The sequence below is a fragment of the Aythya fuligula genome, chromosome 3 (assembly GCF_009819795.1).
Source record: "Aythya fuligula isolate bAytFul2 chromosome 3, bAytFul2.pri, whole genome shotgun sequence".
NCBI classification, from domain to species: Eukaryota; Metazoa; Chordata; class Aves; order Anseriformes; family Anatidae; genus Aythya; species Aythya fuligula.
In genome coordinates this window covers 35,757,664-35,828,567 of record NC_045561.1, presented here as the reverse complement: position 1 = coordinate 35,828,567, position 70,904 = coordinate 35,757,664, and the positions used below count along the sequence as shown (strand labels likewise).

General features: G+C 43.7%; 2 protein-coding genes across 3 annotated transcripts; one reads left to right on the top strand and one right to left on the bottom strand.

The window, feature by feature from the left end:
* Nucleotides 1-15,529: 15,529 nt before the first annotated feature.
* SLC4A1AP (solute carrier family 4 member 1 adaptor protein) lies at nt 15,530-32,380 on the bottom strand. The gene is made up of 14 exons (XM_032185498.1): nt 31,840-32,380; nt 31,212-31,398; nt 30,385-30,507; nt 29,526-29,586; nt 28,526-28,665; nt 28,230-28,390; nt 26,964-27,033; nt 23,526-23,715; nt 22,543-22,654; nt 21,720-21,960; nt 20,856-20,930; nt 19,729-19,799; nt 17,216-17,288; nt 15,530-15,968 (listed from the first exon to the last, which is right to left on the bottom strand). The coding sequence occupies exons 1-14, from the start codon at nt 32,347-32,349 to the stop codon at nt 15,919-15,921; spliced, it is 2,064 nt and encodes a 687-aa protein (XP_032041389.1). The 5' UTR covers nt 32,350-32,380; the 3' UTR covers nt 15,530-15,918.
* A 186-nt stretch (nt 32,381-32,566) lies between these two features.
* On the top strand, nt 32,567-50,630 carry SUPT7L (SPT7 like, STAGA complex subunit gamma). 2 transcript variants are annotated; one of them, XM_032184802.1, is made up of 4 exons: nt 32,567-33,389; nt 39,893-40,217; nt 42,102-42,345; nt 46,221-50,630. In XM_032184802.1, exons 1-4 carry the CDS (start codon nt 32,977-32,979, stop codon nt 46,481-46,483), a joined length of 1,245 nt encoding a protein of 414 aa, XP_032040693.1. In that variant the 5' UTR covers nt 32,567-32,976; the 3' UTR covers nt 46,484-50,630. The 2 variants fall into 2 exon arrangements, with proteins under 2 accessions (XP_032040693.1, XP_032040694.1); XM_032184803.1 differs by having other exon boundaries at nt 32,568-33,389; nt 42,102-42,339.
* Nucleotides 50,631-70,904: the final 20,274 nt, after the last annotated feature.

Sequence of the window (70,904 nt, the reverse complement as noted above, 5' to 3'; positions counted from 1 at the left end):
TTCCTGTCCCTTCTTCTGAACAATTAATTCTTTCACCGGGACTTTCAATTCTTCTGTTTATCAGTTTTTGAGCGGTCACAATTTTCATGACGTTCTTTCACCAGAAAGGCTTTGTGCACGTGCGTGTCTCTGTGAGGTTGCACATTGTGCATTATGTCCAGCTTGGATCTCTCTGATGTCCATTGTCAGCGGCAGGGGAACAATAGCGTGGCGGGTTCAGCAGGATGTGTGCACGTCTGTGTGCGCGTACGTATGCAGTGGAGGTACCATGCTGCAGATCAAAGGGAAAACGAATCTCTAAAATGTTTAGTTTATAAAGTATATTGTTGTTGCACTGCTGCCCAAGGTCTTCAAAGGGGCCCAGATTTATTGCCTCAGCACAGTTCAGAGATACTCGCTGCAGATTAAAAATGGATGAAATAGGAAGGGGGCCAGGCGTGTAAATTGCTGAGTAAAAATAGGAACTGTACATTTGTTTGCTATATGAATTTGGGTTTTGTTTTCTTTTCCCCCGCTGGTGTTTTTTCCCCTCCCCCTTTACGTTCCTTCCTTAGAGCCACGGGGTCAGGTCTGTGCTTTCTTGTGTGGCCACATGGAGTATGTCCTGACAGCTCTGCTATCTCTTAGGTAGAAACTGAGATTATCCAGGCATGGCTCTCGGAAAGGAAAACTCACTACAGGCAAATCTGCTTCGCTTTTATTACTGGAGGTACCGTTTAATCTCAGCCCCTGACTTTCTCTCCCCACAAGTCCTTTGCTTGGAGAAAAGTTATCAACTCAACACATGACAAAGAAATTAACTCTCCTTTCTGGCCACAGATTTTAAAGCACTAAAGCACTGACTTCTTTTCATCTTTCCTTGCCTGCAGTGAGCTTTTTTCCCCCAGTTCCAGTGCAAAGATAGAGGACTGTTCAATCCACCATGGTCTGACTTTGCCCAGGAAAGGAGTGGGGTTGCTCACACCCAGCACTAAGAGTAGACCTTAAAATGCTTTTCCTCACCACCTCATCTTGATAACGTCCTAGGCAAAATGTGCTGGCTGCTTTGTCACTGGGCTGCTGGGTATGGTTTGCAAGGCAAAATCTCTGTGTCATGCAATCAGTACAGACAGAGCTTCCTCCTCCAAAAGTTCACACTGCAGATATATATGTAGAAGGTCACAAGGTGGGAGATATGAGTCTAGAGAGGGAAAGTGAGGTACTAATGGACTTTGAACCAGAACTAGCACTGAGCCACTTGTGCCCCATTTTATGGCTGCAGTCACTGAGTCATACCGTCTTTGTCCGTTATTTGAAGGTCTCCCCAGTCATCCAAAAATGCATGCTTTACAATGTAAATTCCCCTATGCAACTCCTTTCTAGTCCTTTCTAGCAGCCTTACAGAGTGTTTTTTTTAAGGGCCAAGATTCAGAATCCTACATCCTCTTGCCCCATGTTTGAGGGGAGCATTGCCTTCGTGCTAAACGTGAGCCCTAGCTGTGTGACACGTACAACCACAACTATGGAGATAAACACGTCATCCACACTGTGACCCTGTTTGGTTTCAACACCCCCAGTTTGGGATGCTTTGTTCCAGTGGAAGACATGGTTGAGCACACTAGGAGCTCGGGCATGTCAGCTAGCATCTAGTAGCTCTCAGCTGAAGAGCTGGAAGCGATGCCCATCTTGCCAGTCACCAGGGACCCCTCTCAGCTGTGTTTGTGGTCGTTAACCATATGGAAACTCACACCACATCCATCTTGCCACCTTTTACCTCCACATCCTGCTGTCAGCTACAAAGACCACCACACACTAAAAGACAGTTGTTTCCAGTGAGGTTTGTGTATAGATTTTAATATCATAATTATGGCATGTAAACAAAATACCACTTCGTTATTGAAACCATACTGACTGAAGCCAAGCTCCCATGCAAGAGATACATCTGAGTTTAATTGCTGTTAAACCTCTGCAAATGTACTGTCAGTAAGGCACTGGTACTATTTAACGCACAGATCAAAACAACTACTGCAATCTAGAGCTGGTGCTGGAGATGAATCAGGCTGGGTTTCGGCCATCTCACTGTACAACTGATTGTCAGTGGGATGCTCGCTGCATTTTGGCAGCTGGCGGGACTGTGCTGTGCCCGAGATGTCCACCTCCGACCATCGCTCCTGGCCTCAGCCCCATCCAGTGATTTCACACAAGCTCTCCTCCTCGTGGGAGCTCAGATGAGATGCAATTCCTCCGAACAACCCAGGTCTGGGCTCTCTCATAGCTGGGAACAGCAGTGCAAGTGCCAGCAGAGCCGCGGGCCCTCTGTAAAGACAAGATGGAGGCGGTGCTGGCCTTGCGTGGGATGCCCACGCCTGTGACAGCCCCGCTGCCTCTGCGGCTGCTCTGTCACCGACAGCTTGGTTGCTGGGCTCTGCTGATGACATCTGGAGCTATAGCATATACAAAGGACTATACAAAGCAAAAACATACACACGAGAATGAGATTAGGCTCTTTTGAGCCTCTTCCAGGCCCAGCCTCCCCCAGAGCTTGCCCTTTGCGTGTTTTGCTTCACTCACTCAGAGGAAAAGAGCTTGGTTAGAGAAGAAAGAAGAGGCTATTTCACAGATTAATCAAACCTAGATCTGATCCAGGTGCTGCTTCCCAGGTCTGTTCAGAAGGGCCTGGAGCAGGGGGCAGCAGCAGCACGGTGGCACTGCTGGGGTCTCGGCTCAGGAGCTCCCGGCCATGGCACCACGTGTGGCTGCTGGTAAAGAAGGGCAGAGCACCCCCAGACTGCATTTCTGGGCCTGGCCCCGCTGTCCACCTCCCCAAATGAGGCTACGGCCTCTTCAGTAGCCCTCTGTGAAAACACGGGGTGCTGACATCTTCATTTCTGCAGGGAGCCTCAAAAATATCTGAACATCAGGCTCCCAGCGAAATCCATGACATCTGGAAATAAGCAGGCCCGTGCTCCCACACCCAGCAGTTTGGGGGGGCTCGCCTCTGCCCCCCCCAGCCCGTGCTCCCCCGTGGCATGGAGAGCCAGAGGGGTTTCGGGGGGAGCTAAGGGGGAAGGTTGTGCTCAGAGGAGATGCGACGTCAAAGTCCTGGCCACTCACAGCAGTAGACATTCTACAACTTCTTCCTCCTTTTTTTTTTTTTTTTTTTTTTTTTTTTTTCTTCTTTTTTTTTTCTTCCTTTTTACATTTTTTTTTTTTTTTCACAGCAATGGGGTGCCACCCTTGTTGGTTTTGGCAGTTCCCAGTGGGAATAATTACATTGTGCATGCCTTAAATTCCCTCTTTTGCAATGACAAATGGATGCAATTTCCTTAGAAGCCTCACAGATGAAGCTCTCAAATGGTTGGAAGTCATTCAGTGAGTGCTGCAATGTGTTCAGAGGTGGCTGCCTCTCAGCAGGACCCCAAGTGATTTCTAGAAACCTTTCCATAGCCTGTCAGGCTTTTTGGGACCCACTGCATGGGCAATGCACCGAGTCCTGGGCAGGACCTTTCAGCTAAATGCCAGCATGTCATTTCTACTCCGCAGAACACCAAGATAGCTTGGTTGGAGACACACACTCATGTAAGACAGTGTGAAATGCAGACCTGAAGTTTTAGAGGTTTCACATGTGTTTGGGATTTGGCTCAGGAAATGCCAAACCAGAACCGAAACCTGTGCTTGAGGTTTGATTCTGGTTCACACTTAACATAAATATTACTCCTGCTGACCAAACATTCCCCTGAATATCTCCACAGCGCTAAGGACAAGTCTCTGCAAGGTTTTCACAACACTGTGACCGTGACAGCAAAGGACTTGATACAGCCCAGAGGGTCCCTTTCATTTGTTATGGAGCAAGGCTCACCACAATGAGCTGCTTAGGGAATCCTGCATACGGCAGCAAAAAGCTTCAGCAGCTGGTGTTGTGGGAATTACTGGTGAGACCACATACATGTGCACCACGATGGGATGTTTGGTCAGAAGAGGCCATAATCTTTTTGATCCCGAGACATGGGGGAAAGGATAAATACTTCCTCCAGCAAAAGGCTGGAGGGCATGGAGCAAAATGGCCTTCTGGCAATGGGAAGCGCCACTTTGCTCCTGCCTGCCATGCTCTGCTTGAGATGGGCAGCGTATGTGCTACGTATTCTGCAGACTGCTCCTGTTACCAGTGGCTTGTGAAGTCCTTCATGTCAATGCCCCACCAAAATGCTTGAACAGCGAGGGACAGTCTGCAGGGAGCTACCAGTGTGCTTCTGGGAATGAAAAGGCATGATAACCAAAGAGGCTGAGTGAGGTCCAGCTCCTTCCATGTGAATGTCCGAGTGACCTGTGAAACATACAGCCAGAGAGGAGAGGAGGGAGGATCGGGAGAAAAGACAGTGCAGCAAGGACTCAAAAAGCAAGGTCCTAGGGATGCAGGTGACAGACAGAGGGGGAACAATGTGTGTTGTGGTTGGAAGGAAGGGGTAAAAGAAAGAGAGGGCACATTTTTTGTGTCATTTGTAGCAGATATTTAATTCCAAAAGCGCAACTTTCTCCCTGTCTGGGGAACACAGGAATTAGCTCAGTTATTAACCAAACACTTAGGCCTAGCTGGAAAGTGCAGTGCAGTTATTTGGAGCAAGTGAGGCCTGGCCAGCTCACCCCTGCACTTGAGGACATGAACATTGCCACCAGATCTCTAATGCCTCTGGGGGCTCACAGGACATCTCTGTGCATCCAGGCCTTGTGTGAGAGCCCTGGCCAGCCACCACTTTGGGGGGCTTGGCGGGTGGACCAGGGTGAAGAGATGCCATCACAGCCCCTGAGCCCAGCTGGCAAGGAGCTGCCTGGAGGGCAGGAGCGTGTGGAGGGGTAGGCATGGCCTGGTGGTGGGCAGCGGGGACATTTTGGGAGTAACCGTGGGATCTACTGACCCAAGGGGCTGCCAACCCTATTCCTTCCCGGCCTCTCCCTCAGCACGTGGTAAGCAGCGCTGCCTTTCCAACAGCTGGGCACAACAGTGGCATGCAGGTACTGATGTGTTCATGTTGATGTTGATGTTTTTACCATTTTCTGACAGCAACAGCGTCCCGTGTGTCCGTATGGCAGGGCAGCCACTTCTCCTCATGCTGCACAGCATCTGCCAGCCCATGGTGCCTGCAGTCCACCAGGTGGCTGGAGCTGCTCAGCGGATGGTGCAAAGTGCAATACAAAACCCTCCTACACATGCATTCCTACGCATGCAATCAAAACTGGTGGGAATGCGAAAAAATAAACAGACACTCAAAGCTGAGCTTAATTTTCCCTTGGATCTAAGCACAAATCACTGCAGTGACTGCGTCCTTCAGTTTATTCAGAGAGGGCTGGGCAGAGCTTTGAGTAAAACACATGCAGAGATGCTGGCCTAATGCATATAAGGCTCTGTGGAAACTATGCAGAAGGGGCCAGGAGCAAGGTAAGCATATGGTTTTGTGGTGACCCAGGTGCTCCGAGCCAAACCCTGCCCTGCCATCTAGGACTGTACAATGCCTGAGGGCTGCTGTTGGCCTTTGAGGAATTCATCAAGACTGTGCTGTATTTCTGTGGGTGCTGCAGGCTTGTGTTCTGCACAGTACTGCAGGCTGGTGCCGTGGGATGCTGGTGGGTTAGGATTTATGGAGAACTGGGGACAAGGGAAGAATGTCTCAGTGTCAATATATCCAGTAGAAAAAACATCTTTCTGTCTACAGGGTGGGAGAGGGAAGGTACTGGCCACACTCAAACCCAAGAACAGCTACAGGATATGATAGCTTTCTGATACATCTGGTTTGCTTACTTGCTGCGGAAAGGAAATTTGCCCCAAAAGGAGGGAAGCAGGGTGAGTTGTCTGTGGTTCTCTCCCATATCCCTCAATGATTACTTATTCTTGAAGAGCATCCCTACCCACCCAGTCATCAAAGCATCAGGTACTGATAGCGCAAGTGCTGACCTGGGGCCACCACAGCCCAAAATAGAAGAGTTCACTGTGCTGTGGCCCTTGTGAACATTGGCAGTGTTTGGAGATGCAGCCCCATGCTGGTGGTGCCTGTGTGGTCTAATTACCCTTTATTGCTACTCTCGCCTGACTGCTTACTTGCATGTTAATTTATTTGTCCCAAGATGTGCTTGCGCATCTGTTCCTTATTTCCTGTGTATGCATTTGTTTTCTTGCTAAATGCTGAAAGAAAAGGAGATGAAATGTATTGAAGATCTTGATTTACAGCTTCAGTCTTTCCCCAAATCTGTTAAGAGCTGTGTTCTCATCTCCCCCTCCTCTCTAACCTCCCTGATGGAAGGATGACATCCATTGAAGGCATAGCAAGCTGCACCATGGACATGCAAGCAGAGACAGACCCCTGTTACTCTACCAACCACAGCAGATAATGGGAATTACGGAAAAACAGACCCAACACCTGATCCTGGGTGTATTTCTTGCAATGTCTTTACCCACTGTTGCAGCACTGCACGCTTGCTGTTCAGTTCTTCCACCAACCCTCCCACATCACACCAGGGCTGATGACAGCACAGGCGATGTGCAGTGGCTAGCTCAGGATGTAACTCGTCTGAAGCAGGTGAGAGCTGCTGTGATGCGGGGCTGGAATCACCTGCGAGAGGGCACGTCCAGGAAAGGTCACTGGGACAGATCCCGCTGCACCAGTGCCACTGAAGACCTGCAAGCTGTCTCCTGGCAGGAATTACACCACTCTTGAGCTCACTGACCCATTTCTCCTACGCTTACCCCAGGCTTTTCCTTACAATGCCACTGAAAAACCATGAACGTCACAGGAATGGCATTTATCAGCTTCTGGAAAGATCTGAATTTTACGATGCTGCCAGTTTGAACAGGCTGTGCTAAAATCACTCGCCTCACTTGACACCTGCCTGGGCTTGGGCTGGGAGAGGAAGCAGTGAGAGCAGCCTGTGCCCGCCAACCACCCTTGGCCTCTTTGGGGCATTTTGCCACCGCACGGCTCAAACCTGCGTGTGCTGGGGCCCGGCGGAGGCAGGAGGAGCTGGAGGCCCTCTGGAGGAGGCAGCACAACTGGTGTTCCTGCCCAGGCTAATTCCTGTGGGGGGGACGGAGGGCAAACACCCCTCACCTTCAGTTTCGCTGTGTGCCTCACCCACAACACGCAAAATCTGTCTGGCAGGCTTGCAACTGCAGCATGGAGGAGGGAGGGATCCTGCGTGCCTCTGGTGTCCCTCCTGGCAAAGCCAGCCTGAGCTATTCATTGCAATACACGAGCTGTGGACCTCTGCAAGGTTTCCCTTTGCCCTGGCTTGTCCAAGGGCATGAGCCCACCCGAACCATCCTCTGATGCCACCTGAACCCAGCCCCTGCACGGAAAAACGCTGGCTGTGCCACAGGATGAAGTGAAATACCATTTCCCAGCTTAGCAGACAGATTTGTTATGTATACAATGAATTACCAGCTCTTTCAGTGCAGTAATTGTTCACACATTGTTTCCCTGCCTCTTTCACTGTTTTTTTTTGTTGTTTTTTTTTTTTTTTTTTTTTTTTTTTTTTTGTGATTCATGCTGTTTGGTTGTCCAGTTGACATTTCCAAAATGAAGTTTTTAAGCCCCAGCCTTTCTCCCCTCTGCGCTCCCCTTTTTGTTTGCCTGGTTTATGGGCCTGAGAGAAGTGTTTCCAATCACGATAATATCTTCATGTTTTGTTGACAAAAGGTCAACCTAGGAATAAGTCAAACTGGTTTTAGGAAAAATATTTGCTTATTTAGTAAGGGGATGTGTGTTGGAGATCAAATTTATGAGGGTGAAATTGAGTCTGGTTATTTAAAGGACTCTGAAATAAGAGCTTCCCACCCACTCACCAGGGGAAGAACAAGAGCTATAAATTGCTTTAGGCTGGAGGGAATGTAGAAATAAACTCAGTTTCTGTGCAAAAGGTAATAGGATCCAAAGCAAGAACTAAAAACAGAGCTCAACTGACAACAGCCCGTTCACTCCCTCACACGCAGCCCTCATTCCACACTATCACTCCTTACAGAATAAAGGTCATAATTCTCCTCAATAGTTGAGCATCCACTTCCACAACAACCATCCTCACCCACTGGCCAGACACTTACTTGGACTCACAAGAGAAAGATACAGAGGTTTGGTCCTGGAAATCTGTTTTGTAGTGTGCTTTTTTTTTTTTTTTTTTTTTTTTTTTTTTTTTTTTTTTTTGCGTTTGACTTCAAATTATAGTTCTAAATCAGATATTGGGAACACTTCCATGAGCTTTGGGCATGCCAAGAACCCTACCAAGTGCCGGAGGAACCACCTCTTCATTGAACTTTGCACGAGCAGCACCGCTGAACGAGTATGTCTGGAGGATCGTGTTAAAAGGACTTTTCTCTCTTCATTGAAAAGACAAGGAAATAGCGCAACAGGTTAAATCTCAAAGAGCATGAGTTTGAAGAGAGGAGGTACCATATACATAAATATTTTAAAATATGTATATTTATATGCACATGTATACTTATATGCACATATATGCGTTTGAATAATTGAAGCTGAAAAAAACCTCTGGGGGTGATCAGGTTTAGCACCCAGAAAACCAAGCCAAGTCAGGTGGCATTGCTCAGGCCCTTGTCCAGCCAAGTGTTGAGCCCTTCCATGTGTGGAGACCCTACACCCCTCTGGGCACCTGCTCACCCTCATGGGAAAGACTTTTTCTTAATATCTAACTGGAATTTCCCTTCCTGCAGTTGTGACTGCTGCCTCTGCTCCTAGCACATATAGATACATGCATATACACATGTACACAGGCATGATTTCTTATGCTCCTTCTTCTTCTATGCATCCAACAGACAGCAAGCTAAGCAAAGCCTTGGTCTGGCCCAGTGCAGCTATTCCTCTTCCTAGTAAGCTCCAAGCAGCTGCGGAAAGTCTGGCATTTTCCTCCTCCTCCTCCGGCTTTTGCACAGCTTCAGTTCCTTTGTATTATTTAGACACGTGCCTCCCTCATGGCATGGGACATGACTTTTCTTTCCTCCTTAAACATGAAAAAAAAAACCTGCTGGTCAAGTCTTATTGATGCTGGATACTTGCTAAAAAACACAGCAACATTAAACAAGTCTCTGCACATGGTATGGAGACAAATCGCTCTTAGAGAGTTTAACGGGTTTGGGCTAACCCTACAGCCATTACAGATTTCAGCAAGCCACAGATAGAGGGGAGGGAGACAGAGCAAGGAAATCTGATTTGCTGTAAATGTTGTATTGTTTTTAGACAAGATAACAATATTGGCTATAGATACCTGCATCTCTCTCTCTCCATAGCCACCACAGAAGTTTTTCCATAGTCATTTCAAGCATAGTTTGTATTCTGCCTTTTCCTGCACAAGAGAGACCCAGTCATCCTTTCGACTCTGCCTCCCACCCCGAACACTACCCACATCTTCAGGGGGATAAGATGCTTGATGGCACCTTTCAATCCAGGCCAACAAAGCTCTTCACAAACATGGCAAAGGCCTGGACCCCGTGCCAGCATCCCTCAGAAAGACCAAGGTTTCATTCTCCAGGTACATCTGCATTTCTGTGAAGCTGACCACATTTTACTGCTGGGCAAGTTGGGCAAGGAGAAGAAAATGCTGTAGGAAAGTCAGAGGCTTCTAGTGAGTCAGGAGTTGATTCTTCCTGGGCCTGAGCCTAAACCTTTTAATACTTATCTACATATTTTGAACAGCAGAAGAGAATTTGCAGATCATCAGTGCTTCACAGTGTGTTTCCTCGTGTGACGGCTTCACGAGCACAGATGACAGTTCTCAGGCAAATCTGCTAATTTGGAGAGAAAAAACGGTTTCGTCTGTTTTGCGGTGAGACACCTGAGAAGCCAAGAGGGCTGTTTCAGGAGGAAGCACAGAGAAGGTCTGTGTACTTACAGCTGTGCTTTCAATGCTGGAAAATAAATCATCTTTCCGTCACAGACCCCATTATAATTACCTTAGCATGGAAGAGCAGTGAGGATGTTCCTGACTTGCAGGTTGCTGTTTTGTGAAGAGGTGCAATGGGAATGGGGTGGTTAATTGTGTTTGGGGAATAAGGAGATGAATGACTAAGCTATGAGATTTCACACCAATATTCCTCCACCTTGTTGCAAAGAAACGTCACCCCACCCTACCTTGAGATGATGGCTCTGTCATTTTCCCCTGAAGAAACGTAGGAGAGCAGATCTCAGGACTTCCCTGACTCTGCTCTGGTTAGGGAGAAGAAGGCAGGGATGTAGCTACCCAGTTCCCTCTCCTCGTGCCTGCTCCTTCTGCCTGTTCAGTACCAGCAGCCTGCAGTTTGGGAGCTGACCCTTCCAGCTGATGCCTGGCCAAGGTGAGCACACACACAGCAGAATCAGCCTGGGGCTGGATCTAAACCAGGCAGAACCTGGCTTACCCGGGGAGTTGGCTACCTTGTCCTGCACTTGATGGCTCTCTGCAAAAAGGCTCCAAGAGAAAAGTGGCAGCTGAGAGACAGGCGCCCAGCAAAATAAATATTTGGTTCAGGTTCCACTGCGAACGAAAGCCCCACTCAAAACCTCAAAATACAGATTCAGGTTCAGTTTCTGCTTGGGGAGGTGAGGGTGAGGAAGAAGAACATGGTTCAGACTGGTTTCTGGCTTAGTTCAACCCCTTGCAAAATCATTTGGGCAACTCAGGAGCAGGTCAGAAGGAGGAAGGGGATGTTCTGGAGCACAGCTATGGTGGAGGTGGGCTCGAGGACAAAGATTAATGAAGGAAGTGGCTCAACACAACATGATTCTGCCCCACAGGGGAAACTTGAGCTGAACTCAAAGTATGGGCAGAACAGAGGAGCACCAGCAGCAAAGCAGGCCAGATTAAGTCTGGTGGGGGAAAAGACACAAGCTCAAATGAAAAGCTGTTTTTCAAGGAAAGGTTTCAAAATGTATATGGTTAAAAAAAAAAAAAAAAAAAGGTGTCTGCTAGTCCCTGGATTCTGCACAAAAATAAATTAATCCATTGCCAAACACAAGAAACTGTAACGACCTACTTGGTAGATCTTTCCCTTTTGGAACTGACTTGACTCTGCTCCACTTGTATTACATGTGCCAGCTCTTACGGTTTCCTTACTTATGAAGACTTTGCTGTTTACATGGACATTAATTTTTGTCAGAGTCCATATGTTGCTTTTAAACCAAAGTACTGCACACGTTGCGTGCTGGCCATGTGGCCAAGACCTCAGCAAATGTATCTTTATGTAGAGGGTAAAACATGATTCCTACAAAAAGGGGGACTTGGTACTTTTGACTCAAGACTGTGGGAGCTGCTGAGCCATCTGCAATGTGTCCAAGTGCTCTCATCACTTGGGTCAGCACAGGTGGGTTTTGACCTCCTATCCCAGCAGCCTAACATCAACCCAGCTTCCCTTGAGCAATAGTCTGCCAGATGGAGTCATATCATATGCTATTCTTAGCAGGAATAACTCATTTCTAGGTGTTACAAGAAACTGGATCTGAAATAGGTACTCAGCATAAACAGACGCCTCTCTTGAAATGCCCAGACTGCAGTTTCAGCAGATTGCGTCCAGCAAAAGCATAAAGTTGAGTTTCAAGTGGTTTAACAGGTCAAAAGAGAAAAACAAACCAATATATTCATGTTTGAAAGTGTGCATACACCTGCATATACATCCACCCAGCTGCACAATCAACAGAACACTTCCACAACTTAAAAGCATAACTAAGCCGATCAGGCTGATATATAGCCCTTCCCTCTAACTTAAAGCACACTTTCCACATCTTCCCTTACATCCACTCTGAAAATGAGAGCTCCTAAGACAGCACTTCATTTTCAGAATGTAAAAAAGAAACCTAAAACCCCCATATCATGTCTGCAGCTATGTGCGGTGTGTGTGCATAATTCTGTGCCCCAGGACAGCAGAATGTGCTGCTATATAGATATCAATATATATAGTGCTTTACGCACAGGCTGCGAACCAAAATGTCTTGCAGCCAGCTGCCCAAATATTAGGTGCTCCTGGACCTTAGGGCATTGATGCCCTATAAATTTAGGAGTATTTATTAGGTGAATACAGAACTGGAAGTTTCGTAGCAGTGGAAAATAAGCATGATAATGAGGTAAACACATGTTGCAAAGAAAATACCAACTAATCGTGTGATCTCTGCAGGAAATAGCAGCTTTAAGTAGTCACTTCTTGAATGCTGGAGCAAGGCCTGCGAGCTGGCTACAGGATGGTGCACTTGTTAATAACATCCCTCTGTGTCCTGACATTTTTTCCAGTACTGTAAACCCAGGTTGACAAGAAAGTAACCAAAAGGTGTTTTGCTCCTTTGAAGGCATTGAATGGCCATGTGAATGCTCCTTTCCATTCCAGAAAGGAGAGAACATGGGCCTAGTGTCAGTTTTCTTTAGAGAAATGAGAAGGAGTATTTTTCAGGGGCCCATAGACAGCCTCCGTTACAGCTGGGGTTCTCTTCCTGCAAGCAGAAGAGACTTGAAGTACAGTGAGGTCTGTGCATCATGAGCTCCATCTGGAGGTTGCTTGTTCTAATCTGTGCGTTTTGAAAGGAATGGAGAGAAAATCCAACAGTACTGGGTCAAAATCAGCAAGCTCCTTCTGCAGGAAGCTCACAAAGCACTTCCTTGAGGTGTAGAGCAAGTTTCTGATGACTTAATGCCAGATATCCAGACCTGACGATTATGCTCAGCTCTGCTGTGAAGCTGTCAGCATGTATAGGACTGCCGGGACAGGACTGCATTTGGGGTGAGAAACTTCTGTGAGCTGTGTCATACACTCTATAATCACACCCATAGCTGGACATATCGTTGCCACCTCTGCTTGCTGCTTGCCTGGGCACTTAATGTGGTCAGGAGCATAAGGTGCCCCAGCCCCAGGCCGCTGTGCAGGTCTGGGGGTTGGCACAAGGCCTAACTACTTACAAAGAAAACACAACAGGGTATTCAGCTATAATTTTACACGAAAAGTGCAGGATTTATGTGGGAAAAGCACCTCAAATAGTCCAAAGGCTGAACCTGCTGAAGTTTAAGAGCTGAGGTTCTCTAGCACGTAAGGCCACGAGCTGCAATGGCAGCTTGGTTGTCAGCCAGCTGCGGAGAGAAAAAATGGTTGTGTAATTAATTGCCCAGGGTGGTAAGGTGATGTGCAGAGAAGTACCCAGCCGGAGTTTACATTTCATAGACTCTTTACATTTTTTACCCATGAAACTAAGCAGCCTTCTCCAAGTGTTGGATATCGAGGGCTGCATGGGTTATTTCCTCCATTTTTTCAGCACCATTAAGAATCAGTTATGCAGGCCTTCTTCCACGGCAGGGTTGTAACAGGGAGCACCGCATGCTGCTTAGGAGAAAAAGCAGTTCTTGACACATACACAGACCATCAGGAGAAGATCTTTGACTTGCAACGAGAACTGGTTACTATTGCCAACAGGATATAAAAAAATTGAGGCACAGCACACAGGAGTAAGATCACAGTGATGACCCATCACACAGGCTGTGAGAAAGAGGCTGATGAAAAGGGGAAGGCTTATAGCTGTACAGATCCCTTTTCATATACTGTGGTGGCCTCTCCTTTCCTGGCCACATACTGGTTTATGGCTATCTTTAGAGAAGAAAGAGATATTCAATCTCCCCTATTCAGTGATGTATGTACCTGGCTGAAAAGGGAAAATATTCAGATTTGTCCTGTTACATGGTGGTGGGTATCAAGTACAAACCTGATTTCTGAATGGCAAGACGATCACTGACGGGGTGCCAATAGCTTTCGAATGGGTGATTTTTCCACAGCTAATACAGCTACCATGGCATTTACTGGAACCATCCTGTGGGGACCACCTTTGGGTATTTGTAATACAAAATGCAACAAAAGATGGACCACCGACAGAGAGCGGGTTTTAGCATCAGATCTGTATGGGAGCACAAGCGAGCTGCTATGAAAAGAAACAGATGGGGAACTCATGGGCTTAGCCAGCACCAACTGCCCAGGCCTTGATCCCCAGAGACGTGCTTGTTGGCAGCAGGGCAAATGCAATTTGTCTGTACTACTAAGCAGCCTCCCAATGAAAAGATACAGCTTTGTGCATGCTATGATTTTGCTAGTTTCTATCCTTTCATAAGCAAAACTAACACCCTCTAGGGAACCCAGAAATCATTGTTTTGAGACTTGACCTGCTGGCTGCCTATTTTGCAGTAAGGGTGTACCCACATGGTGGGCTCTCTTTTTTCTGTTTCCCAAGAGGATAAGTAGTGAACTGTTGTTTCTCCTGTCCCGCACCTGTGCAGGCCCTCTGCATCCACAGTGATTAAAATGAAGAGCCCTTGTGAACACCTGGAATTGAACTAGGCTCTGAATTGAAGGTCTGCTGAGATTACAGCCTAAATCGAGATTGCAACAACCCTAAAAAGTGCATAGCAGAGCAGCTCTATCATCAGGAACAAGGAAAGCAGGTGAGAGAAACCAGGCCTGTCAGAAGGTGCAGAATGTGGTCTATGGTCCATGATGAGACCAAAACCGCTTCCTCTACTGCTTTTGCTCAGGGGCAGCACTGGGCTGGAATGGATCCCTAGGCAGAGCAGGGGAGGGCCCAGGGGTGGCTGGGCATGGACAGCCAGGCCCAGCAGTGCCCAAGGGACGGACCAGCAGTGCCCCAGGGGACCAGCAGCCCCATGGTGGCCTCCTGGCAGCAGCCCACAGCCCTGGGGCACGCTCAGCCTCCTGGCACCCCAAGCTGGGCCTGTTCTCTAGTCCCAGCAAGCAGGGCACCAGATCCTGCCCTCTGACTTCATTCAAGTACCTCCATTCACCTGTAAACTTTATCCATTTCTTGAACTCGTACTAAAGTGCTAATCCAGTTTATACCCACACATTTAAATCGTGTGCTTTTTTCTAAATGTAAGCAATATGTACACAAGTACACATCAGAAGTGAATCCATGCATAATATATATATTTGTACCCTCCTTCAGATACCTATATTCATATACACAAGAGAGAAAAACATCTATTGTTATATATTAGTATCTCCTGCTCCAAAGAAAATGGGCAGCCAGTCGGAATGGGCTGTCTTTTGTCATCCTTTGATAAGGTGCATACTCCCACTTTGAACATTGCTTTATTCTTGCCTCTAATATGCTTTGGTGCCTAAGAGTTAGTTATTCAGAGTTACAAACCTACATTCTTTATAAAGTGCTGAAATTGCATGAAAGTGGCTCTTTGTTCATGGGCTGTGAGAGGTAAAGAACAGGCTACAATATAAGCAGCCTTTTGCAGGTTATCCTTTCATCGTTTCTTCTGTTATCCTCTAATTTGAGATGGGCAGTGCCATACTCTGCAGTTCTTCTGTGCTTCTACACCTTTATAACAGTGTTCTCCTTCCTCCTAGTCCCCTTCCTATCAAGCATTCAGCAACTGTATTCAAAAACCTGTGTCGGGGAGGACTGAAACACTTTTTTTCTTAAAGTAGAAGTCTCTGTGCTCTTCCTCCCCCCCCCAACGAAAAATGTGTTTCAGATTCCATTTGCCCTGATAATATTTTCAAATAGCAGCAACAGAAGCAAAATGGTAGTGTGTCTCATTTTAATTGCCTAAAACCAACATGAATTAAATTTATCGGTCCTGTAAGCATGGAGTTGCTTCTTTTTAATATACTTAAAATATTTTTTATATTTTTATTTACAAAAGGATAAACAAGTCTGTGGTTTCACACTAAACAAAAAGAACAAGGCTGATAGCAGAAGAAAGAGACAGAAGAATGCGTGGGCTCAGGAATCTTTAAAAAAGTATTTGGAACACAAGCAACAGAGGACACACAGGGATGGCTAACAGCCAGCATGGCTGGAATAAGGTCTGAAAAAAACATCTCTTTTATCCCTCAGTAACGAGTGGACTCAATAAAGAGTCCAAAGCAGAGCAGTCCTTCAAACCTCAGATCTGCTTTCTGGAGCTTGAAGCTTAGTAGCCATACTTTTCATTGAGGTGAGTCTTGCCATCACCGCTCTGACCTAATGGACAAAGATAAAAAGTTACTTTAAAGAAAAAGCAAATGAATTTAAAAACAAATAAACAAAGAAAACAACATAAGAACCCCACAACCAACCAACAATGAACAAAAAAACACACCAAAAATTAGTCCAATACAAGTTTACAGGACAAGTATTAAATAGTCTCTAAGCAGCACCTGTCAGATAGGCATAAACCCAGACAGGATATTACAGTCCAAATTGTCTTTTTATTTATAATTCCTTAACATTACTAACAGTGTCAAGATTACATCATCTATTCATGCTTTATTTTATTATTTTTTTCCTGGTGTACTTTTTATGCCAACTTAGAAGATAAATCTGGTTATTAGCAGGTAGAGACAGGAAAAGGAGCTCCCTCTAATGGACGCAACTCGCTTGGCTACCCTAAATCAGACCTCTGGGTTGGTTACTGAAACAGGCATTTTGCTCCAGCTGATTCACACGCCAGGAAGGCTTCACCAGGTTATAGTTTTAATTCAGTGAAATTTATTCTCATTTTTTTTTACTTCCTTTAGAGCCTGCCCACATTATCAAGTTGCAACAGCTTCAGCAAAAATTATAATGATGAATCTACCAAATGAAAACTAAGCTTTGATCTTACGATGAAAACTTAAATGCAAGAAAATAAATTTCCAGTTTTGGAGCCACTGGAAATTCGATACATTCTTTAAGAGTGACCCCACTTAACTAAAAACACTCTAGAACTAAAATCAAAAAAGTTCAATTTTAACATGTACTAAATGTGTGTATCAATTATTCAGCATCTTCAGAGTTAGCAAGACTTTTCTTCAAAGTACGACCCAAAGTCTGTATTGCAAAAAGCTGCAGAGGATTTTCATATGTCACAGGCTTCTATGAAGATTGAGAATACTAATATCGCTGGGGCATTTATCCTTGGTGAAGCTTCGAGCTTTTCTTCTAACTAGATACCTGTATCACTATACGTGAATGGAGTTAGGTCTCAAATGTTACAGAAATGAAAGACAAACTTCAGGTGCATCTGCCCACTGAGATGAAGCTGCTACAGATAAGGTCAGCATTTCACAACAAGCATTGCATGGAGATACAAGAAGTAAATATGGGGCATAACATGCCAAAAAACATCAGGTTCTCAATAAGTATTCCCACATTACTTTTTCCCCCTCAATGCATTACAAGGACACCCTGACTACTTGTTAGGTATATTCTTGAGTTATAGGAATAAAACCCAAAGAAATGGTCAATACCTGCAGGAGGAACCCACATGCAGTAGTCTGGGTCATCATCTGGGTAATGTGAAGAAAAAAAAGGTGGTTGGACCTGCAAAAGGAGAAAAGATTTTTAAGGTGCTGCACCCTTTCAGCAATGTGTCACAGCCACTAAGTCTCTCAATTATTCAAAAGACAAATACTGAGTAGTGGGGGTTATTTTTACACGGCCATGGACAAAAAAATATAGTTTAGAGGAAAGAAAAAAATATAGTAAACTCTCAAATTGATCCAATTTATTTGCAGTATAGTCACAGAACCATAGAAACACTGGTTAGAAAGGACCTCTGAAGATCAACGAGTCCAAACTCCATCTCAAAATAGGTCCATTGCCAACACCAAATCAGGTCATCCATGGTCTTCAGAGAGCGGATCTGGGCAGACTAGTGAGGGGAGATAAATGTAGTGCAAAACTCTACAGCTTTACTGAAGCACTAACAGAAGTGCATATGACAACTTTCGGTTTCAAAGAAATCTCTCCCACTGCTTTCCACAACTCCAGTTCTGAACATTTTAATTGCCTCATCCTAATGTTTGTTACTGTCATTTGACACTGAGTTTCTTTACACAGTGAAAAGCTTTAGAGTAGGATTTTTAAGAAGTGCTTTAGTGATTTCAAAGCACAATCCCACTGAAAACTTTAGGTTTAAGGTGACTTTTGAAAGTATATAAAGTATATAAAAGTTCAGCTATGTTGTATAAGGGTAACTTAGCTTTTCAAAAGACAAGAAAACCCATTTTATTCAGGTCTCACTGGCATCACTGAAATGTTTAAAGCAAACAGAAACAGGTCACTTGCAATTCAAATGTTGACACAGCAATGTCTCTTTATCCCCAGCTTTTTAAGTTTTGCCACATTGGCATCATTTTCTCAACTTTTGTTTTCAACTACTGCAGGCAGCTAACAAAAAAAGTCTCACTCTACAGTTTTTTGATGTTTTATGAGCTCAAAATGTGCCCGTGTTACTCAGCACTGATTTGCATCACTCTGTAATATCATCACACAGTCCTAAGTTATGCAGTTGAAGCAATTTTTCATTCCCTCAAAAATCAAAACAAACGAAGTAACAGAAAAACAATTTCCCTTCTCCAAATTAACCTCTAAAAGAGTTCGTTTGTATCACTAATGTTTTGAAAAACATTAGACTGTGGAGTTGAACAGTTTTTAAGTATGACTTGTGAACAGCCACTTAAAAAATAGATTTTTTCCAGTTTTGCATTATTCAAAGTTATTCCTCAAACATGAAAAGAGAAAAAAACATAAGGAGAATTCCACTTGATACTTTCCATGCAAGAAAATGAGCCCAATGGCAGACAGGGCATGTGGAAAAAGTGATTTGTAATGGGAGAGAGAACACAGCTAAGCCATCTGGTATTTGGGGAATGCTCAGTGTTAGAGTGAACTCTGTGCTGATGGGAGGTGCTGACTTGACTGCCTCAGTGTGAATGCAGGAGAACAAGGCAGCTTCTCATAGAAAGGGTATACGTTGGGCTCTAACAGAGTAAATTTACTCTTGCTTTCTTTATCAACGTACTTTAGGCCAGCAACAAAGAATAATACTAGAGGCTGTGCCTACCCAGTCCTTGGGTCCTCTGCCAAAAGCAGCAAGAGCAGCAGCAGCTAGCACACACATGCTTCAGGGAGTTAAGTTTCTCTAAGCAGGTGGAGCAGGACTAAAATTCAATGGTCACCACAAAAAAATGTCCTAATATTCAGAACTCATGGCCCATCAACTACAGTAATCTTCTTTGATGGCAGCTGGCATTATGGTGAGATGCATTCTGAAGGGAAGAGCCCCGCAGTAAACACCAGGCTAAGAGCATGCCATCAGAGAAGTTTCTTCCCAATTCCAGCAATGCAACAACTACCTGTGTCCCAAAATGTGGAAGGCTCATATACTTTGCATTTTACTACAAATCTTATGAATGGGAAGCACATCACGTACACTCAAATTCAATAATAACTGGGTTGCAAAATACAATAGTCTTATTAGATATTTCTTTTACCATATCTTACAGAGAAGGATGAAAACTACAGTTTTAGTCCAGCATGTTCTGTGTCAGCCAATACATGCATCCCAAACTACTCTCCATGAAAGTTTTGCAAAGTCACTTTGAAAGCCCAGAAGAGCACCAGTGTTCTACAACACTTGTGCTACAGGAGAAGACGCAATTCACAACAGCTGAACTTCAGCTTTGCCAAGTGAATAGCTGGAAAAATAATTCTGTGTTTCAATTGAGAACCTTTTTTATTTACTACAGCTTCACAGAACCCCTCTCTCATGCTTGAAATGCTCTGCGTTCTCACTGGAGACTCCAGAAGCTGTGTCCAATGGTAGTGTGCAGTTCTACATTTGGGAATCACTCAGCAGAAAAGCACTACCATCACCAAAGGCACACTCAATCCAGTTGTTACTATTTCACTACTAAGGAGCCGACTAAAAGATTCCTTGAAATTCTTAGGCTGTAGGAGTCATAGTATTGTAACTAACCTTGCTTGAGCTATTTGTTTTCTTAGCTTTCTCAGATGTCTCTTCAGGCTTCTTGCACAATGCCTCAGATGCTGACAAAAAAAAAAAAAAAAGTTTTATGACACATCATAAAATGACCAATTCTATCACAAATAAGCTTATAGAAAACTCACATAAGGATGGATACTTCCAAAAGGAAATCGAAGACAACTCACTGCAAAACCATTCATATTTATGGCTGCTGAGCATCTTTTTTTTCCATAGATCTATTAACTCACTCTTAATACACTCACAGTCCCCAAACTGAATGCAGTTTAATGAGGTCCTCTATTTGGCATTCTGCAAAATCCTTTTAGTTAATGGCAGATGTTGATTTTCTATGAGAAACTCGATATCTGTAATCACTACGGTGACTGATTTAGACATAAACTGTAGAAAATGCAGAGTCAACAACCTTAAAAAAAAATCATTTTACAGTAACATATGTGAGGGGAAGGCAAAGACAGAAGTATGCCTGGCTTTTCTGCCGCTTAATCTATGAAATATTGACTTTTTTGAGTTAAGTCCATGGTTATTATCATGAGGACAGGAAAACATACTCTTAAGGCTCTAACTTAGGAAAAAAGAAAATTCATACAGATCTCCTCCAGATGTTCATTGCACCATACACTGTCTACATTTTGAGAATTGTGTGTGTGTGCACACGAGCAGAGGGGTCATCTGGGTCATTAAGAGTGCTAGCTAACATTATGTACTAATTAACACTACAGAAGTACAGAACTTTCCTTTTACAAAGTGACATGAGCTAGTACTGCAGGAGAATAAGGGGAAAGAAGCATTATGTTTATGCTCCTAAATTAGAACAACTTTTATTCTGCACATTTATTTAAAACAAAAACAAAACAAAAAAAAAGAATCTTTCCACAATTAGTGACAAAAAGCAGGGAGATCTGAAACAGCTGAAATTGCTTGTTTTTGCCATATATTTAGCACTGCCCAAACAAAACAATTCTTCATTTGAATTCTAGATTCTTTAGACTCTGCAGTTAGGCTTAGTCTCTTTCTACTGACAAAAAAGCAGTAACTCCTTTAGGCAGTTTCTGAATCCACATGCTACTGTACTATAGTCTCCAAACTGTACAGCTCACCTTGAGATTTCTCTAGCGAGGGTCCCATCTGAGATTTATTTCTTAATATCTTTGGCTCAGGCAGAATATTAACCCCTGTAAAAAAAAAAAATGTTAGGTGAATGCTCTGCACTAACTTTGAAGAGCAGAAAAAAATTTGAAGGGAACTCTTAGTTACATTTGTTTCAGGAAGAATTCTTCCCTTAGAAGTTCTCCAAATTATTTCATTCAAGTCTATCACAATAGAGTATTAAAGGAAAATTTATGACCAGTTAAAATACACTTTTCAAGAACAACCTGTTCAGCATTAAGACAAGAATATGGAATTAGGTTTCTGTCAAACAAACTATTTACGGATAAACATTATTAATAAGATTTTATAAATGCATGAAGTTAATATATGAAAGGATGGGTTACAGATAAACCATACAGATGCAAAGAAGATACTTCTTCTTTCCTATTTTTAGAATTATTTTTCCTCCTCACTAGCTGGTCTGAAGCTTTACTGAGGTATTTGTTTTCATGTTAAGTCACTCTCCCTGCCAACAACACATTGTGGTTATTATTACATGGACTTTCAATCTAAAGAAATCAGGGCCTATCAAAATAGGGCCTTTCTTGAGTCCAGGAGACTTACTTCTGTTTTACCGAAAGCAAGAAAATATGACTGCCGAGTAGAGTCCCAACCTGAAACAGGTATAACTTTCACCTGTTCCTCATCTGTTTTCACCTAGACACCGGGTTCATGGCAAAAATTTATGGAAACGCTATACACTGCTGGAAAACCTGTGACACAAACCATAGCAGATTCACATGGCTCAGGAAGAAAAAAAAAGTACTTATAGACTCAGCCTTACTACTAGAAAAATCAAAATCCATGCTTACCATCCTGAAGGGATTCTAGCTTCTCATTATTGCGAGTAGAACCACTGGGATCATAAATTTCTTCTCCTGTTTCTTCCTCTGTTGTTATTTTCATTTCCACATCTGATGCTCTGCTGTTTACTGCATCTACTTCCTGCTCCTCCTCCATTTCTTCCTCTTCTTCCTCCTCCTCTTCCTCTGGTCCATCGTCTTTCATTTTTAACAAGTTTTCAGGGATAACTGGACGCTTATCAGGCAATTTCTGCAGGACAAAGACTTGTGCATCAGTGCCAGAACAACATGGAAGTAGATGTCACAGAGATTCATTACAGGAGCAAACACGCGTGTTTCGGTCACAGAGATAGCTGGTAGGGAAACACTCACAGGATGAAGAATAGTTAGGTTTTAAGGAAAGTGTTTTTGGTAGAGATGGAAGGGGGAAAAAAAAGATGTTCAGCCCACAGGCAAGAGTGCAGTCTTTTCATAAAAGGGACACTGGGAGCTGAATCAATCTTGGATACGATCTTAGCTAAAAGATCAAGAAAAACAAAAGAAAGAAAAGGACTAGCTGCTGATGTATAGCAGTCATTCAGCCTGATGTCTCCAGACTGCCTCTACTTGGATCAATGCCTTTTAACTGCAGCTGTGCCCCAGAAGATTGATTGCATGAGGGCACAGAATGGCTACTGCTGGCAGCAAACAACATCTGGCAGGCACTGCTTGCTGCCCTGTGCACTCTTCCACTCCTGCAGGCTTGCTCCTCCGTGCGAGATGACACGGTTGCCACCTGTAGGCTCCACAGCCTCAGATATCTAAGAACAAGCATCTGACTTGCAGCACTTACCCCTAGGCTTCCAGTTTTCAGCTTGAATTTACTCCCTCCTTTCATTGCACCGAAGAGAGGCAGGGCAATCTTTTTAGGTTTGCTGTCTGCTTCCAGACTGTGACTCCCACTCCTAATAAAAAATAGTTACAAAGAAAAACAGTATTTAAAGAACCAAACAAGTCTTATATATACATATGCAAACCCCCTGCAAAACAGAAGTGAATATATAAAAGTCCTTCTATTTCTTTCAGACTTGCAGCATCCAAGGAGGACGTTTCAGGATATGACTCTTCCGTACTACGTGCATGCTGCAGGAGTCAGACACTTGCCATAACAGAAAGAAAAAGCAAAAAGCAAAAAAAAAAACAAAAACCAACCAGAAAACAAACCTATCAGACTCACTCAAATTCAAATGCACTTACATATATGCATAATATATCTGTAAATATATAAACACACTCAGAGGCCAAACCTCAATTTAAGTAAATTAAGTAATTAAACCTCTAATCAAGTTGCCACTAGTAAACGACGAACCCAGCACACACCCTCTTGAATTGCAGCAGCATTGCTAGGCAGTGGCTGAACAGCCACTGCACTTGACTTCTGGGTACATTTCACAAAGTGATTTTCATATTATACAAAGTACTGTAAAACTCTTCAGTTCCTTTTGGATGGAGGTTGTAGAAAAAAATAAATGCTGACACCATGTTTCCAGCCCCTTCCTGCTCCCTGTCCCAGTGTAGGTTCAATTTACTCCGCTGTTGCTGTGCATCTGCCTCAACCCCAGAGGCAGCAGTGGCCAGAAGGCACAGAAGCTTGCTGGAGAGATGAACCAGGAAGTTTTGCTGCCTTTGCATTTGTAAAACTGTCTACTTACTTGGGGTGCAAGATTGCCTATGAGAAGTAACAACAGTGGAAGTAATTAAAAAAAAACAACAACAAAACAAAACAAACAAAACAAACAAACGAAAAAAACACAACAGACTTTAGCCAAGACTTACGGGGGCTTCAGCTCAGGTAATTCTGTAGGCTTGACAAGCTTTATTAACCCTTTCAATCTCTGCTGCTCTTTCCTCAGTTCAAACGATCGCAAGTGAAGTTTCTTTCGAGTCACGCTGTCTAAGGTGCACCCTGACTTTATTTCGGTCATGAATTCATCCAAGGAATCTTGAGCTGCTGGCTGGGACTGGGCTAGGCAAGATAACGATAAGATACATATTGTTATGCTCAAGTCCTACCTTTAGAGAATAAAGAATATATGAATGACTATCCTCTCTGTGAGATTTTTTTGAATGGTGAAATAATGGAGGTTGATAGCCCTAGAAAGATGAAAGCTTTTCTCTTAACAAAGCCCAGCAGTAAATCTTAATCCACTCAGATGAAAAAGCCTCTCAAAATTGAATGTTTCTTTATGAGCAAGTCTCTCTGCATTCTAGGTTGCTCATCTCAAATCAAGATCTGCTGTCCCTAAAAAAAAACAAAAAGTGGCTTTTGGGTCCTTTTTATAGTCACAGACTAAAATAAACATGGCTACAAGGAATCCTACAACACCACATGGGAAATCCCATTTTGACTTTCCCAGGATGTTTATGTAATAATGTTTGCAAACCTAAAAATGAATTAACTGACACATGATGCTGTCTCCCACTCCTGAATGACTGAGTGCATATGAGAATAAATTGTATATGTTAAGACAATCACATAAAATTTATCTTTGTTTTGGTTTGATTTTCTAACAGGAAAACACTGCTTTGTACTTGAGAAAAACAAAAAGACAGTCCTTCTACTCCACCTGACTTCAAACAAAAATATTTCTCTACATATTTAACTAATTAAAATAAAACTGGGAGGAAAAACTCAAACAACAAAGAAAAATAAATACACAATTCTAACATATGGATTTAGCAAATGAACAAAAGAACAGGAAAACTCCTGAAGCGCTGTTCAAGCCTGAGAAAGGAATTTTTATATTTTGCTCAAAAGTAACTTCGAGACAAAGGAAAACGTTGTTAGGATTACATCGAGTTTTTTGACAGGCAGTTTTCTGCCTTTTATTGTTATATAAAGTTGGCAAATCTGGTATTTATCTGTGGCTTTAATATATGCACAAGGATAATTCTGTGACCAATGAGTTATTTTTAATTCAGTTTACATTATTGTTAGGAGTATACATTTGAGCGGTTTTACATAACATTTAATATTTACACAAAAGTATAAAAAGACTAAAATTTTCAAATGTACTCAACTGAAAAGGATATTTCTGATCTAGAGACAAAATGCAGTTTTTACAAACATATGAAAGCTGAAACAATAACTGAAGACATACAGGATTAAAAAGCTCAGAGAGATAAGAGCATCCACCTCCAACCAAATATAAATAAGAATGAAATGTATTATAAAAGAAATTCAGACAGAAATACTCTTCTTTTTCCTAACTGTTTTGAGCTTAGACAAAAATGATCAATGAGAAGGCCTTGTTAATAAACAGCCTGAATCACCTCACAGCCTAGAATCGAGAGGAGCTGTCATGGGAGGCAGGGAAAGCTATAGAGCTTTTACTGCACCAAAAACTTACCAATTTTCTTTTGAACAGGCAACCAAAAATGAGACTGAAGAGCTTTGTGTGTCTGATTTTCATTCAGTTACATCAGTAACTGAGAGACACCAAGTCAGTCCATCAGTAGTTAGTTCTGAAGAACAATTTATGAACTTTCACTGAGATCTTTTCAAAAACCACTTAATCTTTCCAAGTGCTTGGTAAGAGGTGTTGCAATTTAGCCTGTCATTCACTCACTGGTCTCACTACACTCTCACCCCTAGGCTACAAATGATCATTTAGAGCAAGCCAAAGTGCGTGAAGGTTTCAGAACTGTATGGAATGCTGCAACTTTGCCAGACAGCTCAAGAGAGTAATAAGAGTCACCCATGATCAATACGCACACTCCTGGCTTATACTTGTATTCCTCATCTATGATTACATCTGAGAAAACACAAGTAACTAGAACACACGCACACAAACCGATGACAGAATATTTGCTATGTTTTATCCTGGTCTAGTTTTAGGAAATCTGCATCCAAAACTGAATCACTCTGCATTGCAATACCTTGCAGGCTGTTGGGCCTGGTAGTTAACTGATGAGATTTCACTTTTTCTAAGTCTCTGAACTAGTTCTGTAACCAGTTACAATTTACCAAGACACGATAACATATCAGAATTATATGGTGTTAGTAGGAGTCTACAAATGAACTGATTCTTGGTTCTTCTAGTTTCTATTACGATCATTCTTGTTGAGAAAAAGTAATGGAAGAAACAAAGGCTTCATGACACGTAAGTGCTTGGTATTGCCTGTCATAGGCAATATAAAGCATTAGCTTCTCCTACTAGTTGATCAAGAGCTACTTATCAGTAAAGTCATGCTGAAAACAATTACTTCAAAGACACTGAACTGACCCATCGGTCAGAATGCTCACTGGAACAATAAGGTTTTCTCAACAGTGATCTGGTAGAATCAATCGCCACGAAAGATGCTCATACAAATGAGTTTGGGTGGAGCATTGAATAAGAAAGAAATGTGCCCATATAATTCAGAAAAGATAGCACTGCTGTCAGACTGCTGCTAGGTTTCTTGAAGAAGCTCTGACAAACTGACATTATAGCCTTTACTAAAGGCAACTTTGTTAGAAAGCGTTTTGTATGATGAACCAACCTACCTACATTTCCTTCATGCCTTCCTTCCACAAGATATCATCAGTAATTTAAAGCAAAACGCACCTCATGTAGTGTGTTTTTAAATCCAAGTTACTAGCAGGCACATTCCCCACTTTCTGGAAAGGCTCTGCCTTCATGCACAGACAATCCTAGAAACCCGAATGGCTCTTTCATAAGCTAGAAAGCTTACTGAACATGTGAGCTACGCATCCACTACTCTAACTCTGTATTTCTCTTTCCCTACCTTTTCAAGGTGTATTTTCAACGAGAGAAGTAAAATGAAAGATATTGTCTTTCCTCTGCCAGTTGTTTGTTCTTCCCTTACAGATGGTTTTGGAGGGAATGGAAAAATGTGGTTCTTTAGCTGGGTCAGTTTCACTACTATGGGCAGATAAACAGTAATAATGTCCACCCTGTTATGCTCCAGGAGCTTGTACACTCTCCTCCTTATCTTAGACGTGGGATACTTTTGGAGAAATCTGCACTCATTAGCAAATAACTACACACACAGTACATAACCTACTGGTTATGTACTGTAATACAGTTATTACTGTATTAAGTATCCTCTCCAGATAACTCAATCACCTGCAAATCTTCCTACCTCTTTGTGGAAAGCAGACATACAAAAAAATGAATGTAAGATGCATGATTCTATGATATCCGTAAGATTTTTTTTTTTTTTTTTTTTTTTTAAATGGAGAACACTATAATCAGAGACTTCACATCTTACCTTTCCCTGAAGCCTTCAGCTTTTCTGTTATCTCAAGGAGCTCGTTTTCAGATTCCTTTAGCTTTGCAACCTATGAGAGAAAAGATCTCCTAAGCATATGCTTTATCTTCTTTAAAATCTCCATTTAAAAGTTCCTCAAATATCCTACCACATTATCTCTCTTTTTTTTTTTTCTTTTAAATTAATTTTATTTCTGATCTCCGACTGGGAATTTCTGGGATGAAAAAAATACAGTCTAGATTATTCCTAAACAATGCATCAAAAATTATTTGAACAGTATTCATATTTATGTGTTTCAGAAAGTCCTTTCTCATAATGCTTTTATGCCACTGTCATGATCCTCCAGCCCTTCCTACTCTCACCTATTAGCCTCTCCACACACTACTGTCTGTGTAGGACTTTTAGTTGTCATACTCGTGTCAGTCCAGTCTGCTCATTCTTTGAAGCAGAATAAGATCCTTCTTTGGTATGTGCCCTGTGAACTTGAAAGTTTGCAATTATTATTTAGTGCTTTAAAGCTATTTTATGGTATCCTGTTCTCATTCATCCACTGTTGTGATCTATCAAGCAGAAGGCAATATTACACAGACAAAAAAGAAAGGCAGTATGCTTTCACTGTAATTACCATTTTTTCAGATATTTATAGATACCGTGAACAAAGTAAAAAAACTCTATTCAAAGTTGCAAATTTCTCTTGCCTCTCCTAGTTTATGACAAATTAAGTCTTGTATGCAGTGACAGAACCTCACAAACCAAACCTTGTTCACTAGAGAAGAGACACCACAAGGAGCTGCAAACTACTTTTTTGCAGGCTGACTTGGCCTTAAGCCATGAAAGTTCCTGACAACAAGGTATTTTATTTTCCACAGACAGTTATCCCTTTTGCTTAAGGTAGCAGATATGCGTCAGTTAGTAGCAGTACCAATGATGTTTCTGTGATGTACACTAAGTATTAAATTGAAGTAACAAATCACTTTCTCACTTTCTGTTGTTGTTTAAGAGTTTAAGGTTTCTTCTATATCCCTTTTTTCCCCTCTCAAAATCTTTAAAAGCCTTTGGTGATTCTACAATCACCAAATCTAACCCCATTCCAATTTATCTTGTCCAATTAATAGATAAGGGTATCAAATGATACTAGAGTTCAGGCCAACAAAAATAAGAACTGGGGAAAAAAAATATATACACACACACACATATATAAGCTTTCCTTCTTAGTAATAAGACATTTATGAAAGAATAGGCCTGGCATGTCATAATTCTTCTTACCAGGGAGTCATAAGTTTCTGGTTTTTCTTCTATTTTACCAGCTTTCTTCATTCTGTTCAGTCGCTTCTTTTCTACAGCACCAGTTCGATCAAGGAAGGTGTCATCATCACTATCATAGAAGTCCTCATCTTCCCAATTCTTTGATTTCCTTTTTCGAGATACTGGGAAAGGTTAAAGGAAAAGGCCAGGAACAAAGTGACTTACACTGAGAAGTCAAACAAGTTCATGATAGCAATCTCAAACCCCTAGAGTTAAGGGGCTTTTAGAACCATCACAGCATTTACCCAGTTACTTACCTGCTTCTTGCCTCAGCACTCCCCTAGCATCCAATAATCTGCAAGCTTCCAGTGCACACTGTACCATTGCTTCTTTCTTCTTTCCTGAATGGAGAACCTCTGCCACCAGCTGCTTCCCTGATGCATCATCCACAGGCAACCTGTTCAGTTCACAGGATCAGAGAATAGCTCCAATACAAACTGCTTTTCCTGGATGCTACTCAGACACTGTATTTGTCATGTCAACATTGTTCTTTCCACCTCTCTCTAGTCTTTCTTTTTGTGGGGGTTAAATATTTTTACATTTCATTTGACACCCTACTAATCCAAACATGAGCACAGACTTTCTGCATTTTATTTCACTAACCCAAACAATAAATATTTTTCCATTTGTTCAGTTGGGATTACAACAGGTTAAACATCAGTCATGGATCTTTTTAAGCATCCATTTAAGCATCACCTTGCATCTATGCAACACCAGTAACAAATATTTTATGTCACACTGAAGGAAAGGTTTCTTAAGCAATGATGACATGTTGTACCTATCCATTTGAGACCTAATCTGTTGATTTAATTCTACCTCACCTTCTCCAGCCTAATACAAGAATTATGATAGTTGGTCAACAAAACCCACAAAACTGCTTTGTACCAATTTCAGTTCTTTGATGGTACAGAGTAGAACAATTTTTTCCCCATTAGGAGTTGTAAGATACTGACTCCTGGTTTCTTTTGTATTTCAATTTCATGTGTTTCTGAAAACATGGGGAACTGAAAGAACCCGTTTCCTTGCTTTACCAATTTTCACCTCTAAGGAGCACCAAATGCTGGCAGACCAGAAAGGAGTACAGACACTGAACTAGGCATTGATCCTTGACCTTCTGCTTCAGTATCAGGACTTTGGTCTAATTCCAGCTGGCCTCCTTGGCAAGCATGATAGATAAGTGATTCCCTCAGCTTTTGTTTGTGAATACAATGAAGCCAGATTCTACACAAAGAAGTGAATGAATGTATGTATACATACTTGACCCTGCATAGCCAGCTGTTGTGCCCACGGTCATCATATTCGTATTCTAACTCTTCTCCTAGAGAGGAAAAGAAAGAAAGTTGGTGTAGTTACCAAAAGTGAAATAAACAGGTACAATCTTTATAGCTGAGAAAAACATCAGGGTTAGACAAAATAGGTATGATGTTCTTGTAGTATATCAAAGACTGAATTTGTCTTTTTTTTTTTTTTTTTTTTTACGCTATGGGATCTTCGGTTCATATTATGCTCATTTAGCTATTTTTCACAATCAAGGTTTTTTTCAGATCAAAGATCTGTAAGTGACCTGTTCGGGAATACACAGTTAAAGAAAAAAAACAACCTTGTACCTTCAGGCATTAAAGTAAATGATACTGAAGGAAGGACAGTTTGAAATCTGGATTCACAGATACTGTTTATCACAAAGGTTAATTTTTCATGTTAACAAATATAGGAGTAATCGGTAAGCTTTGCTAGCAACTAATGGAAGCTTAGGCTAATTCATTATTGCTTTTTTCTTTTAATACTTTCCAGTGCTATCTCCGAACAGCACAGCTTGAAATTTGATGGCTTCAGATTTTTTAACATAGCTTCAAAAGATGGATGTGGTTTGACAGAGGAACATAAGATGCCCTCTCCAACTCCCAATTTAGAAGTTAGGAAATAAGTCTCAGCTCTTCAGTGGTAAGCCAAGTTTTTAAAAACAACCCCCTTCTCCCAAAAAAACAATGACCAAACAAAAAAGCCCCACCCACAATGAAACAGAAAAGTTTAGCTTTCACTCTTTAATTTCCAAAGAAAAATATGAGCACAAACACCAAACTTGGCTAAACAAAAATAATTTATAAGTGAAAAGTACCTTCTCTGTCAAAAAAGCCCTGTAGGGCCTTTCTAGGGTCTTTCATATAGAAGGCATCTTGTACATCCTGAAAATCAATAGCTATAGGGTTTTCTTCAGCGTCATCCTCCTCAGCATCCTCTCCTGGAAGAACAAAGTGGAAACAAGATATTGAAATGTTAGAATTTGAACACCAGTGTATTTCAACTACTGTCAGTTTGAAAGAAATACCAACTACATCATCCTAAAATTATTTTTCTTAACTTGAATATTGGTTCTGCATCCAAACAAACCCCACCCCCCCACTTTTGATATTATTTATTCCATTTTAGGATACAGTTTTACATAGAAATGTTACTAGAGTTTCAGCACCTTCAAGGGGTTTATGTGCTTATAAATTCTCATTTACAAACAAACCATTTTGTACTGAAAAGCTTGTTAATTATAATTTATCTCATTCAGATGTGGAATTACTGTTAAAAATGTAAGGACAGCCTCACTGCACAGCAGTCTCAAGCAAGAAAATTCAACCTCTCTGGCCAAAGTGTCAACATCACTGCAAGAACAAAATACACAGCCCAAACTAAAGTCTCATTTTCCTTTCAAGGTACAGATAAATCGCTTTTTCCCTGACTTTAGAAGAAGCTCTAGTAAGGTTCTTGCCTGGTATATTTAGCCTACTCACAGTACTTGTCTTTTTAAGAGGAAATGGACTTTGCATTTGTACTCAGGAACTTCCACTGGTTTTGGACAATTGTCATCCAGCTGGTACATCAACCCTAGTATTCCTTGAAACTCACTTAAAAACCTCCCAAAGAGCATCAGCTGATGTGTGCATCAGTGCTTACCCATTCCCCACGAGCAGCTCATTTCTGTGTTCTGACTGCTCTCGTTTCTTCTCTCCTCTTTGTCACCTTCCTCGTCAGAGTCCTCTCCCAACATCGTCTTTTCCAGTTTTGCTTGCTGCTGCTTGCGCAGTGCCTTCAGCTGTGTCACGGTCAGCTCCGACTCGGACTCCTGATCCTCCTCGGGTCCCTGTGTCACAAACAGTAACTTTATAGGAGCATTTTAAAAAGGAGAAGGGGGATAATTTCAACAAGACATGTACATTACATACAAGAATGTCTACAGATTATAGCGCCCTTCAAAAAGCGCTCTTCAAACCTTTTGCTATTGCTCTTCAAACCGGAAGATGCATCTGCTTGCATGCAGATATATCAATTTTAACATCGAGAGGAGGAGAAAGAAAGAAGTGAGTGTTACTTTATACCCACAGGCCGCTCAAATACAGCCCAAAGGGGCACAATGCAAAGATTTCCAGCGGAGCACTCGGGGAGCACGCAGCTCACCCCCCTACCACACTGAGCACCCCAAGGCCCTCCTGCCCTCCCCCAAACCTCCCTCGGGGCACAGCTGGGGCACAAGGCCCCATAATTAAATAAATACCAGCGCTCCCCCCGTGCACCCCCAGCCCACCTGCAGCAGGAAGAGGCGGGAGCTGCCGCCGAAGCGGAGCCCGTGGCCCACCCGCACCCGGCAGTAGGTGCGCGGCGGCACCCTCGCCTTGTTGAGGAAGGTGCCGTGGGTGCTGCCCAGGTCGTAGACGTAGAAACCGGCGGCGGCGGAGCCCTCGGGGGAGCTGCCGGGCCCCCGGTACTGCAGCACGGCGTGGTGCCGCGACACCGACGGGTGCTCCAGGGCCAGGGCGCAGCCGGGCAGCCGCCCCGCCAGGAACCAGCTGCCGCCCTCCAGCCGCACCGAGCCCAGCACCACGCCGCCCTTCAGCACCTCCAGCCCGTAGCCGGCGCCGGCTGGAGGGCGGCAGCCCCACGGCGGCTCCTCGTAGCGGGGGGCTGGCGCTGCGGGACCGGCACCGGGACCGGGACAAGCCCCGGGACCGGCTCCGGCTCCGGGTCCCGGTTCGGCTGACGGCGGGCGGCTCGGCCGCTTGAAGCCGGTCGCCTCCGTCTCGCCGGGCTCCGCCATTTTACGGCGTCCCTCCCGAAATAGGGTCCGCCGCGGCCTGGCGGAGCGGGGAGGCGGCCACCGGGAGGCTGCGGCGCTGCCTCGGCTCCCGGCAGCGGGACGGGACCCGGGGCGGGGAGCCGGGGGTGGAGGGGGCCGGCGGCGCTGCGGGCTGGGAGCCCGGAGCCCGGCGCTCTCCTCCCCCCCGGGGGAGCCGCTTGGGGAGCGGACCGGTGCCGAGTTCCGGCGGCGGAGCAGCTCTTGCGGCCTCCCCTGCCCTCTTCCTTCCCCTTCCCGTCCCCTTTCCCTGCTTTTTTTTTTTTTCCCCCCTTCCCGTGGCCCTGCTCGGCTCAGGGCCGGTGGGGGAAGCCCCCGCCTCGCAGCCGCTTTGCTCTCTTCTCCCCTCCTTCAGGAGAAGCGGCTGGGTGGGCTGTTAGGGGAGCGGTGTGCCCCGATGCCACCCTAAAAACTGCACTTCTGGCTGTGACACTGAACATTTTGTTGCCATTCCTGTCGTGCTTTATGCCAAGCACCAGCCCAGCTCCGGTTAACCCTGCTGCCCAAAGCCTGGAGCCTCCCACTGCGGGCTGACAGTGTTTGGGAGCCTTCCCCCTTGGGCGCTGAGGACGGGACGTTGCCTACCTAAAAATGCTGCGGTACTGGGGTGAGATCCCCGTTTCGTCCAGCCAGGCCAACCGCAGCTCCTTCGACCTGCTTCAGCGCGAGTTTCGCACCGTGGAAGTCCAGGACCCGCCGCTGCACCAGCCCTCCGCCAACAAGCCCCGGCCCACCACCATGCTGGACATCCCCTCCGAGCCCTGCAGCCTCACCATCCACACCATCCAGCTCATCCAGCACAACAGGCGGCTGCGCGGCCTCATCGCCATGGCCCAGGCTCAAAACCAGCAGCAGGCAGAGGGCATCAAGACTGAAGACAACGAGCCTCTGCCCTCTTGCCCGGCCTCCCCACCTCTCCCCGATGACCTGCTTCCTCTGGACAGCAAAACTCCCAAAATGCCGTTTCAGCTGAGGCACAGTGACCCAGAGAGTGACTTTTACAGGTGTGTTGGTTGGTATTTCTTTGGGTTAGCTCGTGGCTGCGGCAAAGCTGAGTGTTTTTAAATATAGACATGGTTTTGTCAATTCCCTTAGGCCAAAGGGTCATGCAGTTGTGTGTACATAAAGAGTAAAATAGGCTTAAGAACTGAAAGGTTGAGAATTCTGCTGTGCCCATAACATGCGAGGTGTTTAAAACAAATGTGCCTTTGTTTTCTGTCTATAAGATGTGGATGTGTAGTGCTAATTCCTGTCTTGCTAGCATTTGTTGGCCCACTGGTTGCAGGTTCTAGTTACTTCAATACCTAACACTTGTAGCAAGCCACCACATTTCACCATGTTTGTCAGTATTTGGTAGTATGGTCGGATCTGGCAGCGAGTGTTGATGAAGGGAAATCCTCTCTCCAATGCTGGCTCCACCAGCCGAGGGCTGGAGAAGATGGAAATGAAGGTTGTGTTGCTTCTACCTCTGCAGTCAGTCTTTGATTGACTGCTGCTGCCAGCTCCTCCCCATCTGCCCCTCTGGTGAGCACTGACTTCGCAGAGATGCGCTGCATTTCTTGCAGAATCTCATGATACTTTGTAGGCTTAGCATTGAAATTCAGGGATTAATCCTCAGTGTTTTTAGATCAAAGACTGCTTCAGTGATCGCGAAGTAGTAGAGAACATGTTTTATTTCTTCAAATGGGAGAAAATCTGCAGCAGTAAAACATTTTATCAGTTAAATGCCTCAGAGCTTCAATGGCCTGAGGTAGCATAAAGCACACTTTATTGTAAAGTGTCTGTTTTGGTAGCAGTGAGATTTAGTGCTGGTTTTGGAGGAACACCCTCGTCCTTCTGGGATGAATAAAGTAATTTGCCAAAAGGGGTGAAGGGAAATCCAGTCCTGTGAGTAAACGTCTGAGCCCTGTGACTCCTGCTCTTTCTGGGACTGTGGTTTGTAGGACTGAGGCAGCCATGTGTACCTGTCCTCCCTGGTGGTTTCAGCTTAACTTTAATTTTCTGTGGCCCTGACTTTGTTCTGCAGGCTGCTGTCTTTTTGCTGTCCCTTGAAAGTTTATGAAGTGCGAGTAAAGAAATGTTATTTAACAGTCAACCGCACGGGGGAGTTTAAGGACTAGATTGGGAAAGCTTGATAGACAATTTCAAAACAAAATGTTTTGTGGCTGACAGGGTGGATTTATAATGGGCCATGGTATAGACTAGAACTTAATTGTGTGCTTGCTAAACCAAACACATTTATGGTTTTCCAGGAGGCGAGCTTTTAGATTGCCATTGCATGTTTGTTCTTAACTGTTTTAAGACACTTTGGTAACGTAAGAGTAGCACTTACTGCTTTATTTTACTGCTGTAACTGTAAGATCTGTTAGTGCTTAGCCTTAGTGTTTAAAACGATTTGGGGAAGACTATTCTTTCCCTTAATAAAACATGATATTACTTAGTTTTATGCTGCCTTCTTGTGTGTGATTGTCAGAGTTACAGAGTTAGTGTTAGACTAAACGCACATTTTAATTCTGTTTTCTTTGGCAGTAACGTGGGGCTCAGAAGCAGCACGCAGGTATATTTGAACATCGGAAGATAGGAGTTGCCAGTCCAAATTAGACCACAAGTTTCTTTAAAATAGCCATGTCTTCTTTTGTTTCCCTGTTATTTATTTTTGTCCTTTGACCCCACAGCCTTGTCTCTCTTTTTTGGCAGTACCTCCCGCCCCGCCCCATACCCGTAATCCCTGCTTCCCAAACCCTTTTTAGATGTAAAGGAGGCAGAACCTAATTTACTGCTATTTTTCAGTTGTTCTGGTCTTCTCAACCTCCCAGAAATCTGTACCAGCAACAGATTTAATTATGACACTGTTCCTTTTGTGCATTTTTCCAGGCTGTTGATAAATGTATTGGGGGGGGGGGGGGGGGGGGGGGAACTAAACCTTGACTCTGGCACAGATCCCTGAGGAAAGTCCTTGGCTTCACAGTGGAGATCTCGTATGTACTTGCCTGTTGATGGCTTTGGAGGGCTCTAGCAGGCTTGTGAAGCAGGTTTTCTATTTACAGAGCCTGTCTTGACTTGTCCTGAGCGTATCATCTTTACCCATGTGTCCTTGAATTCTGTTCTTATCATTTCTCTGAATTTCTCTGATGTGTCAGAATATATCGGTCTTTCCTGCCTGTAGTTCTTCAAATCTTTTCTGAAGCTATTAAAAGAAAATGTTTTCACATTTTCTACCTTTCGTTTCTCATGGGCCAGAGCAGTTTAAAGCACGAAGTGACTCACCACAGCCATTCAGATATTTCATCCTTGAATTCCTTTAGTGTTCCTGGGTGAATTGCCATCTGGTCCTGGTGATTTGCAACTGTTGATGTTACAATTCTTGGAGTACACAGTAGGGGATTAACGTTTGATTTTTGGCTGGTACAGAAACAGAAGGTAAACTTGAAGCATAATTGATGAGGAACGAGTAACTGTAAACTTGCAACCACCATTTCATCAGGGAACTCTTACCATAATATGGCTGCCAGCTCTTCCTTCTTCAGTGTTCAGCTTCCCCCTAACAGCATGGATCCATTGTCTGAAGAAACCTACTGATTATGTGGCTCTCCAGATGTTGTGTTTTTTTTTTTTTTTTGGTGTATGTGAGTGGTTTCCTAACAGATTTCTCTGTTACTCTTTCATTTGTGTTGCTGACCACATCATGTGCGTGCTTTGTATTGAAAGGTTATCTGCAGATCAAATTGGGATGTCACAGTGGGAAGACAGCTCATGGCAGAAGGTCTGATAGTTAAATTTCTGTGCAGAAGTAGGGAAGTTGGTGGGATAGCAGGGCAAGTGTGGAGAAAGATTTGGAGCAGTGGAAATCAGAGCAGGCAGAACATGCTTATCCTGCTGGACAAAGCACTTCAGTTTAGCTCCTGAAGTGTTTGGTGTTCTGCATTGTCCCACTGGGACAACTTATCTTCCAAATGTTACCTGTTATCTGTTTGTATTATCTATTGAGCAGTTTGTTTGTCCCTGTGCATCCTTCTGTAGACACTGCTGGGATATTTGAAAAGAGGCTTATTCAGGATGAGGTGGAAAGAGGCCCTTTTCCAAAAGGAAACTTATTTTTCATTTTGAGTTGGTGTGCTCTGTTCTCTATGCTCTCTGACAAGTATGATCTTGTTTTTCCAATCTTCTCCTTTATTATATTGGTGAAAGGTGGCTGTGAAGTAACCGTGGTGTACCTCATTTGGTAGAAATTCAACTCCACGATGCAGGGTTTCCTAAAACTGATGGGTTTGTAGGAAAAACAACCCCTCCCTCCATCTGCTGCTGGCTTATGCTTACCTGGGAGGGAGCAGAGCACTTCAGGTGAGCAGACCTCAGCTGTTGATCCTTGCATTGACTTAGCCCAAACACTTTCCCCTAACGGTGTTTGCACAGCAAATGGACCGTGAGCTCCTTTTCTGTATGCAAAAGGGCTTTACAGGGGATGAGCTCGGGTGAGGGGATTGTAGTGCCTTTGGGGAGTGGCCTTGTGTAGTATTAGCTGGCTGAAAATTGAGCGTCTGTGTGAAGTTTCGTACTACAGCCTCTGTATGATCACCTCCACGTCAGACTTAACTGCCAATTTTATCTCTGGAGACAGAATTTTGGGGGTTAAAGCACTCTTGTTTTCTTGCAGCTACGTGACATTGGTAATACAGGCTTGGTTTTGGGTGGTTTTAGTTTTGGAAAGCAGAGGGTGACATTCTGAGTGGCGGTATCGGAAGGGTGCTTTTGGAGGTGCTGGGCATCGGGGTGAGGTCTGAGAGCAAGGCTCTTCACCTGTGACAATCTGGGAAAAGAAGCTTGCTGGTGCTTTTGGAGAAGGCTTGCTATTAGTCAGCTCCTCTCGACTTAAACGTGCCTGTTTCTGTTTATTTGCAACCTTATCAGGCGGCACCTGAAAGTTAAAGGAGATGAAGCAAAAATCATTTCTCATTTGTTGTTTTCCATTAACGTCTATAGCAATATTTTAATTTTTCCTGTCTAATCAGGATTTTAATCATCTTCCTCTATTGTTTATCATGGGAAACGAGAAATCAAGGGAAGAAAGAACAAGAAAAACAAAATAAAATTGATTGACCCCACCAAAAACAAGAGGTAGGAGTTGGATTTGAGTAGAGCACCTGAAATTTCTTTTCTCTCTGTAATTGATTAGATTTCAAGTTGATTATATCCCTTTCAGCATAGTGACCTGGCTGCATTTTAATGCTGGCAATTAGTTTCTTTTCCTTTAGGAGTTTAAAAGAGAGATGACATTCTGCGCTGCTTCTGAGCAGCGAAATGCGTTGCTAAATGATCGTCCTCCACTTCAAACGTGGCTGAGTGTCCTGCTTGGGCTTGCCAAATTCAGTGTCTAGTTCAAGTTTGCCCGTAGTGTTTTGTGTGACTGGCAGACGGTCGATAATGGCTCTTTATTTCTGTCTGTATTAATGATAATCTGGTGTTCAGTGGTCTTGGTAGCATAAGCTGCTCTCAGCTAATGGCTAGTGGACAGCTAGGCTCATCCCTTGTGTTTAAAAAACAAAACTTTCCAGTTCTTAAGCATAAACGTTGATGGTTGTTTTCTGGTTGTTTTTGTGTGATTTATTTATTTTTCCCTCTGTTATGACCTCCTTGTCCCAGTGCTGTGTGAGACATATGGCTCTTTGTGAGCTGCAGAAATCTGTCCCTGGGAGGTGGAGGGGAAAGTTAGGGAGATGGAAAAACAGCATGGATGACGCTTGGTTTATAAGGGAACTGGTGATCTTTTAATTCATTTTGTCAGGGCACCGGCTGTCTTCTTTCCATAGTAGTCATGTAATTGAGTAGGAATGGGGATGCGAGCTGTTCTCCAGCAAGTAATAACTGGGATGAATCCATGACTGGGATGCACACGCTGTTCTTTGTACCCACTTAGTAATAGTGTCATCTGCACCTCTCAACACGGTGTGATTTCCATCCCTCTGTCCCTTTCCTTCAATTAGCAGAAAGTGCTGAGCTGAGCTGGTGCTCTTGAAAGTGAAGCTCTGGGATTTTGGTCCTGATGGCTCCAAGTTTAACCTCCCATTTTCACTCCTCTGAAATGTTACCTTCTCTACTCCCGTGTTTCAGTGGTTTTCTGTAGGTCAGCTCTAAGGATAAGAGGGAGCTGAAGCTCTATGACCCAGTGGCTCAGTGAGGCTGAAGGGCACCCAATGCACCTGTTGGAGAAGCAGGGCAGTGAGAATTTTACTGAGACCAGTGCCGCCCTCTGTGCAAGTCACCAGTGCTGTCTGTGTGCTGTTTAATCAGGCTGTGGTACTGAGAAATTTGTGCAGCGTTAGGCAAATAGTGTACGGGGAGGGTGAGGCAAAGTCTCAGGGTGGGCTGGATGAGATGTTGGAAGAAATTGATCAGAAACAAATGAAGGGTGAAATTGTTAGCTTTCTTCAACTTATTGAAGCTGAGTGGAGTGGAAAAAAAAGTGACAAAATACCATACTTAGTAAAAATGAGACTTGATTTTTGACATCAGCATCTGAAGATGGTGTTACTGTTACAGGCAAGTAAATCATGTGTGTTTAATCGTAGGTCTGGAAATCTGGTGGAAGTTTACTTACATTTCTTGTTAAACTGTCTTGCCTCCTTTTTTTTTTTTTTTTTTTCTCCTATGTGGAATGTGTTAACTCATCTTGATGAAAAGTTTGCTTGCCTGACTGTAACTGAGTGGTGTTTGAAATGCTCGTGCCAGCTGTTCTGTCCTGCATTGTCACTCTTTCCCTCCTAGCAGCACAGAGAAGAGGGGCCTCAAGCCCAAGGGCAGGGAGTGCTGCTCTAAGGCAGGACCTCTCCAGGCTTCCCCCAAGGCTTTGTGTTTACTTCTCCTGTTACCTACAGGGTCCTGCTTTCAGCTTCAGGCTTCGTGACTATCAGAAGTAAGGGTAGGGAAATGGTCAGAATGGCTACAGCATAGTTTAGTGACATGTGGGTAAAGATGTGCATGCTATTTCTTGCTTTTTATGTGTGTCCTTTGCATTATAAATTCAGATCTTGTCTATCCCAGAAGCCTTTGTATCTGACTGTTAGGCCTATGACATCAGAGATAACAAGGAAGAGAAATGTAATTAACTGAGAGGGGAAATGATTTGCATTCATGTTATTTAAAGTGCCTTTTTTTTCTGTTTGTGTCAAGGACCCATTTAATTCACATCTCCAGGAGAAAAGCTCTTGGGTGGGAAGGGAATTGCTTGAAGGTTCAAAAGATTTGCATCCCGTATTGATGAATCACCCAAGGATTCCTGTGGTGTTAGAAGTGAAAATGAGACTCAGCAGTGCTGATTTTGAGGGAGGGGGAAGAAGGGAAAGCAGATAAACCCACAGTAGGTAGGGTTCACGTGTAACGGGGGAGCTGTGGTGAAGCCCAGCCAAGTTGCTTTCCCTTTGTAGAGCACGTTAGTCCTGGCAGTATCTCTTGAATGGTATACTCAGTTTGGTTTTGGAGGCGTGCTATTTCTCTTCTCTTTGTCTTTCAGAGGAAAAGGGGAGCCCGTGACCGAGCTGAGCTGGTCCTCCTGCCGGCAGCTCCTCTACCAGTCCATGGCCACCATCCTGGCTCACACAGGCTTCGAGTGTGCCAACGAGAGCGTCCTGGAGACCCTGACAGACATCGCCCACGAGTATTGCCTGAAGTTCACCAAGCTGCTGCGCTTTGCTGTGGATCGGGAAGCTCGACTAGGGCACACGCCCTTCCCGGACGTCATGGAGCAGGTCTTCCACGAAGTGGGCATTGGCAGCGTGCTCTCGCTGCAGAAGTTCTGGCAGCACCGCATCAAGGATTACCACAGCTACATGCTTCAGGTGAGGAGAGTGGTAGGGAGCTGGCAGCACTAAGAAATGTAATAATGAAATAATTGCTTATTCCTGTAGCAACACTGAGGTGAAACCATATGAGAAACCCTCTTGGGTCATCAAGGAAGAGGGAAACGAGATGTTTTTTGGCAGGCATGAATGGAACACGTAGGCTAAGAGTGCTGTGCTGATGGTTTGGGTTTAAGAGGAGGCCCCCAGCTCCTGAATGGCACAGAGTAAAATATCAAGTAGAAATAAAGTCAATAGTGACTGAATTTTCTGCTTTAACAGGATATTTGGCTGCTTACCATTTCATAAAACAAGTAAGCAGACAGAAATTGCTTAGGGGCACAGTGACTTGTGTTGGCTTTAAGTTAGGGGTAGCGCACTTAAGTGGTAAGAGTGTCGGGTAGTACTGCACCGATCTCAGATGTTGAAAATGTGCTGCTTTCTACTCGAGAGGGCACTACTTCTGTGGAGAAAGGAGAGGAACTGTTAAATCCCCTAGTTTTTCTTGGTCCTGGTATTCTGTGAACTTAAATGTTCATTTTATTTGATTGATAGACTTGCAGAAGTGCAAGGACTTGATGTGTGAATTTTATTGCTATTCATCAAGAAACAAGATTTGGATCAAGTAGGTAGCCCGAGACCAAAGGCAAAACCTGCCATGCCTAATCTTTCCCTTCCTTGTCATGTTATCTGAGAGTACCAGTTGATTCATTGTAGGGCAGCTCCTTTGTGCTCCTTCTTTTCCCAGGGTTGGCACCTTGTGGCTTACAGAGGTAGTATAAATCAGACACCTGTAAGTGCATGTAGTATGGAAATTGTGATGGCCTCTTGAGGTTTGTGCATAGAAATAACATCATCAAGCTCTGGCCTTGTTAAAAAACATTTTTGTTCAAAAGGACTGATTGCCTTAGTTTAAATATACTCTTCTGTTAGAGGATTTTTTTTTCCAGTTTGAAAGGTTATAAAGCACTGAATGTAGTTAACAGTTGTATCCTGATACCCAGGTATTGTCTCCTTCTGGAATTTGGACTGTCTGTATCATTTTGCTGATGCAATTCACTCATCTTGCAGCTGGTCATTGTCTTATTTGTTCTGTTCTTCATGTAGGGCTGAGATTCAGAGTAGCCTCTGTATTTGGAAGCATGTCTAGAAGGGGGGAAATAGGCTTTGCTATTCTTTTTTCTTTCTTGCTTCTGCTATTTAAAAAAAAAAAAAAATGCCTTGGGCTTTTCTTCAGCTCAGTTCACTTAATGTCGGGATTCAGAGGTACAAACAAGTACCTGTTAAAGGCAGACTAAACCTGAAAAATCTTAATTTAATTGCTTAGAGTTATGTTTCTAGAAGCAAAAAGATTGTTCTGAATCTCATTCCTGCGTTTGTTTTGCTTGTCTGACTGGAGGAAACTGCGTTTTTTGCTGTGAGTGTGACAGAAGATAACTGGCCTTTGCTAGCAGTAACTACAGAAGCTAAGGAATATCTGATCTGCTTGTTTATTAGTGCTGGAGTAAAATTTAGTACTGATGGACAGGGGGAAGTCTTATAGGTAAAATCAAAGGGTAAGGCTGAGGTACTTTGCTCTTGCTTTTTGCTCCAGTTAAATTTCTGGGCCTCATCATTTCTGTCTGTGGAATAAATCTGCACATATTTATCAAGCAGATGTGTTAAGGAATTCAAGCTCTTATTAAAGCCCCTTGATAAAGGATAGAAGGTGTTCTTGAAGGGGGAGAAAATCTTTTTTGTGCAGCTAAGTGTGTAGTTGTTCAGTCAGGTCAGGCATTAATAATACTCTGTGAGGAGTGCACACTGCAATGTAATTGTCATCAGAGTCTCTGAAGTCACTGCGACCTTTCTTGCCTCTTTTTCATCTCCACTGATCTTTAACAGGTTAGCAAGCAGCTCTCTGAAGAGTATGAAAAGATTGTCAACCCTGAAAAGGCAGCAGAAGACACAAAGCCAGTGAAGATTAAGGAGGAACCTGTTAGCGATATCACTTTCCCCATAAGTGAGGAGCTGGAAGGAGATCTGGCTTCTGGTGACCAGTCTCTGCCAGTTGGAGTCCTTGGAGCTCAAAGTGAGCGATTCTCTGCAAACTTGGAGGTAGAAGCTTCCCCGCAAACTTCAGGTAGAGGTTTGTTGCTACTGCTCATCTGTTTCATATGATCCTGTTTCTGTTTTTAATAGCAGATTCAAAGGTGGGGAAGGGGAGGGAGAAGAAATTCTTCCTTTTCAGTGGTAGACTTATCTAGGGGAGAAACACTTGCTTACTTTCTAAACACAAAAACAGTCAAATATATCAATTACCAGGATTTGCTAAGTATTTACTGTTTGTGGATCCTGCAGAATGTGATGGTTTATATAACAGTAATTTTGGTGGGATGGTGGATGTTCTTAGTTTTGTTATTGGTGTGAGAAAGCCTGTTTCTCTACAGTGATGTCCCAGGGGCTTTGTTGTTGTTTTGTGTTTGCTGCAAATATGAGTACTGGTGTCTTTCTTCCTGTCTGATGTAACAGACAAAAATAACCTTTGGATTTCTATATCAAAAGAAACCAGAGTTTTATCCTGAAAGTCTGCTGTAGTTAGCTGCCCCCATGGAAAGCTGTATATTGGTGTTGAAGCACACTGTTGATGAGCATGGGACAAGCTGCTGTTGCTGCTGTTCCTTTTCTGAATCTATATGCAAGGTCTGTTCTCTTTACTATTCAGTAGAACTAAGTTTTATGGAAAACAAACTTGACATTTTTTATTTTTTTTATAGAACCATCTGAACTCTTCCAGCCCCTGCCGTAATTAGTGTTTCACTTTAAAAACATGATTAAAAACAACCAAGTCTGTTTTCCTATTTATCTTTATTTATGCATTGTGTATTGAGGGGTGAGTGTACCTCTGTTAGTTTTTTTTTTTTTTTTTTTTTAAATAGCATTCTGAGTTTAAAGAAAACAAACCCACACAAATCCATCTGATGTATTTCTGGAAGCTCATATTGTTTTCCATTGTACCTCTGAAATGTAAAGTGCTGGCACTTTTGAGGGGGAGGGAATAATGGGAACTGGTGTCCCATCTGGGGTTGCATGTGATTCATCTGGAAAGCTTGGTATTAGCATCTACCACTTGAGACCCAGAGGTTAGCAAGATAGCTGTATCCTAAATGCTTCTTGCCTATCTGATACCAAATTGATGTTTTCTAATTAAGGATACAAGTGCTCTGTTCGTCCCTGAAAATCCCTCTTCACTTCACAAGGGCCTTTGGAAATCTCTTCACTGTAAGAAGTCGCAGCCTAGAGCTGGGCAGGCCGGAGCATGTAATATCATGAGGAGGGAGAGAAAGCTGCTGCAGTGAGGACACCAGCATCTCGGATGTACAAGCATGAGGCCTGTAAGGAGGGTGGCAGCACAGCAGTATCAGAGGGCTAAGCTGTCATAGCAGCATTCCCTGTAGGGCACGTGTTCCTGCTGGTGCCAGAGGTTACAACTGTGGGCCAGCTGCTAATTGTAATGCAGCTGGGGAAGTAGAGGCAAAATTTGGCATTTTGTTCCTCCACCCAGCAGGATAACAACTCAAGGATTAGCTCATTTGTAAAGTACTCGGAGGCTGAAGTGCTTTGAAAATGAAATGTCCAGCGTCTCTGCTTAAGTACTGCTGGTCATTAGGGACACTCAATGACAGGAGATGGAGCTGAAAGGGATGAGGTTGAGCAATGAAGAGCAATTGATGAGAGAAAGCAACAGTGAGGTTAGTGAGCACCTTTGATGATTGTGTGGACTGGAGCTGCAACTCTGTGGAACTGATAGCATTTTAATGATGTGTCCTTGTTGTTAAGAGGAATACATTCCCTTGTAATTAACATAAAAGGGACTTTTCATTAAGGCAACTGGACATCAGCAAGCACTTCAATTCTGGCTTGTTATCTAACTGCTGAGCCGACGTGGGCTGTGTTGTCTGCTACTGCCACAAAGGTCTCCTAAGCCCTGCTTTGAGCTAAGCTGCTTCAGAAAGTTCCTGACTCCTCTGTAAGGGAAAATTCACAGTACAAACGTGATAGGAGATTTCTTAGTGTAACTGCTGGTGATAAGGGACTATAGCTAGTGGCATGCTGGTAGTAGGGAGTAGTGGTAGGCTGGCTCAGTACAAGAGGCTTGGTTGTGCTTTCAAACAGTTTGAGACACAAGGTTTAGAAAACTTGATAAAACCTGGCTTCTTAGTTTGTTTTATTTTCCATGTGAATTTAACCCCACGCTAGAGGGATCAGCTTTAAAAACGAGAGAAGATTTCAGGCATTGTTCAGATTTGGGCTCATTAGGCCCATGTCAGCAAGGGGCCCAATTAGTGTGTTTTTAATAGGATTTTTGTCTCTCTTAAAACTGTAAATAAGCAGAAATAATGCAATCTATAATTACTGCTCTTGGGGACAAAACATTTGCTGTTTTCAGAAAGTATGGTTTCATAATCTTGTACAGAAAATCCTTTATCTGCTCAGATTGCACACTAGTCCAAATGTGAAAAAAACAAACAAAACCTATTACACCTGTGTGGATTGGCAAATCTTCCACTGTGGAATTAATTTAAAACAGGAAGGTTCCTTTTGTGTGTGTTTCTAGCCAGCTATGTGATAAAAACTTACAGTTGCTGCTGATCTGAGTTATGTCTGAACAAGTTTTAGAGTAGTTAAATGTTTATGGTCTATATTTTGAACCCTTCTGATTTCTAAGAAGGCATTGGATTTGTTATTTGCAGTGAATGTCCTCCCTCAGGTCTGTTACTCCTGGCTAGAAGCTAGGAGAAAAGAGCCACAAATGCCACAGTGAGCAGGGATTTGTTAGATTGCTAAGCCAACCTTCACAGGTGTCCTGAAAATGTTTGTTGTCCAAGATCCGAGCAGTCGTTATGGATTTTTTTACATTTATTGAATTTTACTATTTAAAATCCCACTGCCTATTCTGAGTTACACAATGCCAAGAAGGTACACAAACATAAAATAGTGGAGTTTTATCTAAGCCATGTTACAACGATGTTGATAGGATACATGCATGAAAAGAGTGCAGTGAGAGAGCAGGGAAGAGCAGATAGGGTGATGGTAGTTATCAAAGGAAGGTCATACAAGTAACCTAGATAAAACGTTTGGTTCTCTGTGTTTTAATTGAACTATTTTAATCATTTTATAAAATCCAGGTGATTCCCTGGGCTCTTTAACCTCCTTCTTTAAAAAGGTGACCTGGGATTCACAGTCTGCTTGTTTCCAGACTACAGCCTCCTTGCCCCAAGTGCCCTAATACCCTTCCTCTGTTCCAGTAAACTACAGCACAAACTATTCTTGTGGTGAGCTGTCCTCTGGTAATGGGCAGGGTGTCCATGAGGCTGAGCCAAGAGGGTTTCTTTCTCTTCTGCTGAAGGGTGGATAAGATCTCCAGGTACAAGGAGGCAGGTTGGTGGCTGACTGCAGCTCTCTTATGCCCGTGTTTCAGTGCAGGAAGCTGTGTTTGAGACTGTTCATCTACCCAGTCCTCTGCCCTCTCCCCTCCCCTGCAGAGCTAGCAGAAGTCCAGTGTGGTTGGCAGCTGAAGGGAGACTGCCAAAGTTGCAGGGGATGACTTCTGGACTGCCTCCAAGTCCTGCTTGTACAGGGTCTAGCCCATGTGTTCGTGGCATGCTTGTTGAGATGCTCCTTCCTGGAGAGTGAAGGGAGCTCTGATTTCATGTTGTTTCTAAGTTGTTATTTCTCATGAAAAAAAAAATAATGGAGTGCTATGAACGGATAGCATTGGATTTGCTATGAAAGCATAGCATCATATTTTTTAGAGCTGCAACTGCTGGGTTATTAAAAAAAAAAAAAAAAGCTGACTTTTATTTATTGTTTCACACTGCTTGGTATTTTCTTTTCCCCCAGCCTATTTCACTTGGAGCTTTGTTTTTACTGCTTTACCAGTGCTGCAGTCCCTTGCATCCACTTAGCATTTGTGATTTATCCTTTTACTCTGTTACTAATGCATGCTTTTCCTTTCTCTAGGGGCTGAGGTGAATGCTTCCCCTCTCTGGAACTTATCACAGGTGAAAATGGAGCCACAGGAGAACGAAGAGGCCAATGTACATGGCCATGGGGTCCTAGGCAGTGATGTCTTTGAGGAACCTATGTCAGGCATGAGTGAAGCTGGGATGCCACAGAGCCCCAATGGCTCGGAGAGCAGCTATGGTTCTCATTCTGCTGACAGCCTGATGGGATCCTCGCCTGTCTTCAACCAGCGCTGCAAGAAAAAGATGAAGAAGATGTGAAAAGGGGCCTTTTAATTTAGTCCCAATGGATGTGAAATGAGCTAACAAAGTACTGTAGTGGCTATGATGTATAAACAGGGCTGGCCCTGCTGTATGAGGGACCTTGCATAAAATTTTTGAGAGGTTTGATGTATACTGCACTTCTTTTAGCTTGCTTCTGTACTCCATCCTGGCTCATGAGGTTGAAGATCACCATATGTGTTTGGTGTCATGGCTTGTTGTGGCAGATTAATGAGGAAGTCACCAGTGGAAAGTAGCTGTGAGGAGATTTAAGTCACAGAGTTGTTGAATAATTTGGGTTGGAGGAGCCTCTTGATGTTTTTGGTGTAGACAAACCAAATAGAGTGGGTTGCTCAGGGCCTTGTCTAGCTGAGTTTTGATTTTCTGCAAGGATGGCAAGACCAAACTTCTCTAGGCAACATTTTCTAGTATTTGACTACCCTCACAGGGGAAAAATATATATATTACATCTAGCTGGAATGTTCAGTGTTTGATCTTGTGGTCATTGCCACTCGTTCTGTCACTGTTCATCTGTGAGTGCAGTCTGTCTAATCTGTGCATTAAGTGGTTGTAAACAACAGTGAGGTCTCTTTCTAGCTTTCTCTGTTCTTATGTCTGAAGAAACCAAGCTCTCTTAGTCTTTCTTTGTCCTGTACTAGTTTCCTACCCATCTTAGTGGCCTTCCTACAAAATTGCTGCAGTGCCCTTCCTGTAAGGGGGCGCACAAAAGTGGATGCAGTCCTCCAGATGCAGTCTCACAGGCACTGTGTAGGTAGAAATGCTTTCCCTCAATGTGCTGGTCACACACTTGCTAACTGTTGCAGGCAACAAGATCATCTAAAGTTGGGTAATTTCTCTGCCTTGGAAGCCTTCACTTGTGGTGACCTGGCAAAGATGCTGGAGGGTGGTCTCATAGTGCTGTCAGCTAGCTCCTTTAGTGCCTTCATATGCATCCTGTCTGCTCGCCTGGAGCTGTGAATGTCCAGCTGGCTGAAGTTCTTGTTAACTCAGTCTTCCTCTACATAGGTGGTGCTTTGCTCCCATGCACTCCTAATAGACCCAGGGACCTTGCAGGCCTGAGGGCAGACCTTCCACCTGAGTGTTGAGTGGTGGTAAGTATGTCAGCCTGAAAGTACAAAGCACTGCCTTTGTTACCAGGCGTCTGCACTGTTGGACAGCAAACCTGCATTTTCTTTAACCTTTCTTTTGCTTCCAGTGCACTTAGAAAAGGTATTCTTCACATTTCTTACCAGTATTGACTCCAGCTGAACCTTGGCTTTCCTAACTGTCTGTGCATGCCTGGGCTGTGTCTTTGTTTGCCCTCAGCCGGCCCATCCTCACCTCTACCACCGTGTATTTTTTCCTGTACATTTGAGCTCAGTCAGGATTTCCTTTATCATCTGTGCTGGCCTTCTGTCATGCCTGCTTTACTTTCTGCTCATCAGAATGGACTGTTCTGCTACCTTCAGAAAGCAGTTTTTGAAGACTGTACTCTTGGCCACTTTGGGATGCTAGGGCTGTCCCTCATGAGCTCCTACAAAGATGTTTCTCAAATAAACCAAAATATGTTGTCCTGAAGGTCCAGAGCTCTATTCACCTTATACACATATCAAGATTGTAAATGCCACGATCCCATGTTTGCTGTAGGCAGTACCTTCACATTCTCCACCAATTCTTCCTTCTAACTAACAAGTCCAGCAGAGCTTTTTCCCTATTTGATTCCCTGATTGCTTAATCAGGGAAGTTGACAGACAGCTGTTTAAGGCAGGATTTTCCACAGAGAGTGAAGCAGCGTTTATTGTTGGTATGAGCCAGTACTGGCAATGCAAGCTTTTCCTTCACTCTTATTAAATTGAGTGTAGGAACTTCAGGCCAGCTGAGGTTTCCTATTCAAAGTTGCTATCTTGACAACTTAGTCTGAAACAGAATCTATTTTGTTGTTTGCTTTCATGGCTCAGCTGACTGATGACAATTTTTTGTTCCACGCAGTCCTCAGTTGATCAACTCAGTCTTTAACTTGATTCAGTGAGTATCTCTCAAAAAAGCTAGAATGAACGTGAATCAAGAGTGAACAGCCACTTAAACTGGCTTTATACCTGTAACCCATTGGGATGTCTGAGGGAGATTTACCAGACCTCCCATTTGTCCTTACAATTGCAAGTTTATCTTTTGAAAGAATGAGCTCCAGGCATAGTATTTCTTGTTTCTGTATAACACGCCTAGCCTTAATTCTTTTTTTTTCCTAACTGTATTTCTCTTCTATTTTATAGAAGTGGAAGACAAACATTAAATTCTTCGATGTCTAATAAGAATGTGTGACTACAGGCTTTTATGGACAGTGGAGTTAAAATTGCCCGTCAGAGTTTTAAAGGCTCCTCCTGGGAGGTAAATTGTAGCTATTTGAAGCTTAGTCAGTAGTTGAACAGAGGACCAGTGTATCAGGAAATCTCTATTTTGATTCCCTTTGAGTCACCATTAGGGAAGCTGCAATGTCCCTGTTTTCTCAGCTGTAAAAAGAATGATAGTATTTGCCTCTTAGATGTGTGCTGGAGACTTATTTTCTTTAAAACAGAACTACTTTATTCCTTGAGAGTTTTGTGAGAGCTGTGAGCTCTCACAGGGGTCGGACTGTTGCTGGCTGGAATATGCTTTGATGGACGCTGAAATGTTAGTGACCTATGTGACATCAGTTGTAAGCAAAACTGCTTATCAGAAAGAAGCACAGCACAGTTGTGCTATTCAACTGCCATGATACAAGGAAGGCATTTTGGGTGGTGTCCTTCCACTGAGCTTTAGATATCTGCATCTAGATTTGTTGCTCTGAGCCCCATCTGCAGCTAAAGAGGAATAGTCACTTTTAGGAGAGTGTTCATCTGACCCAGATGTAGAAGTCTAAAGGAGGTCAGATGAGTGGTGTTCTGCACGTGTCTGGTTTTCCACTGCGTGCCAACAAAGTGAGTTCAAGCTGACTACCTCAGCTGAAGACATCCACGTCATCAGTATCTTCATGAAGTGACCTGACTTTAGCTCTCCCTGTCTGGGAATCAGAGGAGACTTGGTCCTGCTGGGCAGCTGCTTTTCTTCTACACGTTCAGTAGTGCTTGGTGTTGAAATTGCAGTACCGATCTAAAAGCAGCCTGCCTGTCTTACCTACAACAGCATATCCAGGGTTCTCCACTACATGCATGATGTGCTAGACCTGGGCCTCAGGTTCAGCCTGGTTTGGCTCCTGTGCCTGTCTTTGGTACTGAATGAGAACACCTGTAAATTGGGCCTTGCAGCAGAGATGCTTTGCCAAGCTGTTGTAGTTAAATATTTTTGAGTCTGAGACATCTAAGCGAAGTCCCTTGCACCCTTTTCAGGAGCTGGAGGACTGAGTGGCTGCTGTCAGCATCACTTGCTCATTTGCAAGACTTCAGCTGGGCTAAAAACGAAAATCTGGTGCTCTCCAGGGCTTTAGCTAAACCTCTTAAGCCTCAGTCTTAAGTGCTTTCTTTATATTGCTCAAGTACAGGTGCTCTGTCTTACTTCTAATCGTGCTTTTGTATTTCACATCCCCTTTCCACACCCATCTTACCCTGTAACACACACTCTGCAACAAGCCAAGCCTGAGTGCTTCAAGCGTTTAAATACAGTGGAAATTCACCCTCTATTGATTCAGCTGCGTTGTTGCAATGTAAGAGAGATGTGTTATTGATTCTCTTTAGGATGCTTGTTTATGCAGAGATCAGAAATGCATCAGCATAGCTTGTACATTTAAAAAGTGATTGCAGAGTAAAATCTGTACCTCCTGTTCACCACTATGCTGTGTTGCTTCTGGCATTTGTATGCTGGACACTTCCTTTTGTGCATGTGGAAGCTTCACCTTCTGGGTGAGCCCTTCTCTTCTGAACATTTGCAGGCCTTAGATTTACAGGGGTGTTCATCATGCGTGAAATAGTGAAATTTCAAATGTAGCTCACCAGCTCAGATACAGACCATGTACTTTTCTGATGAATCAAATAAGATTTTACTAGGTGTTGATGCAGCCTTGGACAGCTAGCAAGAAGTTCATTGACCATGTAATCCCCAAATTTTAAGCCACACTGAGATTATGCAATGGTTTGGAATGAAGCTGTGCTCTCAGAGTTGTGTGTGTGGTTTTTTTTTTTTTTTTTTTCTGTTCCTGTGTAAAGTACTCTGCTGCCCCACCTGCTTCAGAAGTTTGTCATTTTGTTGGCTCTTTCATCCTTCTGCCTTCCCTTTCCAAAGGTACACAGATGGCAAATTGGAATATTGAGTGTTGACTGCATCCATGTCCAGTGGCATTGATGTCTTCAGGGATTTATTTTGCTGTGATTTAAATTGTTGGTAACTGTGATATCAATTTAGAGAGCAAGATCTGTGAATTACTAGGCTTTTTGAAGTATTTTGCATGGGAATGATACAGGATTATTGCAGATGAGAGAATGCTATGTATCATATTCCTTTTTCCCTCTAGCAATACCTTTTCATTCCTTTTGAAGAGTTTTGCCTGGCATCCAGCAAAGTTCACTGTGTAAACATCAGTGTGACAACTCCAGTGTACACTTGTAAGTCAGACTGTGCTACCTAGCGATTTAATTCCAACATCATCCATACTAATTTAAATATGCATAATGCTGTGCAGAAAAAGATGTCTCCTGCATAGAAATTCACCGCTGAAAAGGAAAATAGGAAAATAAGATTAGGTAGGGTAGGTGAGGCCAATCTGATTACGTGCTGAATTCTGAGACTGATGCACATGTTATGTGCGAAGGGTATTTTTAAGTAAAATGTTTTTTGTACATGCATGTGAGTAAAATACGTAACTTTGCTTCTGTTTATATGCAACAAAATTGCTGGGAAATACTTCTTTCTCTTTTTTTTTTTTTTTTTTTTTCCCTTTTCTTCCTTGCTCTCCTGGAGAGAGTTTCTTTGTAATTAAGAAAAAGTCTAAGAAATAAAAATTGTAGATGTTCCGTGTGGATTTTTTTGTTTGCTTTAAAGCACGGTATAGTGAATACAAAATCTTGAAGTTCCTATCGTGGAATTTGGAACAGACATTTTGCGGACCTAAATATGCTACTGACATGATATTGGTGTTAATATCACAACTAGGCAGGTGAGATATTCCAGGATGGAGCTGGAGAAACTGGAAGTCTTATTTTTCATGGGTGCCACTGCCAGTGAGCCCCAGAAGACAGATTGGTACCACGATGCTAGTGTTGGTATTCAACTAGCATAAACATTTTGATATTCTACAACAACTACTACTTATATTATCAGACTATGTACAAGTCTACTTGTTCTACATACTCTCTTTTTTTTTTTTTTAAAAAAAAAAAAAAGACTGATTTAGGCTGCAGTGACTGAAGAAGAGGGTATTTTCCCCTCTGCTCCACCTGTTGCAGTAGAGCTGAGGAGTGATGTTTCAGATAGAAGCCCACGGTACCTGGCTGGGTGAGAGGGAGCACTAACAGTAGCACTGCCCATCTCCCCTTTTCCTGAAACTAGTCTGTCCACACAGCTGCTGTCCTCTGAAGCGTGCAGTACTGAATTAATTCACCTGTCCAAGGGGAGCCTGGGGTGTGCTTTGCATTTCCCTGACAGTGCCTGGGGAGAAAAAGACAGTAATCACCAGTTCCTATTGCACCCTGCTGGATTAAAGCATGAGCCTCCTTCTGTCCCAGGTTTATGTCCCTTTACTCTAGTGACTTGAAAGTCCCTGTGCTGTATCACCTCTGTCCTCGAGCCAGTAGGCTCTCGGTGATCCTCTGAGTCACGGAAGATGTTCTCAGCTATGTCCCCATGGACATCTTGGGGGGGGGGGGGGGAATGTGTGTGTGTTCCTCTTTCCCTTTCAAATGTGCTGTGTTCTGCTGTCCTGCTGCCTGGCAATTCAGGGCTAGGCCCTGCAGCTGTGAAGAAGATACCTAAGCCTGTGGCCACCAGCCTGACATGAAGTGCCCTCTGTCCTGCAGTGTGCCCCTGACAGCTCTGGAGAGGGCCCTGCTTCCAGTACCACAGCACAGGGAGCAGCTCTGTGTTGGGCTGTGCTGCTGCAACCCTAAGTCCACCAGCTTCTGTGAGACAGAGCAAGGGATGGCCGAGAAGGTCTCAGCAGGGCACCTGCCAAGCTTTCTTGTGCCTGTGACTTTTGCCCTCTGCCCAGCTGAGATGTGCTGGGGCTCGTGGTCCGCCGGGCTCGTGGCCGCATGGTGGTGCTGGCCGCACGCCGCGCAGGGGGTGCCAGCAGCTGCAGAAGCATCCTCTCCCCTCCCCAAAAAATCCCCCAAACCCCAAACCATGTCATTTTTCACGGCGTCTTTTATATCGGAGATTAGAATCGCCTCTCTTTGTTGCTATGGGAACGCTCGAGTGAAAGAAAACGACCTCATTATGATTTACGATGAAATCTCCTTCGGGGTGGGCTCGCTGCCCCCACGCCCTTACTGCAGGGTGAGGGGACGCCCAGCCCCGCTGTGGGGATCTGGGGAGGTGAGGGGGTGCTTGCCCACCTTTGCACCCACCCTCTGTGGTTTGCGGAGCTCTTGGGCTCTTCTTCCCTTTGGGCTTGGCAGGTCAGAAACAGTCCCTGCTGCTGGAGCAGCCCCTTCCCTTGAAAATCAGCTCATGAGCAGTAGCTGCATCGCTTCTGTGCCAGGGCCACGTGTGCCTTTGCTCTGGGAAAGTCACTGCAACAAGAACAGGGCCCTGTCAGCGAGCTGGACCAGTGGCTTGGATGCTGTGAGGGGTCTCTTTCTGCTTCTGGTGCCTGGCAGGGCCCTGGTGTTCTTTCTGTGTGTTTTTTCCCTGAAACCTTGGCTACTGCCCCTGAGCCCAAACTGTCCCTGGAGTTTTGCCTCACCCTCAGGTGGGATAGTGAGCTGTGAGGAGACTGAATTTTCAAGTCATGTGCTGAGCTAATCAGGGCTGTTATTAGCACTGAGCACGTGCTGATGGACCTGTGAGAGGCCGCAGAGGTTGGTGAGACATAAGCAGCTACCTCCAGGACCTGCTGTGAGTGCTAGTGGCTCTTCTCAGCCTGTTGAAGCTGGACAAACTGGTGGCCTAGCATGGCAGCGTGTGGCTTCCAGCTCCAGCACAAAGCTGTGCTATCCCTGGTGCCTCCATGCTGCAGGACAGGGAGAGGCCAGCAGGCTGGAGGGGCTCTGCTGGGGCCTGCAGTCTCCCTTTTTGGCAAAGCTCTTTGGGAAAGATCTGCTAAACAGAAAACAAGGCCTCCTGACTGCCACTGCACCTCCTTCTCCTCTTCACTAAGTACTGGGGCACATTTTATAACTAAAGGTCTGTTTTTTCCATTGGGTTGTACTCAGGAAAATGTCTCCACCCAGCTGCCACTCCTCCAGCATTGCTCAGGGAGCGCAGTCCTCGGGCAATGAAAGGTTTCAGCACGTGAGGAGAGGAGCTTGAACATCCTGTGCACACCAGCTGGGAGCCTGTGTGTGCTGCCCCACTTCCCCACAGCTGGCTCTTGCTAAGCAGTAACCCCATGAGAGCTCTGCACATGGAAGAAGCTTGGCCTTTCTGGGCTTCGCTTTCAGAGCAGTGCAAAAAAGGCTGGAAAAATGACAGCGTTTGCCAATACTAGCACAAATAAGCAAATAGGAAAAGCAGCCTTTTTCTTGTATTCATTTATTTTTTCCCTTTTATTTTCATATTATTTTCCAACCTGGGAGCAGCCACAATATTGGTTTTGGCATTCCTGATCTTGCTGGAGGAAATTTAGTGTTCCTGGTAAGTGGGACGTGTCTGCTGCTGCTGCAGCTGCTTTGAAGAGAGCGATGCTGAACATTTAGCAAAACCCCTTTTCATCTGCAAAGCCCAGTACTGAAAAGACTTAAATGAATGCAACCAGACCAGTTTAACACTGTCGTCCCCCATTGTTATTCTCTTGACTCTTGTAATACCATAATTTTGCTATTATTTAAGTCAATATAAACTCTTCTATTGTACAGCAGTCCTGGATTTCTCTAGCAAAGAAAAGAAACAAGGAATCCAATTGCTGGTTACTCTTCATGACTAAAGAAAATAACATGGAATAATTCTAACCTAAAAAGCTTGGTATCCGAAACCATCTTCTGAGACTTCCTTATAGCTTATAAAAAAACAAAGACGCAACTTGACTTCCCCGCATCATGGATGGCCACATTGAAAGTAAAGTAGTTGCATTTATAGTGTGCTATCTGAATTAAATTTGTTTGTTATGGCTGAGATGTCCCAGCTCTATTAACTATAGGTGCCCCATAATACAGAGCATTTTTAAACACGTAGGTAGGATAAACCATAATCGTTTGTCTACTGAATTGATTTTATAGAGGAAAAGAGTGAGCAAACCAGATACATCTCTTTATATCCAAATCTTCCTCTAAGACTTCAAAGAAACTGTAGAAATTAAATGAATAAAAAGATGCTCTCCTTTATGTATTCAGATCTGCTAGCCTAAAGCTCAGAGACTTCCCTGCACTCATTTCCAATCTTTAAAAAATGAGCTTTGCACAACAGATCCGTGGGAGCTCCACAGCTCTCAGCAATGATTTCTTTCCCTCTTCTCACTGTGCCTTGCGATGCTGTTGGCATTCTCAGTTTTGATAAGCTGTGCTCTTCTTGGTTTGGGTGCAAAAGGAACAGAATCCTCCCTACAAAAGGCACTAATTAATGGCCCAGTCCTCCCAGGTGTACCCGAGGCAATAAGGAATTAAAGATGCCTGGCCTTGCAACTGCAGGCCAGAAGGGAGGATGCTTGTTGGCCTGGCACAGACCCTTGAGCATAGACTCTATTACTCTGCTTTATAAATTCTGCATGAGCCTGGCATCTTACAGAGTCTTCAGTAGTTTCAGATCCTATGGATACAGACTAGGGTGCTGTCTGTGTATACTTCTAGGATATTTTAATGAGACAGAAGTAATTTTGCAGAGTCATGATGCAAGTAGATGAGTACCCATGAGTGCCAGTGTGGGACTGTGAAAGAGCTGAAGTTTCTTTTTCTGAAAGGCAGATGGAAGAGACGGTGACAGTCAGCACAGAAAATCTGTGAGCAGCCTCACTTGGAGGGAAAGCTTCAGCTCTTGGAGTGCCTATTGAAAATTCGTACAGTGGTGAAGGATCTAAAAGTGAAAAGAAAGGCAGTGAAGAGAGAAAGATGAGACAAATTCTTCTAGGAACTGTAAAAGTTAAAAATGACAAGTTTTGATTTCTCTATCCCCCATTGCCCTGAATCCAGCTGCATCTCTGAGACTTCAGCGATTCAAAGTGACCTAAGAAACTGAAGAGAAGGAGAGAGCAATCTATGTAGGTATGTATTTGACAAATGCTGATACAGTTAGTATTTGTGTATGTACTTATCTATGCGGAGATGTACCTACCAGATATATATATGTGGCTTTGCAGTTACCATCCTATCATTTATAGCTCCTAAAGGATTCTGAATACTTCCTTCTTCTGTAAGCACGTTGGCTTTGTGGGATGTGTGACCACAAGGGTTTTGGGTGCTTGAGATAACCATGTGGTGCTCCTCGCCTTTCATCTAGCAATCTAGATAAGCCCACATAATTTTAGGTATCTGAACAACAGGGTGTGGCTGTGCTGTGAATTATGTGTGTACCTCAATGCTTTTCTGGATAAGAGCTGTACAGCAGAGTAATAAGCAAAATTTAAAAAAGCTCATCGTGCTAAATTTAGATCAGGATCTGCAGTTCATCTCTCTGGGCACCTGATGCCTCTAGCTAACTGGCACGATTGGGCTGCTCCAGGAATGATTTTTATGTTCCACCGATCTGACAGCACCAGTCTTTTTCATATACACAAGTGTCCATATCACTAAATCACCTCTGCCATCGTTAGTGCTAATTGGTTCCCTTGCTGTACCCTCAGAGAAATGTGAAAAGCCTGGATGGAAGCTGAAGGCCCATCTTCCCACCAAACGGCACTGCCACACGTTCCTGGGACAGCCCATGAATATACAACAACTTCTGCAATCATGTTATGTGCTCTGGTCTTGCTACGGAGAGGCTCTCAAAATCTAGGGCTGTTACTCTTGTCATGCTCTGTCAGGACTGAGCTTGCCCACACAAAATTAATGCAAAGCTTGCTAGCCATTAGCAATGATTTGGTTTCAGCCACATTTTTTATTTTCATTTTTAAATTTTTTCTAATGGATGCTCATCTGTGTAGCCTGGTGCTCTGGGCAGGATCTGGTCCCTGGTAGAAAGGAGAGGCAGAACTGGGACATGAGGGGAGTGGGAGCACGGGCGGGTGATGGCACGAAGCCTGACTTTTTTTACAGAACACACACCCCTCATTTAAGCTGTGGCATGCTTTCTTTTATGTCATATCTTGTGATGGATAAAGCAAAGTTAATAAGTTCTTGGCATACTGAACAGAGCACATGCAAGAGTCGGTCTTTTTACAAAAAATTCTGTTTCAAGTCATTTCTGAGAAATCCAAAATTATCCCTGAAATTCTCTGGTTTACATGTAGATATTCAGTGTGCAGTCCTGAAACAGATCTTCATTTCTGAGTGATAATTTTTGTGAGACCAAGTAAAAATGCATCCCGTGTCTTGCAAAGATATTTTTGTATAATTTTCCCAAAGGAACAAAGGGCTTTCTACCTTAATAAGGAGAAGAGAGAGGAAGAAGGGGAGAGAGAGAGCTGCCGTCTATAGTGCATGCTTCAGAAGTGGGTTCCACTACTTTAGTTTCCTTGTTAGAATTTATATAACCAGAAAACCTTGAAATCTGCTTCTGAGAAGGGAGAAATGGAGCGGGCTGTGGAGAATGGAAGTGTCAAGATTTTGTTCCAAGGAAACTGAGGGAGGAAAACCAGAGAGTCCTGCAACAGGAAAATAGTGTTTGTTGTCTTCTGTTACTTTTGATGCCACCCCACCAAATACAGCAGGGTGCCTAAGGGAAATAGAAATAACATGAAGGCACAGAAATCATTAGACTTATTTTCAAAACCTGTCCTTAATTGAAGTTATTTATATTGCCTCTTTATCTTGTCAGTTCTAGGCCCTGAGGGTCTTTCTATCCTTTCCCTCTCAATGAGTGTGGGTGAATAGTGGCATCCTTTTTTGCTCTCCTCCATCTTCTTTAAGGTCTCTGCTTGGTTGCCAAGTGAGAAGCACATAGATTTGCTATCTGGCAAAACACAGCATCATTATTCCATACTTTGCTCTAAATCTTATGCGTCAATCTCCTTCCAGCTTTGCAGGTTTTGTTTGCATAAATGAGCAGACTCCTACCAAAAGAATCTGAGATGGCAGCTCTGAAGATTTTAATCCTCTTTTCATCCCCAGAACAAAAATAACACAGCAGCAATATGCCTGGGATGACTGCTGTGCTGGCTAACACCAGGGACTGAACTGGGGAACTTCCACAGCTTAAAAGCATGACCCTTTTTATAGCCTGAGCTGGGGGCATGAGGTCTGTAAGAGACCTGTAAGCTCTAGGGTCTGGACATGAAAAGGAAGCTCTGGATCACAGGCTGCCTTCTCAGCAGCATGAGTTTCCTCCAAGAACGAGCCCTTTCCAAGTGTCCGGGCTTTATAGCCTTGCAAATCCTGTGCAAGTCATTACCTAGGTGATGGCAGTCACCCTACTGGCCATATAAAAAACTGTGATTCAGTCCTAAACTAGAGGAAAAATAATCCTTAGATCATGTTATTCTTTTAGATTCTCTGGAGATGCTACTGGCAAATTCTCCGGGCTTGTTCTACAGTAATATTTCTGTTGTGGTTACCAGGCTAATTGTGCCTCTGGCTCTCCCACATCTCATGCTTTTGGACTTTAATTTCCAGGCCTTTAATCAACTGGGTAGTCCTCCTCCTCCCACACCCTGGCTGGAATCCCCTGTGCAGCAACAGAGCCATCCTGCAGCAGGTCTATCTCATAGCTCCACAGAAATACAGAGCTGGTAGTGTTGCAGAAAGGTCCTGGAGCCCATTGCCTTGTCTCAGGCAGGATCACCAATAAGCAAATCATTCTGTGCCCCTGCCGTGTCCTCCTCCCCACACCTGTAAAGCTGTCGGGTTACTGAAGGTCCCTCAGTCCCTTGGGAAGCTCAGGACCACCCCACAAGATTCACATCTCCAAGAAACACAGACCTTGTCCTCAGCCCACAGCCAAGGGTTTTGGCTACCCTAAAAATGACACTGATCACCAGACCCTTCTTATGATGGAAGGAAGAGAAAGATGCCAGCGACACGCATCTCAGCCTAGATATGTGTGAGTTGTTGTGCTTATCATTACCATTGTTCATTTGCTGCAAAGCAGGTGTTAGCTCAGAAAAAACATAAAAGCTGCATTCTGTATTGTTTGTTCCTCGTTAAAATGATCTGGGCCCCTGTGGGCATGTGTTGTCTTAATATTCTGGTGCTGAGAAGTGCCACATTTTCATAATGAAAGCTGTTGCAGGAAAGCAATTCCAACCTCAGATAAAAGGAGAAGATTGCACTTGCCACTCGAGTTATGGTATTAGAACAACTGATTTTATTTGTTTTCATTTCATTTTCCCTGTCAGCTGCTTCTGAACCTCTGTGTAGCATTCTTCAGAGATGTTAATTGTATTTTGTATGTCTGGATCCCCCTAAGAAATGACAAATGTTTTCACTCACAAATTAGATGTCTCTTTTCATTTAAACACCAACAAGGAAAGCTAATTTAAGAATGGTTGTGCCGTTGTTGCAGCAAGAGCCCTGATGTATGATAGAAGCTGAGATACAGAGTTAGGGACCTGGAGCAGCAAACTCTGCGTTGGGAATGTAGATCGATGAGATACTCATTTAATTTTTCCCTTAGCTGGTTCACAAGTGGAAAAAAAAAAAAGGTCACATGCTTGCAGTTGGGCACAGGAATAAAGTAATTGTACTTCAGGAGTACAGTCATGTAGTTTATGTCCAGTGTTGAAGCAGACACAGCAACCTTTGGACAAAGTTCCTGGGGACATCTGTGTGTGTTTTGCCTGAAAAAGGACGGGAAGGCTTTTTCTAAGTCATGAATGAATGTGAAGGAGGAAGGAACTGTTAAATAATGTGCAAATAGATGGGGAGAATATTGAGTATAGCATGGGATATTAGGAATATATTGGTAGTAATACAACCAGCTGAGTTGCTGAAAGGAAAGGGAAGGTGACCAGAACAAACCCTGCTCTTCTGGCAGAGGCATCACTGGAAATTCCTCCAACAGAAAAATCATGCTACATATCCACCTGAGTGTAGTCATTTGGCTCTGAGAACTCAAGCCCAAGCCTGAGCTTCATGTCTGACAGCAATATGGACAGGTATTTCAAGAACAGATCCCATCCCATGGTAGCTACTAGGACTTCGCAATGGCCAAGTAGAGGTGCAACACAGGTGCTCAGAAGGTGTTAATAATTCTCTGCTATTGGTAGAACTGATAAAAGCAGATAGAGTAAAAGGACAATTGCAATGGACATTTCACCAGATCTTGTTGAGACCTTTGTGAAAAACAGTGCCTTCATGAGCAGAGTTACCTCCTTGGCTAGAAGACTTACACTTGTACAGTTCACATTTCCTGTACTTTTTCTGTGCTTCATGTGTGCTGGGCAAGGCAATGCAAAACAATGTGTTTCATTAGGTCTCTGGCTACCATTGGCCAGAGTCAAAAATCTGACAACATTCACCCCTCTGGCTCCATGGCTTATTTGAATGGGTGAAATTATAATATGATTTCTGTGAGTGCTGAAGGTTCAGAGACCTGTAGAGAAAACAAAACAAACAAACAAACAGAAAACAAAAACCACAAAAATGAAAAAATGTGTTGTTTCTGCATTTAGTCACAATGCTTCACATAGGCTTGGGTACTTGGAAGTCTTTGGAAGGCATGAATTAGTTATAACTGATAGACTCCATATGTATCCCTGCTTTACAGACAGTAAAAGATGCCAGACTGCCAAGACCCCATAGAAATCACCCTGGAGAAGAAAAAATACCAGTATCACGTGCACCTTCCTTTCAGGCAGGTCCTCCTTCCTGCTTTCTGATTCTGTGTGGCCTGACTGCGTATGGAAAAAGAGCACGTGAACATCAGGCAGGCAGTGGAGTATCTCCCCCTCCTTTGCAGATCAGCGTCCCACATGTTTCAGAGTTCTCCTCCCATGTGTTCAAGGGCTGTTGCTTTTCATTCGCAGTTTTTCCACGCTGGTATGAGTGTTCCCTGAGCAGAGGCAGCTTTACAGCATTTAGCCAGCCGACACTTTCTGATAGGCTTTGTGCTCCCCGTGAAAAGTGCAACAGTCCTTGACCAGAATCAGTCACTGTGTTCATCAGTAAATGCTCGAAGGTGACTCCAAAATGTATGTCCTATCCACATTTTTTTTGCTTCGGTGCTCAAGAGAAAAGAAGTCATCCCATAGTTACTGCAGCAGGACTGCCAGCTGCTATGGATCCTGTCAGGCTGTGGCCTCAGCTTATCCATTATGGAACAGGCTTTCTTATCTGTAGGCTTGCCAAACAAGTTTCTAGCTTCATACCTTTATCTTTTTCCTGTGGATCCAATAACTCATCGAATGGGAAATTCAAAAGAATTTAAAGCAACCTTGGGCCCCCCTTTTTGATTTGTGCCAAGTGTAGCACAGGCACTTGTGGAGAAAGTGGCCTGCTAATATGGCAACCAGCACCTCACACCAGCCTTCACCAGCCAGCGGCTTCAGGGACAAGGGTCACCCCACCACAAAGGCCAGGCTCCCTGTGTGGTGCAGCTGTGTGTTCAGCTGATGACTTGAAAGAGTCACTGAGAGCATCACTATTTATTTTCTTATGCCAGCAGGCAACAGGCAGGGCTGCAGGAAAGCAAATTCTCAGGGGATACCTCTTTGTCTACCTGCAGCACCTAGGGCAGGCCTCCTCAGACACTGAACACACACAGCATCTCCCAGCACAGCCTATCTAGCGTAAGCTGGAGTCTGGAAATTTTACCTGTGCTAAGAAGCATCTTCCTCCAGAAGTGGCCCTACTGCAGTCCACAGAACAAGTTCCTACCTGAGTGAGTAAGGCAGGCAACAGCTGGTCCTTAAGAGCTGGGAGATAAAAGTCTAGTAAGCAAGCTGATTAGAGCTTATCTGCATAAAAATGGAAATGAGTCAGAGAGGGGAGTACCATATTGGAGTGCAAATGCAAGCAATTAGCTTAAAGCCATTACTGTAATGGCTAGAAAGATTTATTTATTTATTTATTTTAAAATTATCATTACTGAAATGCATTAGCAATATCTTTTTAAAAAATGTAAATATACACAGTACAATGCCAACTCTCTGCCAGAGCATGGAGTAACCCCTTTTCAGTGGTACGTGCAGAGGAGCCTGTGGAGGCTCTTAACCATCAAACACAGCAGAGTGCAGAGGAATATGAATGATGGCATTACCAGGGAGCGCTGGAGGAAGACAGCTGTGATTGTGTACTGACACAAATATTTACTCAAATGGAAAGCTGAACTTTCATAAAAATTTCTAGAAACACCTGTCCAGTGTTCCCACCTTCCTGGCCTTGACTTGTTCTGATGCCTCTCTTCCCCAGAGAAGTGTGTTTCTCTCCATCCCCAGCAGATCCTTTGGAGGATGAGTGGCTAAGGCAAGGGATACATGGGTCTGATCTTAGGGTATGGAAGCACTGGGGACTTTCAGGGTCCTAGTGATGTGGGGAGTGGGTGTCAAGTGCAATGGAGGTCATCTATCAGTTTCTGTGTAGTCTTGGACGGCCTTGGATTTTTGTTTGAAGTGATTTTTACATAACTATTCCTCCACTTGATCTAATTAACATTGCTGAAGCATTTGTGAATATGTGATTGAAATATATGGTCAAGGAATTCAAACTCTTTTCTATTAAAATCATAGAAATCATCTCCATTGTATTTCTTTGAGGAGCACTGCAATGTCTGAGATAACAGCACGAAGCCTTACCCATAGGAAACCAAACTTAAGCGCACAGAAGTGGTTCTCAGGTATCATTGAGTGATGATCAATCTCCTGAGGGAGACACACTGCCCTGGAGTAAAGCAGGCCAGTTAGCTGTGTAACTTAATCCAGTGAGCATCTTTTTCCGGTGCTGACAGAGCTGAAGACATATAGGAGAAATGTTCTTTCAGTGAGTTTAGAAGGTCTCCATGCTTTCTGAGCCCTAAGTATCACTTCCTAAATGATAAATTTGGGACCTAATCTATGCATTCCTTGGTAAATATTTGCATTTAAAGGATTTTAATCTTGACTTTTAGGCCAAACTCTGCCTTTGAGAATGAGTTCAGGGTTCTCGCTGAAGACAGCAGAATTTGGCACCATGGGAATGGAAATGGCTGCAGGCCAAATCCCTGCAGGCAGGGGAATTCACTGAACACCGTGCTAGTGGAAGTATCTGGTGTGTGAGTAACTTATACCTGCCTCCAGAGGCTTCACTGAGCCTGAACCTGGCCCAAAGGTGCCATGGAAGACTATGCCTCCTGGAAAAGGATGCATCGTATTTTATATGTGTTGTTCTGGATTCAATGAGGTGACAAATGTAAGCCTGTTTTTTATTACTGTGTGGCTGCTGTATTTTTCACAACTGCTTATCGAGGGATGTCTGACAGAGACAGAAAGCCCTGGTTTGTGTGTTCCTGTAATTTATATGCAAGGCCATTCTCTGTAATTCTTTCAGAGAAATGACTGAAAACCTCAGCCCCACCAGCTCAGCCTGGCACCCATTTTCTCTGCTTCTGTCATGAGGAAGGGTAGCCAGGTGCTCCTTGCTTCCCTCAGGCCCTTGGTTCTCATGCCAAATTTTAGGTGTGCAAGCAACACCCCCAGCTTGTGATTCTTTTCGTGGTTGTGTCCATTTTCACCAGCCTCACATCACAGACCAGCAGAAGGCCTTGGGGCAGCTGTGGACAGTACAAAGCCAGTCCATGCCATGAAGCATCTTATATTTATATATATATTATATATTTATATATATGTGTATATATATATATGTATATATATATATTATTTTTTTTTTCTATGAGGCTGACAGTTGCTTCCCCTCCAGGATGCTGAACACGGGCCTGAAGTCACAGCTATGTGCGGGAACCCAGCAGGTATGCTTCTGAGAGGTTTTGGCAGGAGTTAGAAAAGGACAATGAACCTGCTCACCTCTTGTAGCTTTGTTAGGCACATGGCCACTTGGTTTGGTGCCATTTCTGGGCTCAGAAAACAGGGACCAATTTCTGTGCCGGGACTGCAGTGTGGGCACCAAAGAGTTGGTGGCTGGGGATGAATTTCAGGGTGAAAGGGATGACTTTTCTGAGGTGCCTTAAAGCATGAAGAGTAGAGCAGGAAGGGATCGCCCATGAAAAGTTCTAGGCCTTTGGCAGGTGTTCAGCTGCCCTGCACTATTTAAATGAGATCAGGAGTCTCTGACAGATGCAAGAGCATAGCTCGGCTCATTACATGCACCACAGACCTTCAGAAAAAAATGTTGACACCCACTTTGACCAGGGAACCCTGCAGGAGTGAGTCTGGAAAGGCTTCACGAGTCAGTACACGGACTGCTGCTGGAGCAGGAAGCAGTGGGGTGAAACAAGCCTAGCAGGATGCAGTTCATTTCATCTCAGGATGGACATCAGTTACTGACATGGCCCATTAGCAGAGCTGTTTGTTATACCGACTTAATCGAGTTTTCAGAAAGAAAGGGGGAAAAATAATCAATATTCCCAGTTCATTTTAAAACGATAAATAACCACAGGTCTCTCTCCTGCCTCATTTATAGTACCACTCTTGGCTGGGAGAGCGAGAGGCGCTATGCTGGGCTGTTTGGCCAGCAGGAACAGGCACTGTGGTGTGAGTGCTTTTCCTGCCTCCAGGCACTGAAAGAACTCCCGCATCCCGTGGGTGATGCACGGAGCCGCTGCAATATCGTTCTTTGACCTCAGCTTTCACATTCATCATTACTCCTAGCTACAAGCTCCTTTTCTGCTCTGGACATTTTAGCATAGCAGGCCCAGTCTGTGGCCATGGAAATAATTTCCTCTACTCATTACATTTAAAGGGAACCTCTGAACCAGAAACTCCAATAGTTGGCGCAGGGACTGTGAAGGCAATAAGTTAAAACACCTACTCATGAGCGTGCTCCTTGCCTCAGAGCTTGGGTCATTTTTTGCTTCGCAGAGCACAAGGACTGCACGCATCCTGAGATGCCGTGGTCACCCGGTGAGGGTGGGCAGGAACCCTCTGGGGCTGGTCCCCCCCAGCCCAGAGCCACGGATGTGGATCTGCCCAGATCAGTCCCAACATGTGGGCTGACTGAGTGTGTAGTGCAGATACCAGAGAGCACTGCCTCTACACACCCTCACGTAGCATGATCTGCAGCATAGGAAACATGACTGCATCGATCAAACATGGGGTATTTCCTTTCATCGTGCTTCAGCAGTGCTTCCATTTCACTGCTATCAGCTTTCATCAGGTTTTCTCATGAGGCTTCCATAGTTTTTCAGATATCATGCGATCGGCTGGGAAATCATATGATTAATAAAAAAAAAACACTAAAAGTGTGTGTTTTTTTTTTTTTTTCCTTTTTTTTTTTTCTCTCTCTCTCTCTCTCTCTTTTTTTTTTTTTTTTTTTTCTTTTCAAAGATTCATTAGGTTTCTAAGTCTGTTTTATCTCATTAAAAACACAAGGAGAAGAAATGTCTTGAAAAATAAAACAGAAAGCCGAAGATCTAGGTGGTAGGCCTTTAAGACACACTGCAAATATTGCAGGAATGATGGTGAGCTCACAGCAGTTTGTGAGAAAATCTGTCTATTTAAAATACAGCCTCTTAGTGCAGGGCCATAATTTAGTCTTGTGCATGTAGAAATATGCTGTAAGTGCTTAACAAATTATAGAAATAATAACAATTAATAATAGATGAAACCTGAGAAAAGATGAATCACTACATTAGAGAACACAGTGAAATTCTTTGGTTTCCTGTCAAGGATCCCAGGCTGACAACCACACGTGCTACAGCAGCATATGCTAGAAAAATACTCTGAGACAGGGCTTGGTCATGCAGATTTGCTTGGTGTGATGGGATTTGGGCCATGGTAGGACAGTCTCACAGCTTGCTGAGCTAGGAGGCAAGGGCCAACCTTGCAGGGCAGGGCTGGGCATGGTGTGGTGTTGGGATGGTCCCTTCCAAGAGATTCTTTCCCTTTCCATAGGAAGGTGAACAGGATCCATGTGGACTTTATATCAGCCTTATGTGATGTCTGTACACCCTCCTCCCAGTGGCTCTGGTGAAGAACCAGCATGTCCGGATGCTTGTGTGCAAGCAGATGTCATCCTGCTTGTTGACATCAGGGTGCATTTACCATCAGAGCGAGTTTATCATCTGCATGGGAGCCTACAGCCCACCGGGGGCTGTGTGCCTAAAGCAGATCATCCCCTTAGCCCCATCTTGATGTGAACTCAACATTCTCTGGTCCCGGAGGGAGTAACACATCATACAGGTGCTGAGCACAAAGAACACATCTTGGCATTGCCGGCAAAGCAGAAATCCCAGCTAAACAGCTAGAAAGTCTGCCTAGAGCACACCTGAAGGCAGAAAAACCCAAAGATGTGTAGAAACATTGGATGCATGCTAGCACTGCTCTTTCTACTTTTAGCATCCTTTTGGAGACACGTTTCTGCTGGGTTGTTCACTCTGAACCAAAAAGATCTGCACTTTGGGGATTGTTTTCAGTTATAGAAAAAGTTCTTTTTGCTCTCTTGGAAATGTAGAGGAGCCATAAATTAACAGTAAGTTGCGTTTTTGACTATGTGAAGTCATCTTTACATTGCCAAAGCGATGGCCTGAGTTTAAAGATGAGTTTTAAACCTAAATTGCAAATTGTTATTCTTCTCTTAACCTCTGTCATCTTCTCTGCTTATATTCAGCATATGATATTTTGAGAGCTGGCTCCATCCTTCCTCAGTGTTTGGAAACTGCTCAGCACGCGTGGCAGGCTGCTGTAAACATGTGATAAATAAGTACAGCACAACGGGCTGCAGCTTGGGCTTCAAATTGGTTTGAAGAGACAGTGGGAACATTGCCCAAGTTGTGGCTCGCTATCCTTCAAGTGGACAGGACTTTTAATGAGAAATTACAAATACAACAGGTATTGGAGAAGATTTCTAAGCTGGCCAGTGATGCAGTGAGATTTTCTCACTTCCCCTCTCTTCTGTTTCCTGATGAAACTCTTATATTTTCCCATTAGAAAAATCTCTGTTATTACATAATGTCTCTCATATTTTTTTCCCATTAGAAAATTCTCTGTTATTATGTAATGTTTGCTTCTTTTCCTCAATTCAGTCTGTATGCTATATTTCAGCCATACAGAAGTCTTTAAGTATTTCCACTGTTCTTCCACCACATTTAGGCAGAGAGCTCTTTTCCCTCAATTTTCTGTTTAGTTTGCATAAAAATGGCTCTAAAGCCCTAATTTAATCTTTTTTTTTCTTTTCTTTTTTTTTTTTTCTTTTCCTTTTTTTTTTTGTTTTTTTTTTTTTTTTTTTTTTTTTTTTTTTCTTCAGAAAGCGGAAAACTTTCCTATACCTTTGTTTCCATTCCACCTTTTCCTTTTTATACCCAGGAGAATTTCTTTGCCTTCCCTCCCCTGGGGCAGACCTTTCCATTAGGATCCTCTCCATACTCCACTGTTTCTGTTTTTCCACTGATACCCTCAGAGGCTTTTAGCTGCAGGTGGTGAAACCAGTAATGGAAGGAATACCAAATACACATCACTATTACTAATGGTTACTGCGATTACTTAGGCTGATGAAATACAGCTGTTGGCAGAACAAGAGCATCCAGCAGACCCTGTCTTTAGCCAAAGTTGCCCCTTCCATGCTTTGCACAGCAACAGGGCAAAATGGCAACTGTTGATGCCAGATGCAAACAATCCCCATTTATATGATGTGGTACAATGCAGAGAGGGGTGACACCATGAGACAGTTGTGCTTGTGGTTTCAGCATCACAGGGATGGGAGACTCCCCTGCTGAAGGACATTTCTCCTTCTGAGCTGAACCCTGGAGCAGAAGTGGCCTACAGTGGAGAGCAAGAAGAAAATCATCTGCATTTAAACATCAGCTGGATGTAAGATTGCACCTCACTCAATGAGAACATCTGTTTCTGCCTACCACTGCTGTGCTCACCCTGGTCCCAGTTACTCAGGGTTTTCAATGTAACCTCTTTGCCAGCTCTTAATTGTACTTTGAGAAAGGGAAAAAATCTAGGTTGTTTCCATAGCTGTATCTCCTTTCCCAGAATCTGAATGACAGCCTAACACCAAAGTTTCTATTGTCAGCTGTTCCTGAAAAGGGGTGAGGGAAAAATTTCTTGAGTTTTCCAATTACAAATGTAATGATCTCCGCAGAACAAAACGCAGTATCTGTCTGTAATGCAGACAGGTTGAAACAGTAGATGTAGAAGAGAAATAATAGAAAGGAGAGCATAACACACACATAAAGAGATGCTACTGACATCTATCCCCCAATGATCCTTTGTCATTATTTGCTGAAAAACTCAATTTACTTGTTTGGGGATGAAAAAAGAAAAAAAAACAAAAACACAACAGAAACAGAAAGAACTGTGCATATGGAGAAGTGGGATGTTCTTCCCCCCTCCTGCCATCTCCAAGGTTTTGGGAAAGCTGACCCCTTTCACACAGCTGGACGTCCTTGTGGATATCCTATGAGATGTAATCTCTAATGACAGGTAGCAGCTGTCATATTTTAATTTTATCAGAGTGTTTTAATTGATTGTGTCAGTCCTTGGACCCGATTCCCACCTCAGCCACATTAAAAAATAAAGAGACCTTTGCTCTGCATCTCCTCTTGGGCTGTCAAGGGCTTGCTTTGGGCAGTCAGGTCATGGACCATCTTTCACGTTTCTCTGCTTACAGGAGGCATTTGCCCAAGTCTGGAAGGAATATGATCAATGTGGTAAAACTGGTGCAGTGCACAAGGTTGGAAGTTCCTGGTCTGGTTATCTGTGGCATTTGGGGTCTCTTCCTTTTAAAACTGAAATAAAATCAGAAAGCTTTTCCTTTCCATTAATTTTGCTTTACCCGATTTGTTTTCCCGCTTCCTGAGGGCTTTTGTAACCAAGCATTTCAGACTGTTTGACTTATCAGGCACATTTGTAGATGATAAGCTGGTGACTCAGAAGAGCAACCAGCAGAGACACCAGTAACAGCATGCGTTTGCCAGAGTGTTTTATGGAGAAATGTTATCTACTTGGACACTCTTCTTTCCTGTGTTTGCTTTAACATTTCTTTTGAATCTGTTTTTTTTTTTTTTTTTTTTTTTTTTTTCCTTCTAAAATCCCTCATCATGTTGTCTCTGCATGGAGGGGCTGTTCCCACTTCTACTGTACCAACTGCCTGGGGCAGCCCTAGTAAAATGCACAGTAAAAACTGGAGGAGTTTGACTGGAGTGCTTAAATTTGGTGCCCTTGATGTGCTGAAGGGCAGGACCCCTCCACCTGGCAGTGGTTAAAGGCTGCGGTAGTGCACGGGAGAGGACAAGGCACCAGGAATTTCTTGACTAACCATGTAAAGCAGCAGGCAGTGTGCACTGGGGAGGAGAAAGTGAAAAGGTTGCTGATAGAAATGGGTAAACAGATGCCAGGTGAAGCTGCTTGGACACCAGGCAGCTTTAGCATCACAGGGGTGAAATGCCTGCTTGACCTCTCCACCTCCTCGCGTCCAAGCACATCAGGGTTAAGGTTAAGGGCTATAGGAAGTTAAAACGAGCAGGAACATTCTCTGTTTTGCTTTTGAATGAGAAACCTGAAATGAGCTGAATACAGACTCATGCATCCCAGAGCCAAGTGCCAGTGAGCAGCAGGCATTTCACAGAGCTCCTTGTTATATGGGATTTCTGATAGCATGGATGTAGCCGTGCTACTTTACGAACCCTGGGTGATGGTTTGAGTGTTGGCCCCAAGAAGTGAAACTTGCATGTGCAGATATGTCCGGTCTCGAGGAGGGGATGTTAGGGTCAGCATCAGCTGCCACAGTATTGTAGCTATGAAGGACTTCCCAGGGGTAGATAAATACTCTGGCACAAAGTAAATTGATTGCCTTTCCTCTGCCTGCACCTTCAATAGCAGCCTGGTGTGGAGGCCTGTCCTGTGGTGGCTGGGAATGAATGGGCACTGCTTAGCTTGCTTCTCCCTCATGTCTGCTCTTCCTTTGAAGATTTTTCAATCTTGCTTCGTGAAGTGTGGGGAATTCCAGGCATTTCCAGCCTTTTCTTCGTCTCACAGGGATGTGCTCTTTGTCCTTGCAGCTAGGTGGGGAGGATGAGTGAAGCCAATGATGCCATTTTACCAGTAAAAAAAGTGGATTTTGTGGTTTTTGTCACTTATTTTAGTTTGGGAATGCCTCTGACACAGGTAGAGAAAACTGAAGAGAGTGTGTTTCTACCAGCAAGACTTGCTGGCATATTTACAGCTTCATGCCTATGCTGACCAGCCCCTGTCACTGCACATGAAGCCTTCAGATGTGTGGAGTGACAGCTTCTTTGGGCTCTAGCCAAAGGACTGGGAAGCACTTTTTCCCATGTGTTTTAGTTAAGCGGAAAAGAACATATAGCATGGCATGAAGCTTGCCTAATGAGATCTATAAAAGCCAGGGTCTCTGCTTGAGTGTTTCAGATCTTGTCCTGGAATATGTGTAAATCTGCACTAGAGTCCTACCACTGGCTGTAATGTTGTATTTGCTGCTACTGATTTTAAACTAGCTACTGTGGAAATAGGTAAGTCAGAAAAAATGGCAGTACGCACCCACATTGAGCCTTGTGTCACCATTAGTACACTACTAGCTGAGGAACCTACTTGAAAGCTTGCCCTGGTGAATCTGTGACCTAAAGGCGATAATTTAGAGAAGGATGTAGATCACAGACCCTGGATCAGTCAGAGCACCACCTGATTGAGAGCCCATAGTGCTCTGAAAGTTTGCTGAAGCGGACAAGTGGACATGAGCAGATGAAGTCTTTGGACAGCTCTTCCAGAGTGTCTCTCTGAAGCCTTGTCACCTCCCTTTGGAGACCACAGAAGCCATCATGTCTTATGTCCAATTAAATATTAACCAAACAGCAGCTCTATCAGTCCCCTGGGGCAGTGGTGGTGGGTTGTGGGTGCCAGGGCCTGGGAGTGGTGTGCGGGGATGGACACATAGGTTTGGCAGCAAGGAGTGGTCTGGGCTCACTACCTGAGCTGTTTTTTTTCTGCTTAGTTGGGGTTGGGTGCCATCTAAATGGGTCAAAATCCTGTTTGCTGCATCTGAGGCAAGTGCGGTCTAAATGCTCTGATCTCTAAGGATGGGATTTTGGCTCCGAAACGTAGCCCTGGTTAAAATGCATAGGTTTCTGGGCTTTCAGGCTGTTGCTGGGAATGAATTTCTTTCAG

Excerpts from the sequence above, each read along its gene's own strand:
- SUPT7L (XM_032184802.1), top strand. The coding sequence starts at position 32,977 with ATGCTGCGGTACTGGGGTGAGATCCCCGTTTCGTCCAGCCAGGCCAAC. Across the intron at positions 40,218-42,101 it reads ACCACAGCTACATGCTTCAG|GTTAGCAAGCAGCTCTCTGA; the intron begins GTGAGGAGAGTG and ends GATCTTTAACAG. Across the intron at positions 42,346-46,220 it reads CCCGCAAACTTCAGGTAGAG|GGGCTGAGGTGAATGCTTCC; the intron begins GTTTGTTGCTAC and ends TCCTTTCTCTAG.
- SLC4A1AP (XM_032185498.1), bottom strand. The coding sequence starts at position 32,349 with ATGGCGGAGCCCGGCGAGACGGAGGCGACCGGCTTCAAGCGGCCGAGC. Across the intron at positions 30,508-31,211 it reads GAGCTGCTCGTGGGGAATGG|GAGAGGATGCTGAGGAGGAT; the intron begins GTAAGCACTGAT and ends TTGTTCTTCCAG. Across the intron at positions 27,034-28,229 it reads CAGAAACTTATGACTCCCTG|GTTGCAAAGCTAAAGGAATC; the intron begins GTAAGAAGAATT and ends TTTCTCTCATAG.